Source organism: Lissotriton vulgaris, chromosome 3_1 (genome assembly GCF_964263255.1).
Source record: "Lissotriton vulgaris chromosome 3_1, aLisVul1.2, whole genome shotgun sequence".
Taxonomy (NCBI): Eukaryota; Metazoa; Chordata; class Amphibia; order Caudata; family Salamandridae; genus Lissotriton; species Lissotriton vulgaris.
In genome coordinates, this window is record NC_141689.1 from 100,843,152 (window position 1) to 100,915,240 (window position 72,089).

Consider the following 72,089-nt stretch of genomic DNA (forward strand, 5'->3'; position numbering starts at 1 on the left):
CTCTGAGAAGAAGGATCATTTATTAGTTCAAGAAATCCAGGAACTTCAGGACAAGAGTGAAATAATTCTTGTTCTTCCTGAGGAAATGGGGAAGAGGGCTTACTCAAGGATTTTGAAGGGTCCCAAAGTTTCAGGGGGATTCCGTATTGTGATTAAACTCAAACAGTTGAATTAAAGGATGAGGTAACTCACTTCAACAAGGAGACTTTGCAGAAAGTTATTCCTTTGATTCTCTTGGAGGATGTTATGATCAGTCTTTAGAGATGCATATTTGTGTGTCCAATTCTGAAATCATATCATAAGTAACAAAGATTCTGTATTGAAGGAGGCCACTTCAGTTCCAGATACCCCACTTTCATCTGGGATTGCTCCCAGGGTCTTTACGAAGGTGATGTTTCCTCTAGCTGCAGAGTTGTGTTTGCAGGGTTGGTCTTTGTTATCTTAAATGGGCGATTGGCTTCTTTATGCACCAACGCTATCATAAGTGGAAGAGGGTCTAAACCTTGTCTCCAACTGTCTGAAGAGTCATGGTTTCTGAATAAATTGAAATGTTCAATGATCCCATCTAAAGACCAGGGGGCATATTACCAACAACTAGCGATAATTATCGCTATGTTGGCTTAGCGGCAATATTTTTATCGCCGAGCTGCGGCGATTTTTATCGCTTAGGAAACTTGCTATTATCAAGGTTTATCTCCTAAGAGATAAAAATTGGCCGAAAAGCATGAATATCGCTGAAAAGTCAGCGATATTCATGCCTTACCGAGCTAATGCTCTTAGCCATGTTATCCACCTACCATTGGATAACATGGCTAAGAACTGCTCAGGGGCAGGTGTTAGCTTTGGAGATAATCGCGCTTAGCGCGAATATCTCCAAAAGTTGGTAATAGGAGATAGCGATGTTAGCGACTGTTTCCAGTCGCTAACATCTTGGCATGCCCACTTTGCATGTCATTAGTGATAAATATCACTGACATGCAAAACGGGGGCCAAGATGGTCGCTATCTCCTACTAGCTGTCGCTAACTTTTGTTAGCGACAGCTAGGTAATAGGGAGATAATTTTATCTCCGCTTTCTTGGCTTTTAAAGCCAAAAAAGTGGAGATAAACCCCTTGATAATATGCCCCCAGATTTTCATCAGAGCAAGGTTCAGATGAGACCTAAATCATATTATTTTACCAGATCTTTGAGCAGTCAAGATCTGGAGAGGTTGTTCAGAAAATTTCAGGTAATGGTAAGAGTCTGCCTGAACATTGAGTGGCACGTGATCTCCTGAATCTTCATGGCACCTTGGGCTCTGTTGCCTTTTTGACCTATTATGATTCACATGAAGACATTTCTAAAACCCGGTACCAAGAATTAGAAGATATTGATGTCTGTCTCACAATCAGCCAGAAACTCTTTGAGGTGGTGGATGGTTCAAGGAAATCCCATGGGTGCCGTAACGTTTGCAGTCAGACACTATGATAGTGATGACTACTATTGCAAGTATTTTTGATGAGGTGCAACATTAGGAGACAGATTTATGCAGAAACTCTACCAACTGGTGGGAGTTGGTGACTTTGTTCAAAGCCCTAAGACAATTGAAGCCTGTCATCAAGAGTCATGATATGATGATACATTCAGAGAACTTAGTCACAGTCTCCTATATAAATCCCCAGGGAATATGACATCCACTTCTTTGAGGTGTGTGCGCAATCTACTGGGGTAGTGTGTGAATAGCCTGTTGTCTCTGAAGGCGGTTTCCATCAGGGAAGTGGATAACACACTAGAAAATTGTCTGAGCGGGACGTTTTTTTGTTCCCAGGAAATGGTTCTTTTGCTCCAGGTTTCAGTTACACAGTTGTTGGGGAGTGGATGCTCTTTCAATAGGTTGGTCTCAAACTCTTCTTTATACATTACCTCATTGTGCTCTAAACCCAAGGGCGTTGACGAGGCTTCAAAGAAAAGAGAAGGGAATAGGTCTATCAGTACCTTTCAGCCAAGGAGATTCTGGTTCCCTTTATTGATATCTGCTAATCCAAGATCCATGGTAGATTCCAATTGTTCCTTCCCCTCTTCAGGGTATGGGAAAGGTAGTTATGGACAGGGTGGTCTTATGGGTTTAGAAATTGAAAGGAAAGAGCAGAATGATCTAAAAGTGCAGTATATGTGGCACTCTAAACTCTTATGCCAGACACTGAAAATCCTTTAAATTTTGTGGTGATTCGCATGAGAATGTTTTTTTTCAGTATGAGATTTCTAACATCTTGCAGTTCTTTTGAGAAGGCTTTAATCTTAGATTTTCTATTTCAAACCTGAAGTCTCAAAGGCAGTAAAAAGAGCCTTTTGGAAGCACTAGAGTCCTTACTAGGATGCAGAAGAATTGGTGTTTAGATTATGTAAGAGTTTTCCCACATCCAGACCTGCTATTAAGCCTGTAACTCCTCTGTGGGGCCTCCCTTTGGTGTTGAGGGCTCTGCAGAATTCACCCTATGAATGATTAGATACAGTAGAGATTATGTTCCTTACTTTCAAGTCTGCTTTCTTGGTAGTGATGACTTCAGCGAGGAGGTTGGTAGAATAAGAAGCTCTTCCTTCTAGACGACTCTTCCTTTCCTATTCAAATAATGGGGTGGTTTTACATTCTGATCCTTATTCTTTGCTTAAGGGTTTCTCTGCCATTTATAGATCTCAGGAGATTATACAACTAAGGTTTTTCAGTGATCCTTCTTCTCTGGAGGAACTTTCTTGATGAGTTCAGAACTCTTGGCATATATTTGGAAAGTATTAAAGCTTTTTCACAAATCTGACAACCTTTTTTGTGATTTTTGAAAAGCAGATCGAGAAAATAAAGCTTCATTTTTGACTACTAGTTGCTCGACCAGCTCAATAATTGCTTTAGCCTATTCTCTTTCTGACATTTCTGTTCCAGAGGGTATTCAAGGTAGGTGAACAAGGAGTTTAGCAGCCTCTTCGGTGGAATTTATTGGAGTTCTTCTTTTCGAGATATATACTGGTTTGACTTGGGCAACTCCTCGTACTTATGTCCTCATTAAAGACTTCCTGGACTGCTTGAGTGAAGCAACAACTTTGGGGCTGGTGTGTTAAGCTCTGTGATGTCATAAATTGTAGACTTCAACACATCCCTGGGTGTGCTTGGAAATCTATAGTCCATTTATACTTTAATGTTCCTCATTGTTAATCACTGGGTTACAGATGAGAGGCATAGGGGTAATGGGCCGATTACTTACTGGCAATGTTCAATACTCCATGTCCCACTCATACTTTTCCCACTCATCACGAGATGCCCGCCCACCCTTGACATCATGTTCTTCATCTGAGCTGTTGTGTGAGGAGGATGCTGGGAGGGTAATCCTACTTACATCACCCATATTGTGTGGACGAGCTTTCTTTTTCCACCTTTCCTGTGGTTCCCTATCTCATGGAGGTGAGATCTCCTCATTAATAAAGAATGGATCAAGTATGAAGAGAACCAGGGGCCTCATTTATGAGAAATGACGCATCGCTGAGTGAAAGCAGCGATGCGTCTCTTCTCAGTGCGCACTCCTTGCGTCATGATTGATGTGTCATATTTATAATATGACGCATCATGTCGCAAGAAGTTACAGATACGTCAGTATTTCTGACGTATCTGTAGGCGCAAAAGTGACGCATTGCTGGAGTGTGTCACAAAAGTGACGCAACTCCAGCAATGTGTTCTTTCACATAGGGCAAGCCCCATGTGAAAGGGCCTGCGTCAGTCTTAAGCCTGCTGTGAAGCAGGCGTAAGAAATTGACGCATTTGTGTCCTAGAAGTGGCGCAGTGAAGTCTTATAGATTTCACTGTGTCACTTCTATGACCCTTTATTGCGTCAAAACGCCCCCCCTGCATACATTATACCTGGTGCAGGTATGATGTAGCGCAGGGGTTTACAAAGTGACGCATCTGCCTAGATGCGTCACTTTGTAAATATGGCGCAACAAGGCGCATTTTTTACACCACTGGTGTGTCACAAAAAGTGACGCACCAGCGGCGTAAAAGTGAAGCACAGCCTCATAAATGAGGCGCCAGATGTCATTAATATTGCCGGCAAGTAGTTCGGCCATTACTGTTGGTTTTAAAACTACCTTCAGTTCATCTTGGCTTGGAGAAAGGGCCCCGTTTTATGTAGTCTTTGTGGAACTTGCAGTGACCTACCTATTTATTTCAGAATTTAACAAGAGGGAGTCACTTGGGACTCCATCCATGATTGTGGTTTGTTGTCAGTGCTGGGATAAGTAGGTAGTGAAGCCATTCGTAGCCTTTTCACTTCTATGGACACTGGTGGAATCACAGCACAGACAATGTGTATGATTTGAACTTCAAAATAATACACACAAAATACAAAAGCAAGTCAACATCAAAAACGTACAAATTATGAAATATTTTATTTAATTTACAAACAAAAATGGCACAAAAATCAAATGTTTAATTTTAAATGGATTTGTGGAGCACGTCAAAATTTGATGGCGTTTCTAAAAGAAGCGAAATGCTGGACTTTGTCTTTGCATATAACTGCTTCAATTCATGCCCCAATCTTAGATTCTATTCGCCTTAATTGCACTCTTCCCATGAATGAAAACGTGCCAACCTAATTTTGCTAATATTGTTGAAATTATTTAACAGTTGCTGACCTACAGAATATAAGTTGCTGACAAGAACCATTGACCTGATGATGTATTGGCGCAGTGCCTTCTGGGATGGAGCAAAAATCCTTTGATTCTGGTATGTTTCTCACTCAGGAGGCAGTGGGTCTCATTTATGAGAAATGAGGCATCGCTACGTGAAAGCAGCGATGCATCACTTCTCAGTGCGCACTCCTAGTGACATACCTGATGCGTCATATTTAATGTATAACGCATCATGTCGCAAGGAGTCACAGATACGTCAGTATTTCTGACGTATCAGTAAGCGTAGAAGTGACGCATTGCTGGAGTGTGTCACAAAAGTGAAGCATCGGAAGCGCAAAACTGACGCAAGGCCTCATTATGTGTGGATAGGCGCACAGAGTTTGTCTTATTAATCAATATATATATTTGCCAAAAAGAAAACTTGTCTTAGGATGGATTGTCGTGAGACTCTACCACTACCTTTTATCTGTGTTTTTATCATTAACAAACATATAGCGCCCAGTGCTTAATTTGTGACTAGCCCAAAGGTATACTCAGAAGCCTTAAGCCGGAGTAATGAAAGATAAGGTCGACACATTCCAAGCTTGCTTCACTCAAGAAGGTTGTTTTTCATCTCTACTCTCTTGCTTTGTCACTGTTTTTCTCTTCCTCTTTCTTCCTCTCCTCTGTGTTTTCCTCTCTCTTACTCCCACATTCAGAGAAACACGCCGGGACCTTCTGTTGCTTTTGAACAGATCTCCTCCCGCTGACCTTCTGCCCTGATTCTTCACCTTGACAAACATCTTCGGGCACTCTTTCCACCCTCCGCAGGGAGTTGCCGTCTCATGCCAAACACATTTTGAGACTTGTTTTTGTCGCTTACCAAGTAATCCACACAAACCTGTAATTACCGCGCAGTTACCTGGCGCTCGTTTACCGGGGAGTCCCCAGGGCGGGCTGCAATGAAAACACAGCTCTGGGCTATTTATAGCCGTAGCAAATGAGAAATATATCATTTACCGCCCTCCCAGGTGCCCCGACGTACCTCGGGGACCGGATCACTTTTTCCTGAGTATTTTACAGAGACCCGGTTACAGAGAGGGAAAAGCGTCAACATGGAATCCGAGTTCAATAAGTTCAGCGAAGTCCATCTAGCGCTTAGAGTCTGACTACATGTGAACAATGAGCTGTATTGTGCAAACAGTTCTGAGCGTTACAAAATATCATACCCTTCAATGAGGTATAATACGGGAGATAGCTGTGAGCATCAGAAAAAATCATACCCTTAAATAACGTTTAATACGGCAGACAGGTGTAGATGCCTAAAAATACCATGCCCTTCAATAAGGTTTAATACAGCAGACAGGCGTAGGTACCACAAAATATCATATCCTTCAATAAGGTATAATAGGGTAGATAGCAGTGCGCATCAGAAAAAAATCATACCTTTAGAAAAGGTTTAGTACGGCGGACAGGCGTAGGTACCACAAAATATCACGCCCTTCAATAAGGTTTAATACGGCAGACCGCTCTAGGTACCACACAGTAGCATACCCTTAAAGTATTTAATGAGATGCACAATGGCCCCTGCATGAAAACTAGTGTCACTTAGGTAGCCAAGTTTCTCCTAAAATAGTTATAAATTAAAAAACAGGCCTGAATCAGAAAAGATATGCAGTGGTGAACCTTCATTAACATGGCACACACAACAGTTTAGCAACATGGGTGTAGCCCAGTGGCCTGCAGATGTACGTAAATGGCTTGTAGTTCAATGTGGTCACTGTAGGAGGCTGGCTTAGTATATGGCGCACACTTATTTAAGTGAAGCACTTTGCACTACTCCAGACAACCCTTATGGGGATTTTAGTGGTCCTATACAACCATAGAAAGCTCTCTAAGTGGTAGCTGTGGAGAGCAGCCTTCAGGCTTAGTCCAGAAGGAGTGTAAAGCAGCTTGATTTAACAGAGTTTAATCATGTAGTGTAGGTTAAATGAAAAAGAACCACACAGTGTATTTATAAAAATATGTCTATGTATTATACAACACTCACTAACACATTGGTATATCTCCAGTTAGTCCTTTTATACCCTAAGAAAGGAGTTAGGATGATTCAGTGGTCCCTCTCAGAGGAGGTGCTGGACAGGGGGGGGGGAGACTCCCATGTCTTTTGTCCAGTTTCATGCCTGAGTGGGAGCCAAGGGCTCCCTGAACTGGTTCCAACTGGAGTATGTAAGCAGGGCGCCAAGTGTGCCCTTTAAAGCAGTCTGTTGGTTCTGGCAAGCAACCCCACCTCAGCCCAATACACTAAGTGGCATATTATCAAGAAACGGTGTTAACATTATCGCCACTTTAGCAGCAGAAAACTGCAGCTAAAGCTGAGATAGTGGGCTTGATAATACACACTTGTGAATTCCCATAGAAGCCCATGTTCTGGTGTGAACCTGGGCTTCTATGGGAATTCTCTATGGCGTATTACCAAGCCTATTATCGACGCTTTAGCAGCAGTTTTCTGCCGCTGAACTGGCGATAATGTTAACACTGTGCTTGATAATATGCCCCCAAGACCTGTCTGCGACAGGAAACCTATTTTTCTGCCTTCCTCTGCTCGAGCTTGAATCAGCAAAAGCAGGGCAGAATCATGTCTGTGGTTTAAACTAGCTGCCTGTCAGACCCTGAAAGGCTGTAACCGGGAGCACAGGGGGTACCCCAAGGAAGCCCCCCTGTTCATGGTATCAGAACATTGAAACTGGTCTTGGGGTATGATTCCAACTTGTTTGATATCACACACGGGTTCAGTGCAGCCACTATATAGTTAGACATCTCATAATGACTGACTGATGTTCATTACATATATTAAAATGACAGACCACACTTACAAAGCGTGGAGAATTAACTCCGGAGTTGATAGGGGTGTCCTGCTGATGCAGGGGCTCACTCACACTTATAACTAAGCACCCTGCCTTCAGGATTTAAAAGCCTGCCGTAGGGGTGACTTATAGGTTTTAAGTGTATTGACCTCAGATGTAAGGAAACATATATCTGTTGAAAGTGGTACTAGAGCCAACTTACAATGGCAGGCCTGTAGTCACAGTTTTGAGTGGTCTCTCATGGGTGGCGTAATACATGCTGCAGTCCATTGGAAACCCCTGCTGTACCTCTGCCCTGAGTACCTTAGTACCATATGCTGGATACTTATAAGGGTACACCAGTAACCAATTGTGGAGGTATCAGACTACTTACCATGTCAAATTTAGGGAGGAAGGACAGTGACTGGGGTCCTGATGAACAGGATACCAGCCCGGGACTAGTTAAAAAACTGACATCAGCAAAAAGTGGGGGTAACCATGAAAACAGATCCTACTTTCCTACAGTCACATTCATCAATCCATTAATCCGACACACTAAAGAGGCAGTGAAGAATCTGGGCGTATGGTTCGACAGTAACATGTCCTTTAAAAAACAGTCAAAGGGTGTCGCAGGGACTTGCTTTGGATTGTTATGTGGCCTCAGACCACTACTCGGGTTCTTTCCCCCCAAGGTGCAACAGATCATCATCCAGGTATCCATTTTGTCCAGATTGGACTATGCTAACTGTCTCTACTTGGGCGCCAACAAAGCGAGCATTAATCGCCTACAGAAGGCCTAGAACGCGGCGGCTCGGCTCTTAGTTGCTCCTTCCGAGACTTCATTGGCTGCCAGTCGATTGCCGTATTGAGTTCAAGGCACTGTGTTACTCTCATAAGATTCTGGCACGACACGCCCCGCCGGGGCTATTCCATCTCCTGGAGTACTATGAGCTGCGTTCTGCTGCTCTTGCTCTGGTCCGTGTTCCACGCATCCAGAGAGCGAGGGCTGGTGGTCGTTCCTTTGGTTACCTGGCCACAAACATCCGGACCGGAGGGACGCTAGTAGGTGTCTGCAAGAGGGAGGTATTCTGTGAGCAAATTTGCTGGGATACTGAACCCCTCCGAGTCCATGGGGCGCAGTTAGGTCCCACTACATGAACCACGTGTTTGGAATAAATACGTAGGTATTTTTGCATGCACTAATTATAGATTGCAGCATTTATTTATTAAAAATAACTCATTGCAGAGCTAAGGAGTGGCGAACACAGGGCTGGTCCCTGTGTAGTCCCGAAGAAGTGCTTGGGGTATGCACGAAACATGTTGACAGGAGTTGATAGGTACACCTTAACACATTACGTTTAGGGACCCTATTTTTCCACCCCATTTTTAATACTACCACCTAGAGGCAAGAATAAAGTCTATTGAAAACCTACTGGGCAGGTATTTTTAAACACATCACTTAGTCCACTCCACTATCACACCCGTACCACACATAGTCAATTATAAGTGCTCCTACGTAATTCGCAAGTCGCAGCCCGCCCCAGCCCATAGAGGACTGGGATGGCCCCAATGATGAAGCATGTCACCACGGGGCAAACCTGGTGAGTGAGGGGACACCTAGAAAAAGAGCAATTTCTCCTTTTCTATCTACTATACCATCCAGACCAACCCCATTGAGTGTTGTGAATGGATTTATAGTGACCGGCTAGGCTCTCAGGTATCTGGTAACAGAGACCTTATGTTGAATTTAGTATTTGGAGGGTGAGCCTTAGCCTTTTCCTCCCTCTAACTCCCTTCTTTTTAGTATTGATCGCAAAACTCTGGAACTCACTCCCTTTCTCCATGAGAGTAATATTGAACCATTTGGCATTTTGTAAGACCTTAAAAAACGGGCTTTTTCCCTGTAAGTAGCATATCTGTCGTTATTCACTAACTGACTCCTTGGGGTTTCTGATAGCGCTGGGACGCCTTGTCGCTGTGGCAGCTACGCGCTCTATAAATCCTAAAATAAATAAATAAAATATCTCTGAGAAACATCTGCAGTCGTATTGTACACTGCACCCCGGGGGGTGCAACAGGCCGTGCACCTGCTTTGTGCTCAATGGTATTACAGAAGGGGCCCCAGACGCTTATGCTTCCCCTTCTGTAATACTGATGGTGCTGGCACACAAGTAGCACCAGCATTATCATGAGAGAGTGTTCCCTCATTTGCATAGGGGTGTGGCCCCATTCAAATGTGGGAATCACTTTGCCTCTGTGCCGTATTACGGACCTGGCATAAATGCCCTTAGTAGGTGCAATGAAAATGTGCCACAAAAAGGTGATGCATTTTCCGTGCACCTGCTAGAGGCAGCCCACTGAGGGGGAGAAAGAAGGTCCCATGGACGCCCTAGACATCAAACTGTGGGCCGGTGCAGTCACTCACTGCACTTGCCTCCAAGAGGATCTCTCTCCCATCTTGAAAGGGCAGTCAGGTTGCACAGAGAAACATAGAGCAGTTCTCAATCAGCCACTCTGTATTTCACTTGAAGCTCTGCCCCAGGGCAGGTCCAGTTTGTGCCTGCCCCAGGGCACCCCATATTCTGCCATATGACACACTGTCCCTTTTGAAAGGTGCACTGTGGCCCAAACAGGGAAAGTGTGCCGTATATATTACACAACCCCTGGTGTTTTCATATGAGCTGCTCTGTTGGTGCTCATGACGTTAGTTACTTCTGTGAAAGTCTGCCTGAATGGCACAGTTCTCAGTACCAGTAATTAGGTGTCAGTAGATGAACTGAAATCTTTTCTGCCTAGGAGTTTGAGAATTGCATTCTTTTAAAGCTACAACAGTGTAAGAAAGCAATCCTCAGAAACTAGGTCAATTATTCAACCAAACCACATTTTGGCATACTATCGCCTTTGAAATTATGTTGTTGTTTCTTAGAAGTATTACACAATTCAAAACTGATCCAAAGTGGCCACACCCAAAGATGCAAACCAAGACACTGCTGGACTTCTGAGTCAACTGCAGCATAACTGCACTCATGAGAAGACAAGCCATCAGAATTAGAGGTGGGTGGGAATGATAAAAAAACATAAACCCACTAGAGACAATTCGTTTGTTGCTGGGCGCTATATATAAATGAACAGCATAAACGTTGGTGAATTTATGAACATATAGCAGATTACATAGCTTAAAAGAGTGGAGAAAAAACCCATGACAAGGGTGAGTTACACATTTATAGGTCAAGCATCAGCGCGCAAACACTGTCTGCAAGACCTGCTGTAATCACTCCAGTGAGTGTAATCCAGCCTGCTGCTTCCAATTGGTTCACTCCTGTGTGGCTTTAATTTCCTGGCTCCTTATTGGTTAACAAGCTCCGATACATCATTTCCAGTTATACCCGAGGGGCACCGGCCAATTAAAGTTTCCTTACACTCCTAAATGTTATTGTGTTTGTTAGTGACTACTTGTTTACTTCATTTCATATAAGTGTGTGGCACGCCGCAGTTTCCATTTAGTATTTCTGCCACTAACTTTTGGTTGCCAGCCACATGTGTTTATTTATTTTTAACAATTGTTGACATACCTACTTTATTATGGCTGCCCCTGCTTTTGGTTGCCAGCTGCATTTTTTGTTTATTTATTTATAACAATTTTTGACATAGTTTATAAGCGTGGCGTCCATTTCACGAATGCCACGCTGGTTTCGGTTTCAATGTTTGTCTTTTTTCTGGCTCCTCTCCCCCTCCCTCCCAATCAGTGAACAGGCTCCAGCCTGACCTGCCTCACAGCAGAGAGGGTGGACCAGAGGGGGGCTGTGCTGCTTGCCTCAGAGCAGGGGCACTGCTGTCTGCGCCTGCCCTGCTCCTCACACCTGCCCCAGACGTGGACTGGCTCTTGTCTATAGGGTCAACTGGAGGTATGAACTCTATCACCGCGGCTCCCTTTCACGAGCGCCGCCATGGTTATGCTTTCATTGTTGTGTGTTTTCCCTGCTCCTTCATCCCACTCTCTCAGTTCTCCTTCCCCCTACCACTTCCTTCACCTCCTCCCGCCTCCCTACCAGTCAATCACCAGGCTCCAGCTTGTTTAATTTTGTTCCTTCCTGTCACAATTTTTTTGTTGGAGTCTATCTTGGCCTTTTAGTCACACACACGTTCATGCATTTCCCTAATATATTCTTACTGCTTTTTCCTGCCACTAGGAGATTGTGTGCACTTTTGTTTGTTAATTAATTGCAGCTCTTTGACCTCCCCCTCTCCCTCCCATGCCCTACACGTAGGCTTAGTGGTCATGCCATGCCAATGTGTGACTGCAGTGGCTTGTGTACTTTAACACATACCTTGTTACGGTCCCCGCTGAAGAGGATCTGAGTTTTTTTTTAGCTTGCCTGATTGCCCTCCACAACCCAGGCATTTTCTCCTGAGCATGTACTGTTTCCTGGAATCAGCTTGTGGTGGCACAGGGACATGTTACTCATCAGCGTTTGCCGCACAGATGTAGCTCGTGGGCGTGGACTCTACACATTTTCCTGGCACTTTAAGACATGATCTTTGGGGTGTTAGAACAATGGACAGGGTGTGAGGGAAGGGCTTCTGTTTCTGATGTTAGAGGTCATGTATTGGACATTCATGTCATGTGCGATAGAGACCTCATTGTAGTGGTGAGGGCAGTGGTTAGGGGGAGTAGCCCCCGCTCAGGTGCACGAGACAAGTAATCAGAGAAACAGGCAGAGACTTAGTTCAAGTATGTGTGTTTCAGGTCCATGACCAGGGCAGTGAACGAGGCTTTACTCAAGGGTGTGTGGCAAGTACTCGGTGAGTACAGTCCTCTGCAAGAGTATGAGGTGAGTTGCCTTGGCACCTGTAGGAGCAAAACCTGCTCTGAAAGGCCTTCTATCCTGGTGCCTCAGCTTTCACAGAGTACAAAAGGTGTCCCCAAAGATTTTCATAATAGTCTATCACATTTTATTCAATCCTTGAACTAACATTACATGCTTTTTTTGGGCTGACTAAACATTAATAAAACCTGTCCACACAAATACACAGCATATATCTCAGCTGCAAAACACATCTCACCATCTGATAATTCCACACCACACAAATCACACAAATCAACTCCACATGATTCTACTACATAGCATATAATGCAATCCATCAAATTCAACTCCACAAATTTCCACTCCGCTCCATGCCACATAATTCCACTTCACATAATACGACTCCATGTCACATAATTCTATTACACTCCACGCAACACAATTCAACTCCAAAAAATTCCACTACACATAATTACACACCTACTTACATGTTTACACTTTACACACCACATAATTCAACACCACGCCACATGATTCCACTCAATACATGCCACTCCTCAACAGACAATGCCACTACACATAAGTCCACTACACTTAATACCACATAAATACTATCCACATAATTCCATTGCACATGCATTCACTGATTGAACATTTCTCATATTGGTTCACTTCTGCTCTTTCAGCACAGTTTCTTTACCACAACTCTTCAAAAAAGCAAAATTGCACACACACTCTCTCCTCTTCTTTCGTTGTCTTCTGCGTAACCAAGCACAGCCTCTTTAGGCATCTGTAACCTTCTCTCCCCTTCATTCTCTTTTTCTAATACACTTGCTACTACTCATTCTAAAGTTCATTCACAACTTCATACACAAACTACCTATTCCTCTCAATCTTACTTTTTATCTATTCTATACAACTCTTGCCCTTATCTATTCACCATTCCGCCTAATTCAAATATACAAATGCACTATACAATTTCACACTACATAATTCCACAACTAACACATCCAAATCAAACCACATAATTCCACTACAAACAACATACATTCACTCAAGTACAAACATTAAACATAAGTAAAAATACAACAACATTTACAAGGCCAATAGCTCTAACTTTCACAAATGCGAGACCGATTGCATTGCAAATGCTTGTTAACCTTCTGCTTTCTTTTATTACAGACAACCAGGGGCCTGCCACAAAGGCATTTTGGAGTACATTAAGTGGTAGCTTTTTTGTACTCTTTAAAATATTCTTAACTTATTGGTAATTGTCCCCAAAACATCTGATATGGGAATTTTCAGTGAATCAGCCCCCCCCCCCCACAGTATTGATAAGGTGTGCAGATGTTTAGGAACACTCTGATGCCATGTAACCTCAGGCTGTGCTGCCACAGGCTTCTGGCAACAATTCACTGAATGTGTCTGGTGGCACATAGTGTGAAGGACGTCTGAAGGTGGATCCTATTTGCCTGTGTGTTTTTCAAAACTAAGCGGATGGTAAAGCACGACCAGGATTCCTTGAACAATCTGATCTTTGGTCACCTATGCCAGTAATTCATTTATATAAAAATATTGTATGCCACTCATAATTGTTTAGAAGCGCACCAATACCAGGTTTATGAAAACCTACGCCACCTAATCTAGTTGCCTCTCATGCCACATTCTTTCACCCCTACACTTCCTCTTTATCTCCTTCTCACAGATTCGTTTCCATCTCCACTTTCTCTCTGTCATTGTTTTCTATCTTTCTCTGCCTCCTTCCTTCTCTCTTTTCTACCTCTATATCTCTTGCTCTGTGTCAAAACCTGTTTAGATGGAATAAGCCTAGTGTGGACATTTACCACCTGCAACAACTGGCACAAATTAAGCACTGGCTTTTCTATCACCAGTGTGACAGAAGCCAATGGAAGCAAGGGTCCAAAACAAAACAATGCATCAACGTGGAACAGGACCAGTGATGGATCTGTGAGGGTGATGCAGTTGTTGCTACTAAGGAAAGACACCGAGACACAACACCACAGTAGAGGTGGGGAAGGTGAAGCATGGGCTACTGGGTGATGGGAGAGAATATTTTATTTACTTATTTACACCGAATGTCATCCTAATGCTAAGACCACCCGAGAAAAAACATGCCCGCTATCACTAACCATATTTATCAGAATAGGGGTTTTAAATCTCTCCTGAAGAATCTACGAATATCAATTTTCTGTAAGTTCAATGATAAATCATTCCAGAGTTTAGGTGCAAAGAAACATAATTATCCTATTGTAATACAACTTGCTTCTTTTTAAGGATGAGGAACAACAATGAGAATGAGGATCGTAGGAAAAAATTAGGTCTGTAGGGGTTCAGGGACTCTGAGAGATCAGATTTGCTGTGTACATAGTAAGACCTGTGGAAACATAAACATACTCAAATTGCTCAACTCATAGGCCTTCTCTACAGGCATTAGAAACATCATCTAAGTTGTACAGGTCACTAAATGATCTCAAACCAAACTGTTTAACTTGTTGGAGAGATGGTGGCAGGTGAACTGGAAAACCTAAATACAGACTATTCCTATAGGCGAACTTTCATTTTATAAACAACACTATCAACGGGGCAGCAAAACCGCACTTTGAATCAGGAGGAGGTAAAAACATAGTTACCACTGAACACACATATTTTTAATGTTGTCCGATGATCAAATTAGACTTCAAGGAGCTTCACATGAGTGGACTTCTAGGTGAAATGCTGATTCAGTACACAAGCATGACATGCCCAAAAACTTTGGACAAACGTAGCCCATAAATACTGTTTAACAAAACAGTTACAAAGTTTGTTTTCATCAACACATGACTTTTTGGATACTTATCTTTAATCTAAATGTCTATCATCATTTTGTAGAACTAACTGGATGAGAACACCCCTTCAGCCAAAAAACATTATAGCCAATAGTAGTGAAGAAATGGTGACAATTGAACCAGTATTGGCCACTAGAAGATCTTTACCAGAACAAAGTGACAAACATGACAGTTTATCAAGTGTGGCGCACTGTCAGACACAGGAGATAGCGTGAATTATGCATTGGGCTGGTGTACTGTGAGACAAAGGCAGAGAATGGAACTTGGTCAGAGGACTCTAAACTATGAAGGTAGACCACAATGAAGTGTTTTGAGTCATTGTTGCTTATTACTTTTCAGAAAACAGCAAATTGGCTCAATCCTAGCGCAAACCATGAAGGTAAGAAAAAGGTGTTAAACAGGTTCTATTTGTTTTTGTACATAATATATGGGTACAATATAAATGAAAATAGCTTTGCTGTTTTTCGCAGATACAGTCCCAACAACTCGAAAACTGGTATGTGGCACAAATCATTTTTTTGCATTAAGTTTAACCATCACAAAATGGCATTGTCATAGTTTGAATACATTTAATGATCTTTTTTTCTTGTATAAAACAGGCCCCATTTCCACTACAGGATCCGCCCTGAAGAAGACCTCCATAAAATCCAGTCTCCATTAGGAAGTCGAAACGCATCACTATCGGCATCCTACACTGAGGAGCACAAGAAAGGAATATAGACTTTCCACAAGTAAAGAGCCCAATCTGCAAAATCATAACATAACATGAACAAGAGGGACTTTTGGTTCCTTTCAATCAGTGGGAAAATGTTACCTTTTAAAGAGAACTACAGTGTAGGAATGAAAGGCGCCATATTTTCATGTTAGGAGAAGATAGGATGTTATAATGATTCTCTCAGCTCTTGTCAACATTTCAGTACTATGTGCCTGATTCTCAAAGGTAAACTGAGACTAAAGTTTAACTTTACGACTTCGGTATTCACAAAGAACATTTACACGTTGTAAAATTAGGACCAAAAGTTCTTGGGTCTCAGTTACACTTTAAACCAAAGCTTTAGTTTAACTGAGACAAAAGTCCAACTTTACTACTCAAAAATGCCCTTTTTGAATACCGAAAGTCGTAAAGTCAGACTTTCATCTCAGTTTACCTTCCTGAATTGGGCCCTTTGTTTTTATTACACTTGCTGCTTATATTTTTCATGATGTTATGGTTAAGGGCGCATTCATTATGGTGATGAGTAGTATGAAAAAATGTGCAGGGACATGTTGGTGTATAGTATTTAAAGGATTATAAATAAACAATAAACAGCACCAGAATCGAGTCCAGGTGCTTGGTCAGAGAGGTCCCAAATAGATCTCTTGCCATACCACTAGCATCAACATTGCTTCTGATTTCATAATAATCAGGCGCCCTTCCTGTCCCGAAGCATAGCTGCCACACAATGAATACAGCCTCATTGCTATGCGTCTTCAGTCCACAGCCAGCTGAAGATGGGACCGGTGACTCTCAGCCTCTTGGCACTGATGCCTGCCTGGCTGCGGTCTTCTCAGCTCGTTGCAGCTGGCGGTCAGCAAGGCTGGGTGATGCAGCACAGAGATTCCATCTCGTCTGGACTGCAAGCTTCTGCTTTGTGTGTGAGAAGCCATGTTTGGGAATGGTCCACATGTTTAAGGAATGTCTTTTCTGAAGGAAAGTGCCTTATGAAGCAGGAAGGCTAAGATTTCTCTTGAAAGCTGGGAATGTTAGAAGTAGGATAGGTGTGGCGCAGCGGCCAGCATGCCTGACTCGGAAACCGGGGTTCATAGTTCGATCCTAGGCTCCGGCGGCAGGTCTGCACAGCACCATGTGAGAAGTAGAATAGGTGTGGCGCAGTGGCCAGCATGCCTGACTCGGAAACCGGGGTACACATGGGGCATATTACCAACAACTAGCGATAATTATCGCTATGTTGGTTTAGCGGCGATATTTTTATCGCAGAGCTGCGGCGATTTTTATCGCTTAGGAGCCTTGCTATTATCAAGGTTTATCTCCTAAGCGATAAAAATCAGCCGAAATGCATGAATATCGCTGAAAAGTCAGCGATATTCATGCATTACCGAGCTAATGCTGTTAGCCATGTTATCCACCTCCCATTGGATAACTTGGCTAAGAACTGCTCAGGGCAGGTGTTAGCTTTTGGAGATATTAGCGCTTAGTGTGAATATCTCCAAAAGTTGGTAATAGGAGATAGCGATGTTAGCGACTGTTTCCAGTCACTAACATCTTGGCACGCCCACTTTGCATGTCATTAATGATAAATATCACTGACATGCAAAGCGGGGCCCAAGATGGTCGCTATCTCCTACTAGCTGTCGCTAACTGGTGTTAGCGACAGCTAGGTAATAGGGAGATAATTTTATCTCCGCTTTCTTGGCTGTTAAAGAAAAAAAAAACGGAGATAAACCTCCTTGATAATATGCCCCACAGTTCGATCCCAGGCGCCGGCGGCAGGTCTGCGCAGCACCATGTGACTCTGCCAATAGCTCGCTTAATCTTCCCGCGGGCCCCCAGCGCCAGGAAACCACTTTGGAGGTAGCTGTGCGCTTTACAAATTCAAGGTTATTATTATTATTACTATTAAGCACAACTCCCGATTTTGTTATACTGCTGCACAACCGTCCCCAGTAACAAAACAGGACCACAGGGGTCCAAAACTGGCCCCCACCCTTCCAGCCCACTGGGAAAATGCCCGGTGCTCGCTACGGCCAGTCTGGCCCTTTTGAGAAACCCCGAAAGGGACGGCTCGATCAAGAAATGAATAGCTGATGAAATAGTAACAACTGCAACGGTGTGTTCTCAGGTGTATCACTGGCCCAAACGTCTTTTGTTTAACCCTGTGACTGCCTTAATGAGGTGGGTATATATACACATCAAAATGGTGTATCCAACACCAGTGTTAAGGGAAGTGTCACACACATTTTTGTTTATAAGGTCTGTGTGAGTATCGGTGCAAGTGCCAGGCACAGGATTGTTCAGGCATCTCGGCAGTGAAAGGGTTAAGTGACTTTAATTGTACTTGAATTCATTCTCAGGTGTACCCCCACGGTCCTCAGTGCATTGCGAGCCTCTGTGCCTCGTGGTTTTCAAAGGAGGTCGTTGCCCCCTTGGTCATCTACCAGGGTACTATTGCCTTCGCATCAATGAGGTGGCCAGTTCAATGCATGCGTCAATGTGTACCTCTTTAGTGTATGCCTGTACTTATAGTAAATATCAGTCTGAGAGCATCTTAAACTGACTTCACCTCAGGTCACCCGACAGTGATGCGCTCAGGTGCCCTCTCAGAGAAACTAACCTTGCCCAGCTGTGGACAGCTGTCGAACTTTGATGCACAACCGCATTTCACTTAAAGCCACTGGTGAATATCCCACTTTACCCATGTCCTACCCTCACCTGATTGACAGTTTTCCCAGAAGTGGATGCAAAGAGTGATTGGGCTGCGGGTCAAATGCTTTCACGTCGCAAATGTAAGTTCCCCCTCTTCAGTTCGTCTCATTAAAATGTCTTATTTCTTACTCTAGCAGGATTCTCCTTCAAGTTAATATATTCCCTCCTGTCCTAATTAAGCTGCCGAACTCCTGCACACACGCCCTTAAAATGGATTTATGCTTTTCGAAATGTGAAAGTTTTATGGATTTCCTCCCAGTTAAAATATATTCTGTAAGTGCTTTACAGACCTCCAATGCCCACCAGCCCTTAAACAGACATAAATACACGCAATTAACAGTTCCTATAACTAATGTGGATTTTTTTTTCTTGAAGTTCACACAGCTGTGGTTGATATCATAGTCAGAAAATTCTACTGGTGCAGGACAACATGTGGATACCTGTACCTCTGGTATATTCCTTCTTTTAGGTCTGAAGAGATGAAGACGCGCCACCCGAGCTGGACATTCAACCTTTCCCTCTAATTCTAGGAACATTTCAGATCTAAAATGTAAAAAAAACCACCGGGATTCCTTTCAGCGGCGCACCACCCTGCATCACCAGACATCCAACATCCAATGGAAGGCATTTCAAGATCTTTTAAAACAATGCTCTTTTTAAAAATAATTTCTTGTGCTGTCTCAATTTCAATTTGAATTGCTTTTAATTCAATAATCAATCTTATTTATGTGCTGAATTTATCAATTGATCATGATTATTTATCAACGTTTGCCTTGTTTACGAAATTCCTTTTTGATTAACCTCTTTATCTACAATAGGTACTGTACCGTTTAGAGATAGAACCCCCCCCCTCCCACATCAACCTAAAAGACCAAACAAGGCGCTATATAAATTTAGATTTGTCATCTGATTCTCCTTTGTCCATTGGCCTTTAATTTTATGATCACATAAATAATCATTTGACATTTCGGTTTCAGATCAAGGCGTACAGAAAATAAAAAAGTTGTTGGTGTGCCAGTGGCTAAACTGACCAGTTCATGTGTCAGCGCAGGACGTCACACGGTTGGGGGCCACCATTATTTGAATTAAAAAAGCAACTACCATCTCTTCCATGTAATAGTGATGTCTTTGTGGATCAAACTACGCCAAGAGTGTAAGGCGCTGATATTTAAAGTATTATATTTTAACACAAATGTACAAGCGTACTGGCATTATTATAAACCTTAATTGAACATTTAACACACTTTCCACTGCTCTTCACAAACATTCATGATTTGATTTGATTTGGTATTTCTAACGTGCACGATTGCCCGAGGGCGTCTTGGCGCTATGTCCGATGTGTAATGAGGAGTTGTGCTTGCATGTATTGTCTTAGCAGGTAAAAAGCCAAGGGGCATATTATCAAGGGGGTTTATCTCCGCTTTTTTGGCTTTAAAAGCCAAGAAAGCGGAGATAAAATTATCTCCCTATTACCAAGCTGTCGCTAACACCAGTTAGCGACAGCTAGTAGGAGATAGCGACCATCTTGGGCCCCACTTTGCATGTCAGTGATATTTATCACTAATGAGATGCAAAGTGGGCGTGCCAAGATGTAAGAGACTGAAAACAGTCGCTAACATCGCTATCTCCTATTACCAACTTTTGGAGATATTCGCGCTAAGCGGGAATATCTCCAAAAGCTAACACCTGCCCTGAGCAGTTCTTAGCCATGTTATCCAATGGGAGGTGGATAACATGGCTAAGAGCATTTGCTCGATAATGCATGAATATCGCTGACTTTTCAGCGATATTCATGCATTTCGGCCGTTTTTTATCGCATTTGCGATAAACCTTGTTAATAGCAAGGTTTATCTGCGATAAAAATCGCCGATGTGCGGCGATAATTTTTGTCTCTAAACAAGTTAGAGACAAAAATTATCGCTAGTTGTTGGTAATATGCCCCCAAGTTTTTACGGCTTTCCTGAAATGCAGGAACGAGGGGGCTGCATTTTATCGTGATGGGGAGTAGGTTCCAGTCCTTGACAGTACGTAGCAAGAAACTTCTCCCTCCCCACCTCATCTGCTTGAATTTAGGAACTTGCAGAGTTTTTGAGTGGGCTGACCTCAAACTACTAGTCAGCGTATACCAATTCTTGTTGTAATGCGGTCCTCATTCATTTGCCCCTGTCGTCCAAGTTCAAACTAGGCCCCTCTCTTCCAGTGGTGGAGAGGCAGGGGGTTTTCAGGGGAATTTTATGCTGATGGCGCTCTGAGGCAGGGGTATGCAGAACTTTCTCATCACAGACCAGCCCTGGTAGGCTTCCCGGGTCTCTGTCTGATCTGCTGCTCCAGTACAGGTTTTTTATCTGGATTCTTGGACTGGTAGTCTTGTATATTCCACCATAAAACAGTACTGCAAGTATCAGAATGCAAAGAAAAGGAAACTAGGACTGGACAGAACATTGCACATGGACCTGGGAAACTTGGCAGCCATGCAGTACAATCAGGATGTCCCCTGGTGCAGTGCCTTACCCAGCTGTATTCTGAGCATAGCACGAGTTCTACCCCACAACAGAGCTACTTACCATCAACATGTTTCGGCTGCCTAAATGTCAACGTACCCAACCTTTTTGCCCTTCACCATAGCACGGTTAAAATCTATTCTACTTTTGCCACCCCCTATCAGTGGTCACTCCTTCCACCGCCAACAAATGTGACTTAGATAGTAAAAGAAAATGTACCTATTTCTGTGGAAAGTCCTTAACGTGGAGGGAAAGCCTCCCAAGAATTTTATTGCCGAACTCTCTGTTTCCAGTTCCATGCATGATTAGTTCACCCGCTTCAGGGTTTTGCATTTTGGTATTTATAGTCCTGTTTATCCAATTATAAAAGCAGGATATGCAGTCCCAGAATGAGAAATGGTCTGGGTGACCATGAAACTTGGAAATTTGAGAGCAGCATTATTCCCCCGTCATAATATATTATTAGGGTTATTCTCCCTTTTGTTTTCTTACAGATTTGACATTTTCCCTAGAATTTTCCATTTTCCACTTCTAGAACCAGCACTATAAGCTTCATTCTACCTTGGAACCAGGATTGTAACTGGTGCGTTAATTAGCCACCCCATGGAATTCTACCCACACAATTTTCACCAGGAAATAGTTGGGGAAAATCATACAGGTAAACTGCTCAAATTCTGAGTCTGCCCACCTTGGAAGGGGGAATACATACAATTGGAACTCTATCTGCCATTCCCACGTACTGCTAGGTACTCAGGCCCAGATTCTCAAAGGTATAGCGTTGGGTTAGCGTTACAGCACCATTTAAACCCAAAACAGGGTAAACCTGTTTTGGGATTAAATTAAATGAAACTGAAATGGAAAAAGCAATTTATAAAATGCATTTTATACCCGTGGGTGTCTATGCGCTAACTCAGGGAGGAGACTGTGATAGTTGAGACAATGGGGTTATTGGTTAAAAAGCCAGGTTTTGAGTGCTTTCCTGAACGCTAACAACTGAGTTTCCTTTTTCAGTTCCAAAGAGATGGAATTCCAAAGTCTGGTAGTTTCCACCAGGAAGCTTGTCTTGCCCCAGCAAGGCATTTCGAATTTGAGCACCACAAGATTGTAAGCTAAAGCGGACCTCAGCGTCCTAGATGGAGTATACCACTGAAAGTTGTGCTTAGTATTTCGGGCCAATGCCATGCAGAGATTTGAAGGCAATACACAAAGCCTCAAAGTCAACAAAACAAATCAAACCAACGCCAATTGGTATTTGTATTGCATGTGTGGAAAGGTAATGCAAAGCCGTGTGAAACATGCAACCAGCCATGCTTTTTTTTACACTAAACCCTATCTACTAACATGAGTAGACAGGGGTTGGCATCGAAAATTAACGTAGCTGGAAAAGTGGCGTCAAAAGGATAAATATTTCAATTTCTCCTTGCTTTTCTAAGTTTGCATGCAGCACTCATACAAAGTATGAAAAGCTCTGAAGTGTGTCTAGGTATAGTATTTTGTACAGGAAGAGGGTCCTACCTTTACAAAACCTATGGTAGACTCAGTCACACACCTTAGCACTATGGTCTTGAAATCAGCGCTGGCGAAAGGGAGAGGGGAGGAGAGAGCCATATCTCTGTGAATACGGCACCCCTGCGCTCTCAATGTCTCGCAATGCAGCGCAGCACAGTCTGTGTTGCTTGGCAGCTACGAGAATCTGGGCTTCCGTTTGCACCAAGATTTGTGTCGTCTTCAAAATGAGGCCATTAAATCTACATTGAAAACTGTTAACACAATGGAACACTGCATGACAAATTGCAGCGCCGCGGTAGTACCCCATCAATGCTGGTTTAGTGCAGCATCAATTTTATTTATTTTATTTTAGTTTCTTGTATAGCGCAGGAATCAATCCCGGAAGGGTATCTCCGCGCTTTGCCAGCTAAAACAGTTTATTAGGTAGAGCAGCATTTTAAGTGGTTTATGTGGGTGGGAATGCTTCTTGGAAAAGGAGGGTTTTTAATGCCTTTCTGAAGGACAGATGGTTTGTGGTGGTTCTTAGGTCAGTGGGAAGATTGTTCCAAAGGGCAGGACCAACAGCGGAGAAAGCACGGTCACCCTGTCTGGTCTTCTTTGTCATGGGGGGTTTTAACAGGGCTTGATTGCAGGAGCGCAGGGACCTGCAAGGCTGGTACAGTTCAAGAGACTGGGCTAGGTATTTAGGGCTTACTCCATACAGACATTTGTGCACCGTACAACAGATCTTAAAGTGGATGCGTTGTCGTATGGGAAGCCAATGCAGTTCTTTCAGCAAGGGCTTGGAAGGAGTCCTGGCAGGTGCACCCATGACCAGCCTGGCTGCCGTGTTCTGGACCACCTGCAAACGGCCAACTGCATCCGTACTGGCTAATGTCAGCAGGCCGTTACAGTAGTCCAGGCGGCTGGTTACCAAGGCCTGTACAAGTGTCTTTCTGCATGTAGCAGGAAGGAGAGGAAAGACACGCCTAAGTAAACCAATGGTGTGAAAACACAGACCCGCGATGTAGTTGGTGTGTTCTTTCATGGTCAGTTTTTGGTCAAACTTCACTCCAAGATTTTTAACGTGTGTTTTGGGTACCGGTACTGGGCCAAGGTCGAGTGGCCACCAGTCAGGGGTCCAGAGGATATTTGCTTTGCCAAAGAGCAAGACCTCAGTCTTTGTTACATTGCACTGGAGGTAATTCCTCGCCATCCAGTGTGACACCGCTCTCATACCCTCAGCAAAATTCCCCTTGATTTTGGGGTCAAGGGAGCTGAAAGGGTAGAGGAGCTGAGTGTCATCAGCGTAGGAAACCGGTATGAACCCGTATTTTCGCACAATCTCAGCAAGGGGGGCCACATAGACATTAAACAATGTAGGGCTAAGGCATGAGCCCTGTGGCACCCCCTTCGTGAGCCCCCTTGAGATGGAACGAAAGGGGCCCAGGCTGGTAGATTGTGATCTCCCGGCGAGGAAACTCTCCAACCAAGATAGTGCAACGCCTCCGATTCCTACTCCCTGCAGCCGATTCAGTAGGGTGTTATGAGACACAGTATCGAAGGCTGCGGACAGGTCCAACAGCACTAGAATCATAGAGCCCCCTCTATCTTGTGACATTTTGATCTGATCTGTCACAGAGAGGAGGGCTGATTCAGTGCTGTGGTTGGGCCTGAACCCAGATTGGGATTGGTCCAGGCCCCCTGTCGCTTCGATGAAACTGGAGAGGGTGGTGTTGACGTGCTTCTCTGCCAGTTTGCTGATAAAGGGGAGGAGAGAAATCGGGCGAAGGTTGGAGAGTGTAGACCAGGGCATGGTGGAATTTTTGCGAATAGGGTTCACTACCGCCTCCTTCCAGGCAGATGGAAGTTGGCCCTTGGCAAAAGACAAATTAAGTAGGTTCTGAATATGGGGACCTAATATCTCAATTAGAGGAGGTATGAATTTAGCTGGTATCAAATCAGAGGGAGAACCAGTTTTAGTTTGATTAATGAGAGTAGTCAGGTCCTTAGTGGTAATTTTGGGGATGTCCAGAAGAGTTTCACCAGATGTCAATTGTGGAGCAGTTTCAGGGGCCTCAGTCTCCAGAGTATCAGAGACTGTTGTGATTTTTTTATATATTGCATCGATTTTTTCTTCTTCAAATTGGTGTGCTGTGGCATAAAGATGATGCCGCAGTGTCTTGAGTGGATTGTGTACTCAAGATACACCATTGAGTACAAACGCCTGCTCAATGACAACTGAGAAAGTATAAACCACGTAAATTCTGTCGTCTTGCGTACATTCCGCGTTTCATCTGGGACAATCACGTGATATTCCACTCGCCCAATGAGAATGGCTTCCGCTTTGCATCAAATCCTAGGGCTATTTGCATAGGCCCGCCCCATCATTTCGCTTTACAAACGCGAGCCCAAGGAGTTGGTTCTGTGCAATACTATGAGTTTTAGCACAGCATCTACATTACATTTCTCAGCAAAATAGTTTTTGCCAAAATAGATTTTTGCAGGAGAGAGTTGATTGGTGCTGCAGTTTGTTCCGCTTTCCTACCATATTTTAGCCCTGCATGAATGCCAACACTACGCTATAGCAATACATATTCAACAATTTGATACACATATTCACATATTTGGTGCACAGTAAAAAAATATGCATTGGCAAAGCCAATTTTCTCACCATGGCATGCTGGGCAATGGCTCATTCTTTATTATTTTTTATTGTAAGCATGTGCCACAAAAAAAGAAAAACTAAGTATGGCTGCCACAAGTTTGCATTCAAAATTTTAATAAAAACATATTATTCACAAATTTGGTCCGTTTCAATAGTAATATTTTTTAAACAACAAACCTTTTAGTTGTGCATTGCATTTCAATATTCTTATAATTTGTGAAGGAGACAGGAATAAATCACTATTCAATCAAGCATGCAAAATCAAAAGCAGCCGGAAAATAAGTCACTATTTAACTGGACATCCAAAGTGCAGGCAAAACAATTAGTTGGTATTCATCCACCTGGGTGCTAAGGACGTGCAGGACAAGTCATCAGCACTGCCTCCAAAGTGCTACCAAAGTGTCCAGCACATCCTAGCACCTACCTTCAGGGAAAGTGCTGGTGCTCGCTGCTCTCTACCACCCTCTAATTCCCCCCATTTGGATGGCAAAGGACGTTCTTCCGCTGTCTCCCCAAAACTTCCTTTCGCAAGATCATGACGTTAGACCATGCGTGGAGCACTGACGCCATGATACTGCTCTGAGATGCACTGAAAGCCATTTGCTTCTCTCACATCTCCAAGCAGGATGGTATTTTAGTAAGATCTGCATGCTGGGGTGGGGGTGGGGGCGGGGGCTGATCAAGAGGATGAAGACACATCGGGGTACAGTAGCCCCAGGCTAAGGGTCACTTCCCCAAGGGGGCAATTTATCTATTCTGTTCTCTCTCTCCCCCCCACCAGGCGGGCAAATAGAGCCAAATTTCGGGAGGGAGCTAATTCAAACAACCATAGACAGAGTGGCTGTAAGAAGGGGTGAAAACATAGCAAAAGCCTAATTTACAAGTAAATGGTCTTAATGGTATTTTAAAGACCTGTTAAGTACTCGGGTGCGGCTGCAATTCGATCGTTGCCAGCCCGCAAAGCTGTGTCAGCCCGGACTGACACACACAACGTGGGGGGGGCAGAAGCCCCGTGAGCCCAATGGGTGTTGCACGCCTGCCCCCCACCCACCAAGGGAATAGATTGGCGTTTTTTTTAGGCCAATCTGCCTCTGGGCGGTCAGAATCCCACCAGGCACCAGGAATTAGGTTGTTAATGGGAGGAGAATGCCCCCCTTGCTAAGGGTCGCTCCCAGCAAGGGGGTAATTTATAATTTTGGATTCTGACTACCCGGGTACAGACTGGGCTGTTATTTAGGCCTTTCTACCCCAGAGATAGGGGGCAGGGAAGTTGGAGAATCCCCCTGGACAGCAGAGATTAAGATGTTTGTGGGGGGAAACAGCCTACTGACTAAGGGTTGCTCCCCCAAAGTACAACTTCTAAATATTGGTTTAAGATTGGCTAGTTTTGAATTCGATCTGCCCCTGGTGGGGAAGCGGGGAAGGGAGGTCAGACACCAGGGAGTTAGTTGTTTGTGTGGGTAGAGCACCTACCTGGCTACGGGTCACTCCTCCAAGAGAGCAACTTTTTATTTTTATTTTTATTTTCTGCCCACGGCGGGCAGACCTGCTGTCTTGATGCCGATGTGCTCCTGAAGAGGCCAAAAACCAACTAGACCACCAAATTGTTTTAATGGTCAGGGACAGCATTTTCAACATAGGCTTTCTCCTCATTCAAATAATTTGTAGGGGCATGGTTTGCAGGGCGAAACAAATAAAAAAATCCACTAAAAAGGGTAGATAATTCTTATAATTTACTAGGGGGTGTGTTTCTGCAGCCTGTTTCTTAGATTTTTTTCATGCTTGACTTCTTATTAGAATGTAGCACGTTTGACTGGGAGTGCAATACTACCCTTTCCATAATGCAGAGGCAGCAGGGTAGAGTAGGCGGGCACCCTTGACCAAGTACTTATTTGTCTTTCTTCTTTCTCTCTCTTTGGTCATTCTTGTGGAGCAAATGTTTTTTTTTCATTTGTGTACTATTGGGCTTCCATTTATTGGGATTGTGCCACAGTATTGTTTGATATGTTGTGAGTTAGTTTGTTTCCTCTGTGCCTTTGTGGAGTTGGCATGTGCTTGTTGGTCAAGCGGGCCTTTGTTCTTGGTTTGCCTGTACTGGCTATTTTCCTTAAAATGTGTTTTTTTGTATTGTGGTCTTTAAATGGTGTTTGTAAATTGTTTGTTTGATTTGGTTAGCATTTCTCAGAATCTTTTGGAGTGTATTTTCTTTTGAAGCATGTTTTTGTTTGTCCTTGCCATGGTTCACTGCAATCCTTTTAGTATTCCGAATGCTGTAGATCTGAAATTACATTTAGTTAACTGCATATCTTTTTTTTTGCTAGTGTTTAATTCGTACTAATGTTTTTTTTCAGTCATATATGATGGTAAATTCATAATACATTTCTTTTGTTTGGGGCACTGTTGTGTGGTGATTGATTGTTTTTATGTTATGGTGCTTCTGTATGTTGTTTTCCAATTTGCTGTTTCTTTGTTATTCCACTGAAAGTAGAATGTGACTGCCATTTTGCCTTGTTAAAAGTGGTTACAGATGAGAGAGGGCAAGTACTGTTTTTTTCATGGTGTCCTGCATACTTGTGTGATTCATTTTTTTCACGTTGGGAATATATTACTTTAATTTGCTTTTCTTTTGCAGAATTATTAGTTCTATGTGACTTTATTGTGTTTTTCATGTAAACTGTTTGATTTATTTCGTATCATCATTTGCATTTGTTTGTGAAGTTAATGTATTTTTTTCCTTTTTTATTGTAGTGCAAAGCTTTTGATTTCCCTGGTGGGGACTACTGTTTGCGGTTTTGGCATTAAGATCTCTGCAGTTAGTGTAGTTGCATATGTTTGGTAAGGAAACATGTTTTTTAATGGTACTTCAACTGAGTATAATTGTCCTACTTAAATGACTTTTCAACTGTGGAATTACTTTCAACATTTCATCTTTTATTATATTGTGCTTCAAAATTCTCACATGCTTTTTGCAAGACCTATAACGTGCTACTTTGTGGGCAATCCTTTTGCTTTTTGTTCCTTGCTAGTTGGACTTGTTTGGTGCTTGCTGTGCAAGTGACAGATATATTTTATATTGCAGAACATCCATTGTGTGGTTTGTATTGGTAGTTTCTTTCTAGATCTTTATATTTCAGTAGACATATTTTCTGTAAGATATAGCTACAGCTTGTTGTGTTGTAATTTAATGCAGTGTAATCAGTACTCTGTTGTTATCAGGTTGTTTTATGTTAATATTATTAGTGAGCATTATGGTTGCTCGCAGGCTGATCCCCCAGCAGGCTGTTGGTTTGATTTTGTAATCTGCCTCCGAACATGGCTATGCGGCAGACCATGCATCTAAGGCAGAGGACCCAGTATAAGATTCTGGCAGTGAATTTTCAGTCTGAGAGGAATCATAAGATGATGAACCCACTATTAGTGCAGATTAAATGGCTCATTCACAGGAGGTCATTGAAAGACCTTTGGAGTAGCATTAGCGGTTGGATTGCATCCAGGGGACGAACGGATTCCCATTGGAAGCGGGGAACGCTGGGCTGCCCCTAACATGGTGCAGCCTCTTTTGTCTGCCTTAAGTGGTGCTGGAGAATGTAGATTAAATACAAAGAACTTTTTGCCAAACATTTTGCTCCAACATTTTACTGAAGATGTGGTTCCCAAAAGAATTGTTGAGCAGACCAATTAAATGCATAACATGTTTTTGAGGGACAACAGTGCCACACTTAAGCTGCATGCTAAAGCAACCCTGTGAACTCCCACAAATCTCCATCAGATGAAGCAGTTCTGGGATTTAACTGTGCCTTTATTTTGTTCTACTAATCCCTTGATGATTTCAAAAGCTAAATACAAATGAACATGTGAGTGCCAGAAAAAGAATCTGGAAGTGTGTGGAGTGGACAGAAAAGGCACAAGCGGAAATCAAACATCGAAAGCATTAGTATTTGACAAAACAAATATTCAGCAGCTTTGATGGTATAATCACAAGAAAACATTTGGAACATTATTTGTTTTCACAGATCAAGCATTAGATTTTCATTATGTTGTTTGCAAATTAAATGTACCTTCATTATGAATTATGAAGTCTATTAAGTTACTGTGGCCTTTTCGTGTTTCCCCTCAGGATACAAGATTCTAAAAGCAGTGAAAATCCATGGAAATATAAAATTAAGAATTAATAGGAAAATGTAATCCAGTATCATCAATTCCCCAGTAATTCCTCATTGCTCAAGGCAGTCTCAGATTCAAAATGTTGGGCCTCATTACAATGTCTGACTGACATCGTAGCTGAATTGGGACCGACCAACAAGCAGTCGGAGGTCCTGCCTCCCAACTGATAATGCAACCGTTGTGTAGCTGGTCGGACTCATAGTATTTTCCATTGCGGCTTGTCCACAGAACAAGCCACAATGGAAAACCATGTGAGCCACACAGGGCATGGATGTTTGAGGGGGCACCACAGGTGCATCCTGGGCCCATAGCAGTGGCCCACTGTGGAAGTCCCATTCCAGCTGCCTATTTATGGCAGTCGGACCACCATGAAAAGTCAGTCAGAATAGGCCATCGTATTCTACGGCGGTGCCTGAGCAGGCACCATCCTTTTTGTAGAGTATTACGCTCTAACCGGCGGCCCGACAGGCTCTTTGAGCTCGTCGGAAGCGCCAGTCAGTCCCTCTGCCCACTGCCTGTGACCGCTGCACATCATAACGCGGCATTCAGGTCTTCGGTGGTGGTCCATCCGACATAATCAGGCCCTTAATGTCTGTTACTTTTGATTTAACAGAACTACCGGTATCAATAAACCTAGGGGGGCTCTACTAACACCGCCACACCAAAGCACTTGTAATGAGGCCTTGAGTGGGGAGTGCTGAAGGACCTCAGGACAATGGATGCTACTGCAGAGAAATCCCATGAACCAGTTATCACTGGAAGTGTGGCAGTGGCCCTCAGCTGTAGTAGTGGGGACCCCAATTTATCACTTACATTGTCACCTACATTGATATCCAAGGGAACAGCCTCAGGAGCTGAACATTTTATTTTGATTGAGTTTTTGTTTTTAAGCACTTGCTCTTACATTTGTTTCTCTCCTAAGTGAATTCTATGGAAGGCACTGATTTCTTTCTGTGGAAAAAAACAAACTCACTACTGTCCTCCAGAGGGTTTGAGAGCCACACCCAGCCTGTTTCATTGCTTCATTTTACTTTCTAAAACTGAATTTGAATGTTGTTCCAAGGAACATTGCGATTGTGTTTTTTCAAAAACATTTTATTCCTTCCTCAGCCTCTTGAGCATCATGTTTATTTAGTTTTAATGTTTGAACTAATGTGGCTTGGACAATTTAATATATTTATTTTCTTAAATGTATTGTTCTATTGGCCAGTTGTCTGTATTGGTTAGGTGTATTGGTCAGGCGCAATGCAATAATTTCTAGGAGGAAGCCTTGCAGCTACCTAGGGTGAGCCAGGTTGTCTTCACAGACACCAGTTTAGCTGATGAGAGCCAGACTGTTTGTGCTTTGTGGGTGCTCAGTCACAGCTCACATCAGACTAAGGGCCGAATTCCAAGTTTTGCGTTCCATGGGATCGCTAAACTCTTGATGGATGTGCAGTCAGGGTGCTCAGCACCAGCGGTCTGACCATTGAATTACGAGTAGGGCAGTTGGACCGCCAGAGAACTGCTACAACCACCAGGGATCATCAATGCCTGGCGGTGGGGTGGTGGTCTTGAGGGCACAATATGCTTGATGGTACCTCTATAGGACTACCAAGTGAAATTGAGGTGGTGAGAAAACAAAGTGGGACCTAAAGGGCCCCCCATGCCCCTTTGCATTTGGTTGCATGCATGGAGGCACATGTTGTGCTGCCCTGTGTGCATGCACCCCTGTTCCTGCACGGCATGGACTGCACAGTACATCCGTGCTGGAACATTCATTGGTGGTCCTGCAGCGATGCAGTTCTAAAGCTCATATATGAGCCTTTGTACTGCAGAGCCGCGGGACTGCCACGCCACCAGCCCACCCGCCAGACCACGACATTACTCATAATCAGACAGGTGGGCAGCAGTCCTGGTTGGCGGTGTGAGAGCAGGGTGGTGGCGAGGCAGCCTGCTCCAAGATCACCAAATTTGTAATCGGGCCCTAACACCTCCCTTCCCTCTCGCTCAATCTGGTCATGAAGGGCCATAAATACCTTACTGAGATTTCACTGAGTGGATAAGCCACCTAGTAAGCCATCATTCTATTAGAAGGATTCTTGGGTGTTGTCCCTCTAAGGCAGTATTAAGCAATGTGCTTGATTACGGGTCCGTTTAGACTCAGATTTACTTCTTGTATTGGATTAGGTGTTGGTGTGAGCAGGAGGCGCAGCAGGTAGCTTTGCAGGGCGGGGGGGGGCATGAAAGGGCCTGTGATTAAGACAGGTTTTTGAGCTGCTGGAGGACTCTTGCATGCTCCGCTGGTTCTGCTGGAGGAGGTGAGGTGGAGAATAGGTTGAGCTGCCATTGGCACTAGTGCTTTTTAGGTTTAGGAAGACTAGGCCACTCAGATACATCTTGGTCTGTATCCCTTTCTAAAATACTATTCTGCAGATGCTGGTTTAGTGCAGCATGAATTGGTGTGCTGTGGCATAAAGAGGATTCCGCAGTGTCTTGAGTGGATTGTGTACTCAAGATACACCATTGAGTACAAACACCTACTCGATGTCAACTGACAAAGTATAAACCACATAAATTCTGTAGTCTTACGTACATTCCGCGTTTCATCTGGGACAATCAAGTGATATTCCACTCGCCCATTGAGAATGGCTTCCGCTTTGCATCAAATCCTAGGGCCCTTTGCATAGGCCCGCCCCATCATGTCGCTTTACAAACGCGAGCCCAAGGAGTTGGTTTTGTGCAATACCATGAGTTTTAGCACAGCAGCTACATTACATTTCTCAGCAAAACAGTTTTTGACAAAATAGCTTTTTGCAGGACAAAGTTGTTTGGTGCTGCAGTTTGTTCCGCTTTCTGACCATAGTTTAGCCCTGCATGAATGCCAACACTACACTATAGCAATACATATTCAACAATTTGATACACATATTCCCATATTTGGTGCACAGTAAAAATTATGCCTTGGCAAAGCCAATTTTCTCACCATGGCATGCTGTGCAATGGTTAATTCTTTATTATTTTTTATTGTAAGCATGTGCCACAAAAAAAAGAAAAACTAAATATGGCTGCCACAAGTTTGCATTAAAAATTTTAATAAAAAAGTATTATTCACGAATTTGGTCTGTTTTAATAGTAATATTTTTTAAACAACAAACCTTTCAGTTGTGCCATGCATTTCACTATTCTTATAATTTGTGAAGGAGACAAGAATAAATCACTATTCAATCAAGCAAGCAAAATCAAAAACCACCGGAAAATAAGTCACTGTTTAACTCGACATCCAAAGTGCAGGCAAAAGAACTAGTTGGTATTCATCCACCTGGGTGCTACGGACGTGCAGGACACGTCGTCAGCACTGCCTCCAAAGTGCTACCGAAGTGCCCAGCACATCCTAGCACCTACCCTCAGGGAAAGTGCTGGTGTTCGCTGCTCTCTACCACCCTCTAATTCCCCCCCACCAGGATGGCAAAGGACGTGCTTCTGCTGTCACCCCAACCCCTCCTTTCGCAAGATCATGACGTTAGACCATGCGTGGAGCACTGACGTCATGATACTGCTCTGAGACGCACTGAAAGCCATTTGCTTCTCTCACATCTCCAAGCAGGATGGTATTTTAGTAAGATCTGCATGCTGGGGTGGGAGCGGGGGTGATCAAGAGGATGAAGACACATAGGGGTAAAGTAGCCCTAGGCTAAGGGTCACTTCCCCAAGGGGGCAATTTATCTTTTCTGGTCTCTCTCTCCCCCCCACCCACCAAGGGGATAGATTGGCTGTTTTTTAAGGCCGATCTGCCTCTGGGCAGTCAGAATCCCACCAGGCACCAGGAATTAGGTTGTTAATGGGAGGAGAATGCCCCCCTTGCTGAGGGCCAATCCCCGCAGGGGGGTAATTTATAATTTTGGTTTCTGACTACCCGGGTTCCGATTGGGCTGTTATTTAGGCCTATCTACCCCAGAGGGAGGGGCAGGGAAGTTGGAGAATCCCACGGAACAGCAGAGATTAAGATGTTTGTGTGGGGAAACAGCCTACCGACTAAGGGTTTCTCCCCCAAAGTGGCAACTTCTAAATATTGGTTTAAGATTGGCTGGTTTTGAATTCGATCTGCCCCTGGTGGGGAAGCGGGGACGGGAGGCCAGACACCAGGGAGTTAGTTGTTTGTGTAGGTTGAGCACCTATCTGGCTACGGGTCACTTCTCCAAGAGAGCAACTTTTTATTTTTGTTTTCTGCCCACAAGGGGCAGATCTGCTGTTTTGATGCCCATGTGCCCTTGGAGAGGCCAAATACCAACCAGACCACCAAATCGTTTTAATGGTCAGGGACAGCATTTTCAACATAGGCTTTTTCCACCTTTCAAATAATTTCTAGGGGCATGGTTTGTAGTGTAGTTTCTATACTCCCAATAGGCTCTGCGCATTGGAATAATATATTCAGCAGTGTAGACGAAGGACTGAGGTCGACTTGATCTCTACCGACTATATTAGACTTAAGGCTTGCCAGCTAGCTCAGAGGTCACTAGAAACTTTTTCGAATAATCAAGGAGGAGTTTAACCTCCCTGGATAGACAAGAAGGGATTAGCTTCCGACAACCATATAACATGACAACTTTGCTCCTTCAGAATAAGAGTAAATCTCTAGAGTCGTGTGAAAACAATAGACAGCTATTTCACTCAGTCAATTGTGCGTTCTTAGTTTCACCAGAGTGCAGAGAAGAGAGAGACGGGCGTTTTCAATAAAAGGTATTATTTATTGAGCAGTCTTCCTTCTCATGCAAGACAAATGAATTGCCACAATTGCAATACTTAATATAAAGTAAAGTACGTACAGTAAAAGGAAAATTATGAAATAATACTGTAAAAGCATTGATATGGTTTCTTAGCAATAAGATACTTAAAAATGGATAAAATATATACATACATATATACATTGACTAACGTGCTCAACTGGTGCTTCTAAAATACGCCGACCCCGGTGTACCTGACCTAAGCCTAATACGTGGGAAGGAGTAAGTAAGTAGCAGTTTAAGTTAAGTTGGTTTTGCCAAGAATCTGATTCAAGAATTCTCTTTAAGGGTTTAGTCAGCACTGTACCTTGGGAATAGAATGTAGGAGGTCTGGTATCTCTTTCCTCAGGACTTGATATCCCAGCAACCCGCAAGCGTAGGCTGGAAACGCCGGAGCTGGATTTTCTTGGCAGGAGAAAAGACAGCGTCTTTCTCAGCGCGTCAAAGAGGAGGGGCAGCGTCCGTGGGCTTTCGCATCAGCTGGGCTTCGGGCAGGTAGATAGCTGCTCTGCTCCAAAACCACCACCGTGTGTTTGCTTAAGGCAACGTTGGTATATTTATACCTGAAAGGTGCCGAGTTTGACGTAAGGTTTGGACATAAGACGTCAATAAAGATGGCACTAAGAACTGGCCATTCTTACAGTGCTCGCAGGAGTTCTATTACAAATCAAAACAAACCAAATGGGGATTTCCCAGGTTGCTGGAGGTGTGGTTTGTCGAAAGAACTCGTTGTGCTTTCTAGGAATCACAAAAATATATTTCGTTTTCAGGGGAAAAAATAGTTCCAAATGTTTTCAGTAGCTTTTGTTTATCAAAGCCGAAGGCCGAATTCAGAGTTCAGGGGAACGCTGTGTGCCGGTTTGCTTAAAAAGTTATTCTTTCTGTTCAGGGGAGAACATCATTTCAGATGTGCAAAAAAGCAGTCTACAGCTTCAGGTGAAAGTTCGACCAAGTTTGAAAATGCTGCAACGGTGCAGTCGTGAGAATGATTGCTATCATCGATGTCAGGATCAGCAATGCTCAGAGAGGGTCGTACCGTTGTGATGTTGCTCTCATCTCGTACTTCACTGCCACCTAATCGTAGTGGTGAAGTTTTCAACGAATGCCGTCATCAGGATTGGTAACCCCTGGGGACAACACGATGCATGAGCCGTTACAAGACTTAGCAAAGTATCGATATCTATTGGTACTGATGATTGTAGTGTAAGACAGGTGTCCAACGCGCATTCTTCTCTGCATAGCATACAACGAAGCACAGGTAAGATGCAGTTTTGCCATATAGTTCTGAATGAAAGAAACCAGGTCATATTTAGATCTCTTAGCCGGGCTAATCCAAGGACTTTATTTATGCGGTCCCGATAGCGTATAGCTAGGATCGTTTCTTCCATCGTTGCTGGAGTCTTGTCTGCGTTTTGGCTTGCCATATCAGAGTAGAAGAGTCAAAAATAAAATTCCTGCTTCGAGTCCCAAAAGTAGTGGTAGGCCACCAAAGACAGAATGGACAAAATTGGGAAAGATGGCCAGAACTGCTTCGAAGGGTGTTAAAAGTCGCGAAAAAATTGTCTTAAATACATGTGCGATGCCACTAGTATCTGACATATTTAGAATTTGGCTTAGCATTTTTACGAAATACACGGGGCAATTAGTTGATAAAAGTGTATGTATCTCTGCTGTTGTCCTTGCAACTTGAAGATCATACGTTTTTTTTGATGATGTTAAAGGCACGGTTGTCTGTAAAAGAACAGACTTCATTCTGCTTAAAGTATCAATTCGTATAGAAGAGATATTCAAAGCAGGCCAAATCGTCGCCTCTGTATCAGGAGGGCTGTTTGGATGCAATACTTGCATATAGCAAGTGACCATGGAACTAACGTTTACGAGATATGCTTTCCCTGGCACCATGCCATAACAGCTGTGGTCCGTTATTAGAACATAACTCCCGTTAGAAAGTTGTCTAAAGAATGGCTCTATCTGTGTTGCAGGTGTGCCGTGCTGGTGGCATGAAAGGTTATGTGAAGTCCCCTCACAGGCCCCATGCAAATTAATACCTTGGCAGTGGCACAGAAGTATACCGCTTAGTGATCGTTTACAATTGTTACCACTAAGAAATACATTCTGGTTCTTGTCACTATAACATGTGTGTGTGTAAGGTAATTTCCATGATGACTTAATGTACCCTTTACTAAGCATGGGCGGAAAATCCGTTTCGCTCGCGGATTTTGCGGATTTTTGGTAAATTCGCAATCCGCGAGATCCGCGAATCTCCCGCAAAATCCGCAAATCCGCGAGCAGCGGATTTTATGGCTTGCTCGCACTGTTCGCGTGAGTTCGCGGCTTGCCAGTACAACTTCGCACCCCGCGAGTAAGTGCTAAATTGCAGAAATACGATCTTAGCAAAACTGAAACTACTTACCAGGTTCAAAAGTTCAGGCTCATCATTAGTAGCCATTTCCTGTAGTGCTTCCTGAGGGGCCCCTCCAGAGTTCAGTTGCCAGTTGCAACTATTATGTGACCCTGCTCTGAACCTCAGAATAGTTACACATATGCCACAAAGGTCCTGAATTACAGCTAAGGGAGACAAGCAGGAGCCAGGCTGGAAGTTAAAATCCATTAATCAGCCCCTAATTCATTATTGTCAGTTGGGGCAGGGCAGGTGTTGTAACTAATTTTGCAACAATGAAAGCACTTAGCAAGTGCAAAAGATCACTAATCAGGAAGCACTAAGGAAGCAGGTGCCAGCTAAAAAAATATTCTGTGACACATTAATCAGCCCCAAATTAATTCAGGTCACTTGAGGCAGGGAAGGTGTGCTTTGCTTTGCCGAAAATAATGTACACTGGACAACCAGAGGGTGTGGTGATGAAACAGAGGGTGGCATGGGTGGGCCAGAGGGTGGCATGAGTAGTCAGAGAGTGGCAGTGGTGACAGAGAGTAGCAGTGATGAAGAAGAGTGTCCCAAACAGGCTGGACACGTAGAAACAACAAGTTCGCAAAACTTGCGACCCGACAGGTAAGTTCGCAAATTGCGAAATTGTAAAAACCCTCGCAAACTGGCAGAAACACGCGCGAACACAAAAAAAAAAAAATCCGCAAATTCGCGGGAATTCGCGGATTTTGCGGATTGCGAGTTCGCAAATCCGCAAAATTCGCGAACGCGAGATTCGCAAAATTCGCTCATGCTTACCCTTTACCCAACCTTTCATACTGGCCTGCTGGCATATACTCTTGGCACTTTTTAAATTGGAAAGTTGTTATCAGAATTGTGATTATTCCGTGTATTATCCATTCAATGACAGGTCTTTCTGACAATGTCAATGGTAATCTCTCAAGTTTTTCAATGCTCAGAATCGTATAGTCTGCTCCTTTTTGTGCCAAACTGATTTGTTTATCAGTAAGGTTAAAGATAGAGAATAATGATGTTGTGTTTATCAGACGCCATGGCACGTAGCTTGAACGCAGATTTTGCAACGTCCAGCCTAGCTGTACAATAGAACGTAATTGGGATTGACTGTGTTGTAACATTAGCAAGTCCTGATCTATTATATCGATAGCAGATGATACAATACTGTCCAGTGAATATATTCTGGAGGACAGAGTCATTAACCCATTGTCCACAACAGAAAGCGATTTTTCCAAATTAATACGATCAATTTCTCGTATTTTCTCTGCTGTCTCAATTTGAGTTACTTTCCAAGCTTCGTTGTACGCAGTGTATATACTGGCCGCTATGAAACGTTTTTGACGCTGTTTGTGTGGTCCCATTATGAAATCACGCAAGTCAGCACCGTCTTTAAGTAAGGTCAAGTGTTGCTTAATTTCTGCCAGTGTGGATGTCTGTAGCCATTCAAGGCATAGGTTCCCTACACTGTATGTTGTTACTATCTCTGGATGTTGTCTCTGGGAGTATCTAGGGTCTGGTCTGGTCATTTTGAACCCGTGTGGAATCTATCTTGACAGTTATTTTTGTCTGTTGGCCAGATTAACCACTTTTTCTAATCAGGATGTGTTCTGTTTTGGTGTAAAATATGGGATACGTCTATCTCAATATCTGTGGTCGTATAATCAGGTCTTGGCTTTGGAATAGACAAATTGTTTAGGTCTTTAATCCTAGCTAGGCCAAGACAAGTAGTCTGTTGAATGGTGTCATTCAAGAACATTATTTGTTCTGGGATCATGCAGGCTCAAAATAATGCTTCTAAACCTTGGACATGCCATTCTTTTGTACCCCAGATGGTTTTTGTTTCAATGTTGTTTTTCCAGAAATCAAAACCAAATGTAATCATTTTTTCATAAAATGTTTCCGAATAAATGAATTTAGTATTTGTCAACATAGTTTTTATCCCTGTTTTATCTAACAGTTTATAATAAAATGTTTCTGCATCACTTGTGTTAAACCTTGAGAAGTATGGGAATTTCTCATAAAATGTTTTCGAACTGCTTTTGGATGGAGTTGCACAATGTTCCCATTGATTATACTTTTCTTGGTTGAGCAGATTTATGCAAATAGTGATATGCAAAGTGGTTATAACAGTACATTTGTTCATAGTTCGATGAACCCTGTAAATAATCATGTTCTGTAAATTTTGCTGACATTACTAAATCTGACATCATATCATTTATGCTTTCAATTTCCCAATCATCAGAGAATGTACTTGGTTTTACAAAGTCACTTAATGAAACTTTGAATTGATGTGGATATTTCAAGAGTTCAACCGGGCCATAGATTTCGTAATCCGTTTTGTCCCAAACTACCCCACCGGGTATTGGAATGGCTGTGACATTCACTGTTGATAGTTCTCTTTTCTCGATGTGAGATGACTTGTGTGGCGTGAGGACCAAGTTGATGTTCTGACTTGCTGTGTCCATTGTACTGTATTTTCCCTCAATGAATTTTCCCAAACAAAGTACCAGGATGAGCAAAAGCAGGAGGAAAAGTACAACTAACACAATCCAAAATTCAATCCATTGAGAAATCAGGTAGGTTTCTTTGAGTTGATGACAGAGTTCTGTTGCTTTGTCTTTAAAAGTTTTTGTTGCTGGCGTTTCTTCAGGTTCGCTTGGATCTTCAGAAAAGTTATCGAAATTGATGAAGTAGCCAGATGCAGTTCTGTCACTTGTTGGAATTGCTTTTTCAATCTTCATTAGCATAGTCTGAGGCTACATCGTTGTAGACTGGTGTTTCTTGACGAACTGTTTCAATTTGGGTTTCAAGAGGCACAAGTTCCATGGCATTGTTGCATAGTCCTTTTTTATTCACTGCAGGTTTATCAAATGTGATTAGTCTCTCAGTTTGAACCTCTTGGATTGTAGCAAGTTTTGGAGTTCTGCTAATTCTTGGGAGTCCACTGGGCCTACTACTTATTATTGGCCACATGATTGTGGTTTTACCAGGTCGATGGATACAACTCGGTTCTCCTTCTTACCAGCAAGGGGCGGTAGTACAATTGATCTTGTTCCGCTGACAGCTAAGACAGGTACTGCTTTTCTGTAAGAAGGCCCAAATTCCTTCTTCACCGCGATCTTCGCTCTGATCAGATCCCCAATCTTTGGAATCCAGACAGGCCTTGCTGGGACAGGTGGTTTATCTTCAGTGGCTGTTGGCTGCTGTTTTAACTTTATGTTGCTCAGGGCTTTTCTTGTTTCATTTAAGTCCTTTAAAACAGCCAAACGATCGTTGATGTCAAAGCATTTTTTCTTATCTTCTACCACTGAAGTCTGACTATCTAAATCCTGAATATACATTCTAGTTCCGAACAATAGTTTGTACGGGCTAAAACCTTTTAGAGAATTTCTTGGCAGATTGTTAAGACTACGGTGGACACTTGTTAAATGTTGGACCCACCCATCACCTGAACCTAATACCTTTGCCGTTATAGATTGCTTTATGTCTTGGTTTTTTCTTTCCACAATCCCATTTCCCTCAGGATGGAAGGGACAAGAGTACCGCAATGCAATGCCCATGCTGGTCATGGCCTCCTTCTAAGCTCGAGAGCTAAAAGCAGGACCCTGGTCAGAATGTAGCATGCCAATTGCGTATGTGCCGATAAAGACTCACAAATCTTTTATAACAGTTCTGGCGTCAGCCGAGCGCTGGGGCCTGTATTTTTAAGTGAATCTAGTCTTAAAAGGAAATTAATGCGACGCTGGAATTTACGTATAGAAAGCTTTATGCTAACTGCAGAAATGGCCATGGCAATACTCCGGTTGGTTCGCTACTGCGATCTCTGTTGCAGTTTGGACATCTCTTTGCAAATTTATAATGTTGCAGGCTCATCCCCGGCCACCAGTATTCTGATTGTAATTCTTTCAGAGATTCCTTGATCTGTTTGTGCCTCGGACCCAATCCCATGTGTGCGTCCGCTATTAGGAAGACTCTCCTGTTCGTGTTTGGAATTACTCTATCCCCCACTCCAGGGATTCAAGCAAAAGGAACGGAGTTTGCGTCAATTACGTATGTATAATTGAGTGAATAGTTCACGGGTAATTTGTAATTTGTAATTTGTGGTGGTATTTGTAAAGCGCAACGGTCGCTCCGGAAGGAGCATCTTGGCGCTGATTTCCAGGTAAAAGATCAGGTTGCTTCCTAAAGGTAGAGAAGTTAGATGGCTGCCATGGTGTAGTCGTCGGGAAGATTAAAAATCCAAGTTTTCAGTTCTTTCCTGAAGTGTTTTTCTTGGTTTAAGGACCTCATAAATTTGGGCAATCTATTCCAAGCTTTTGTGGCAAGATGAGTTAGGGTTTTACCGCCTTTGGTTTTCAAAGAGAACCTAGTTGGCAGGATTAGATTGTCATTGGAGGAACGCAGGGACCTGCTGGGGTAGTAGTGAGGGAAACGCTTAATGAGATATTTTGGGCCGGTGTGATTAAATGCCCGAAATGCTACAATCAGAATCTTGAAGTATATTCTTTTGTGCAGTGGGAGCCAATGTAAAGATTTTAGGGCGGCAGAAATTGAGGATTTTCTGGGTAATTTCAGGACTAACCTGGCAGCAGAGTGAAGTACACTTTGGAGCTTCTTAAGTGTAGCCTTCCTGGCTCCGGCAAGAAGGCCGTTGCAGTAATCCAAGCGGGAAAGGACTAGGGCCACTGCAACAGTCTTCCTGGAATCTATTGGTAAGAAGTCAAAAAACTTTTTTAGAGATTTGATAATTCCAAAACAACGGCCGGCAACCGTTCTAACGTGTTGGTCGAAAGACAGATCAGTATCAAACAGGACTCCTAGGTTCCTAGCCGTTGTTACTGTCTGAGGGGGAACAGCTGAGTCTTCGGGCCACCATAGGCTAGGACAGAAATTGACATTTTTTCCCATAGGGAGGGTAGTGCTGCACAGTCGCCTTTTGAAGACGTTTTTACCGCCAGCATGGTTTACCCGTCTATGTATTTTTCTGAACGCTTTTTTGTGGCTACGGAAGCCGGTTGAGTTGCTTCTGCTTTGGTTGTATTAGCCAATGAATTCCCTGCAACGTGAACGCCATCACGTTGATGACTCAGTGTATGTATCACGTGAGTCTTTCGTAGTTCTTTCTGCAAAAGAACTACCTGTTCCCAAAGCTTCCTATGCTTTATTGTGGCACCTGTGTCATCTTTGTAATCGTTTTGAACCCAATTCTGGAAGTCATCATTGTAAGATTTGATGCAGAAATGCGAATCGCACACTATTAGTGTCGGGAATTCACGATCGGCATTTTCAAGCGCCATCTTTAAAGATCTGATTTCAGCTCGCTGAGCCGAACAGTTTCTCAGTGATTCAGTTTTTGTTATTTTTGGTCTGAATTTACCACAGCACCAGCGACCTTTAACAATTGCGCATGCTGCATTGTAGGATTTATTATCCACATCGTAATGTTGTACAAATCTGTATATATAGATTATACAAGAGTACTGTTGGAGAGGCAGAATTTCGATTGGCAGAGGATATTCTTCTTCATAATTCAGATCCTTCAGTTTTTTCATGTTCGGGTCAAAATAGTATTTCACGTCTTCTGCAGCAAGAGAAGTTTCCCACTGTATCCATTTTGGATCTAGTGCCACCGTTTTTAGGTTAACTGGGCTGAATAACGCCTCAATGGCTGATTCTGCTGTATTAGTTATTCCTTTGCCTTCGGCTTGGGCTCTTTCTTTTGCTACAGCAGTCTGAACCGCATTTACAATATTTTCTGTAATACTGAATGTTTTTTCAGCTTCTGTGTACAAATGTGATTTGTAAGCTATTGGTACTGTTTCTCCCTCATTAGAGGTCAGGTACGTGAATCCGCATCTTCCTGGGATGACTCAGATTACAAGCTTGCGTGTATTGTCGCGAGTTTCTAATTTTGTTTTAGCTAACATGTCTGTTTGCAATGATCTCAAAATTTCTGTGTGTTTCTGAGTCCAATTGATTGGTTTAAAATCAGGTTTTATTAATTCATAGAGTGGTTTAACCCTCTCTGCGTGATTTAGAATATAGGTTCTTCCGAAATTCAGGAAACCTAGTATCGATTGTAAATTCTTCCGCGTTTTTGGTGCTTGGATTACAGCGCACTTCTCTAAGAAGTTGTCTGCTAGGCTTTTGTCTTCACTTGATAATTCATATCCTAAAAATAGGACAGTTAGATGGGCAATTCGTGACTTTTTAAAGTTGAATTTTTATCCCTCTGCTGCGAACCCAAGTATTATGGTGTTCACTCTTTTCAAATGAGTATCCTGGTCCTCATCTGTGAGATAGATTTCATCGACATAAGATAATGCCTCGTCATCATATATTTGTAGTAACTCTGTTACTCTTGCTGAGAATAATCCTGGGCTATTCTTGAATCCCCGTGGGAGTCGACAAAAATTTTCTGCGACCCCATTATTGAGAAAACGGTTAAATACCTGCTTTCCGGTGCAATATTTCAACAAAAGAATCCATTAGAAATGTCTAATGTTGTTTTGTATTTTTTGCGAATGATGTTATTCATTAGTGCTGCGCTGTGCGAATTTTGTACCGCAAATGTCTTGCAACATGAGTTAAGGTGTCTGTAGTCCAAGACTAGACAATATGAATCGTCTGGTTTGGAGACAGGAAACAAAGGATTGTTCATTTGAGAGGTGCATGTTTCAATCACCCCTTGGTATTCAAGTTGATCTAAGATCTCCCTGACCTGTTTTTTAGCTTCTTGCTTAATTGGGTACTGTCTTTGTGCAGTTGGTTGACATTTTAACTGGATTTTGTGAGGAGGAGAGTTCTCATCCCATCCTACATGATTCTTATATAATGCAGGTGCTTGAGTTACTGCCCTTTTTCTCGCATATATGTATTTTCTATGTATTGGAATATGATTTGAGAAGGCAGGCATAATCATTTCTTCGCCATGAGGGCACTCCCTGACAAACTCTGGTGGCCAGTCTTTCTCAGCTAATAGGATGTCATAGCCTTTTGAGAGGTTATCCCAAAAGAGACCCCTTACCTTCCTAGTCTTATCTCCCTCTATACTCAATGTTATTTCGTATATTTTATGAGGTTCGCTAACTCTTGTATCTGCAGTTTCCCCCTGAATGTATTCATTCGTGTCCACTGTCTCCAGATGATTCATCAGGATCACAAGCTATGGTCACATCGGCTGCGCTGTCTAGCATTGTCTGTGCCCACTCTCCGTTTTTCAGCTGTGTCCTAAGTATCCTCGGCATGTTTGATTATTTTAATACTTGCTACCTTCTTTCTTGGAAATTGTAATTTTTTACTTTGAGCAGGTTCCTTGTCCTTGGACTTGACGTGCTCTTCCCTGTGTTCTGCCCGTCCTCTTCTTTCCGATTTCTGCGAGGAATTCTGAAAAGATCGAGAGGGACGTGTATCAATATCTTGATATCTATCAGGCTTTTTCAAATTATCCCTATTTCTAAGGTTGTATCTTTTTTCAGAGGGCTCCCTTTGGGGAGACTTGTGTTCTCGGTTCGGAGTTCTTTCCCTCTGCCAAGGAGACCTTCCTCTGGACTGGAATCTTTTTTCTTTGGGAGTGGATTGTTTATTTCCATCCCAGCTCTTTTTTGGACTGTTTAGATTATTTTTAAGAAATATCTTTTCAGGATTTTCAAGTATTTGGGGTTTTACCGGTTTCCCACCCAAACTATCTCTACCTAGCTCTTTATAGGATTTTTCTATAATTCTGACAAGTTCAATTGGTTGGTCTGCTATATCTGTTTCTTTCAATTTTTGGAGGTAAGTTATATCCTCCATTGCCAATTGAACTTACTCTCTATATGCCTTTTTTAAATTCTTTTATTTTAACTAAGAGTTCTTGACTTGACATTTTATCAATGTCTCGATGTGGTATGTAGCTGGCTAGAACCGGCCACGTTGCTCCTGGTCTACCTAGTGGACCGAGCCTGGTGATGTGATCATTATGTTTTAGGGCGCCTTTAAACAGGAGCAGATGCTCTTGGTAATTTAGTGGGATTTTAACATCCTCGAAAGGAGTGTATTCATCCGGAGGTTCCTCTATTTTGTAATAGTGGAATTCGTGTGTTACAGCGTTTGCTGCTGGAAAGTTTATCCATGAATAGAATACCTCTGTATGCCAATATTCATGTGCCTCTATCACGAATATGACTGTACCACCTCGTGATGTCAGTCCATTTTCTATAAGTTTAAGAGTTATAGTTCTTCTGAGATTGACCGGAATGAGTATTGCATTCGGTTCTGCCTCTAGGAGACTCGTGTCCTGCTCTAGGAGTTGAGCTGCTAGTTTTACTCGTTCCCTGTCGTCATCACTTTCTGTCATTTTACTGACTGAAAGTTTTTCTGTTGAAGAATTTCTTTCAAGGAGACAAAAGATTAGGTGCACAATATTTTGGAACACTGTATCCTTCAACGTTGACTAAACCAAAACTCTACATAGGAATCTCTTCCTACTAAGTTCCAGCGGATTTTAGCCTTTAACCCACTCCAGACGTCTATTGGAGTATTTACGGGGAAAAGGGTCTGTGTGAAAAAGCACGACTGAGTTACTCTAACGTCTTGCGTTAGTTTTATCGCCTTTCCAAACGTTGGGCGCCATGTAGTGTAGTTCCTATATTCCCAATAGGCTGTGCGCATTGGAATAATATATTCAGCAGTGTAGACGAAGGACTGAGAACGACTAGGTCTCTACTGACTATATTAGACTTAAGGTTTGCCAGCTCGCTCAGAGGTCACTAGAAACTTTCTCGAATAAACGAGGAGGAGTTTAACCTCCCTGGATAGACAAGAAGGGATTAGCTTCCGACAACCATATAACATGACAACTTTGCTCCCTCAGAATAAGAGTAAATCTCTATAGTCGTGTGAAAACTATAGACAGCTATTTCACTCTGTCAATTGTGCATTCTTAGTTTCACCAGAGTGCAGAGAAGAGAGATACTGGCGTTTTCAATAAAAGGTATTGTTTATTGAGCAGTCTTCCTTCTCATGCAAGAGAAATGAATTGCCACAATTGCAATACTTTATATAAAATAAAGTACGTACAGTAAAAGGAGTATTGTGAAATAATACTGTAAAAGCATTAAGATACTTAAAAATGGATAAAATATATACATACATATATACATTGACTAACGTGCTCAACTGGTGCTTCTAAAATACACCTACCCCGATGTACCTGACCTAAGCCTAATACGTGGGAAGGAGTAAGTAAGTAGCAGTTTAAGTCAAGTTGGTTTTGTCAAGAATCTGATTCAAGAATTCTCTTTAAGGGTTTAGTCAGCACTGTACCTTGGGAATAGAGTGTAGGAGGTCTGGTATCTCTTTCCTCAGGACTTGATATCCCAGCAACCCACAAGGGTAGGCTGGAAACGCCGGAGCTGGATTTTCTCTGCAGGAGAAAAGACAGCGTCTTTCTCAGCGTGTCAAAGAGGCGGGGCAGCGTCCGTGGGCTCTCGCATCAGCTGGGCTCTCAGGCAAGTAGATAGCTGCTCTGCTCCAAAACCACCACCGTGTGTTTACTTAAGGCAACGTTGGTATATTTATACCTGAAAGGTGCCGAGTTTGACATAAGGTTTGGACATAAGACGTCAATAAAGATGTCACTAAGAACTGGCCGTTCTGACAGTGCTCGCAGGAGTTCTAATACAAATCAAAACAAAGCAAATGGGGTTTTCCCAGGTTGCTGGAGGTGTGGTTTGTCGAAAGAACTCGTTGTGCTTTCTAGGAATCCAAGGAAGTAGCTTTTGCCGTGCCTTGGACTGCAAGGGCTATTTACTTAAATATGGATCTGATTCTTATGCCATTATAGGGATATTATTGATTATAGCTGTACAAGGGCATACAATAGCAATATTGATTCAGGTTCCTAGATAAAAACACAATAGGTTTGCAGGGTGAAACAAATCACAAAATCCACAAAAAAGGGTAGATAATTCTTGTAATTTACTAGACCACCAAATCGTTTTAATGGTCAGGGACAGCATTTTCACCATAGGCTTTTTCCCCATTCAAATAATTTGTAGGGGCATGGTTTGCAGGGTGAAACAAATCACAAATTCCCCTAAAAAGGGTAGATAATTATAGTAATTTACTAGGGGGTGTGTTTCTGCAGCCTGTTTCTTAGATTTATTTCATGCTTGACTTCTTATTAGAATGTAGCACGTTTGACTGGGGGTGCTGGACTACCCTTTCCATAATGCAGAGGCAGCAGGGTAGAGTAGGCGGGCACCCTTGACCAAGTACTTATTTGTCTTTCTTCTTTGTCTCTCTTTGGTCATTCGTGTGGAGCAAAAGTTTTTTTCATTTGTGTACTATTGGGTTTCCATTTATTGGGATTGTGCCACAGTATTGTTAGATATGTTGTGAGTTTGTTTGTTTCCTCTGTGCCTTTGTGGAGTTGGCATGTGCTTGTTGGTCGAGCAGGCCTTTGTTTTTGGTTTGCCTGCACTGGCTATTTTCCTTAACACCTTCGATGCTCATGACGAGCTCAGCTCGTCATGAGGTACACCTCTCGTACACTCATGACGAGCTGAGCTCGTCATGAACAATGGGAATAAATAAGGGCCAGCACAGGAGGGGAATACCATCAGCATTGATGGTGTTATAATGTGTTCTTTTGTATTGTGGTCTTTAAATGGTGTTTGTAAATTGTTTGTTTGAAGACCATCTCAATTTGCTACTCGCAATTAGCGATTCGCAAATTGAGATTGCAATTTCAAGGGTGCAGGGGTTTCCACCCTGCTGCATCCCTGAAATTGATGTGTGCGCAACATGAAACTTTGAAAAATGCACTTTAGTGCATTTTTCAAAGTTTTTGCTATTTACCACGTAGTTAGACTTCACGGTAAATAGCGGCCCCAGATTGCGAATTCGCAACTTTAAAATGGTTCATGAATTGCGATTCCTTAAATGCAAATAATCGCAATTTAGCGATTTCTAGAATTGGGATTTTTGCATTTGGGATGATGAATCCCAAATGCAAAAATAGCGCTCGCAAAGGGCCGGATTCTCAGAATCTGGCCCTTTGCGAGCCGATATTAGTTTGATGAATCTGGCTGATGGTCTTCCCATTCTAGGCCCATAGGAATGAATGGGGAGATATTCCTTAATTGCGACTCGAATTTGCGATATTTTATCTGGACGACATTCTCATCATGGCTTGTTGCCCTTGTCTGTTAATGACTCATTTGGAGTGGTCAATAGATCTTTTACAGTCACTCGGATTTTTGGTGAATCCTCAGAAGTCAGTTTTCATTCCGTCTCAATTGATGGAATTCCTGGGTTTTCTAGTAAATTCCCTCACTTACCAACTCCTCTTGACCAATCAGAAGATCAGACCTATCAAGAGGGAGTTGAAATTGATTTTACACAAACAGATTGTGTTGTTGAGGTCTGTAGCTCGGATAGTTGGCCTGCTAGCTTCCTTGATCCAAGCCATATTTCCGGGTCCTCTTCATTACCGAGCACTTCAGCGACTCAAAATCCACCATCTCCAGAAAGGCCTCAAGTATTCAAATCAGATTCCTCTTTCGGTGGAGGCGACGTGGGAGATGTTGTGGTGGTTAGAACACATGGAGTCTTGGAATGGTAGAGCCCTGTTCGGAGTGTCACGCAAGTTGGTGGGGCTGGGGAGCCCGTTGCGGTCAGGTTACCACGAGGGCCGGTGGTCTCAGGACGAATAGCCTCTCCATATCATTTGTCTGGAGCTTCTGGCAGGGTCTTTTGCGATTCATTGCCTGTCTCCACGCATGACAAACTGTTGCATACTTCTCCGCATTGACAATGTGTCAGCAGTTCGGTATGTCAACAAGTTAGGGGGGATGAGGTCCAAGATTCTAGCAGAAAACGCCAAGGATTTCTGGCACTTTTGTCTTCAGAGGAACATCACGGTGATTACGGAAGATCTTCTGGGGTGCAACAATCTGATTGCGGACTGGAATTCTCCTCACCTCTGAGATTTCAGTGATTGGAGGCTTCATCCTCGTGTATTCAGGTCCCTAACTCGCTTTTGAGGTCAGTGACAGATCAATCTGTTTGCCTCTCGACTCAACAGGCAACTTCCAATGTTTTTCAGTTGGCGTCCGGATCCAGAAGCTCTGGCCATGGATGCATTTCTGCAGGACTGGCTGTCTCATCTGTGTTATGCATTTCCCCGTTTGTGATGATCCCCAGGGTCTTAGCACGCACAAAGCATTATCAGTCTGAATTGATTCTGATCACTCCTCTTTGGAGGGCTCAGGCTTGGTTTCTGGTTCTTCTGGAGATGATTTGTGCAGTGCTGCTCCTTCTTCCCCAGAATTGGAATTTGTTGCTGGACCCTCTCAGCAACCCGCATCCACTGATAGAGTTAGGTCAACTCATTCTAGTTGCATGGCGGGTTTCGAGGATCGCTGGAAAATCCCAGGCCTTTTGCGAGACGCAACCAGATTTATCAGCGAGGCTTGGCCTCCCAACACACACAAACATTATTCCACTGCCTGGAAGCGATGGTGTAGTTGTGCGATCAATGGGAGGTGGATCCCGCTTCAGCAGATATATCTTTGATTGTGAATTTTCTTGCATCGATTGCTTCTTCCGGCCTTGCTTATAGAACGGTTAATAATTTTCGATCTGCCATTTCTTCAGAAAATATAACGATCATTGACAAACCTGCTGGTGAGAACCCCTTGGTGTGCCAGTTACTCAGGGGTATCAGGTTGGTAAAACCGCCTCGCCTTAAATACGTTGATTTATGGGATGTTTCTACTGTTGTGCGTTTCTTGGAGGCTTGGCCCTCCAATACTAATCTATCCCGCAAACAGCTTTTGGCAAAACTAACTATGTTATTTTGTTTGGTTTCTTGTAAACGTGTTTCTGTAGTCCATGCTCTGGATCTTGCAGGTCATAGATTTTCACCAGAAGATGTCACTTTTGCTATTTCCAGACGCACTAAGTGTAATACTGCCTCTGTTACTTACTCGAGTTTTCCTACTAATCCAAAACTTTGTGTAGTTCAATGTATCAAGGATTATGAGGTAAGTATTGCTCAGTTTTGACAGGATTTGCATGGTTAATAGTTGATTGCTCTGCAAAAACCTTTTCGCCCGGTCACGCCGACTACATTAGCACGATGGGTGAGATGGCTCAGGATGAGGCAGGTATTGATGTTAGAAAGTTTGGTGCATATTCAGCTCGTGGAGCTATGGCTTCCAAAGCTTTTTTTGGGGGGGGAGTGAGTTTAATGGACATTATGAAGGCAGCTGATTGGTCAACTGATTCTGTATTTAAGACTTTTTATTATAAAACAATTGTGGATGTTGCATCTGTAGTGGTGGCGCAGCTTTGAACAAGCATAATCGGAGCCTCCAGTCCTGACATAGAATTTAAAATTTGCGAACATACGTGACAAGAATTTTTTATTCCATTAAGGACATGGAGGTGAGGATTATCCCACCCTTTTGTCTGTATTTCATATGATGGTTTGCATTATCTGCCTTTATTACATTTGTATATTATCTACTATGGATTTGTTCCTTGTTTTTCCCTCCCCTTTTACTGTATTTTCTCTGCCATGAGGGAATGGTGTATTACGACTTTATATTTCCTTGCAGGTTCAGATCCTAAGTGAGGTGCGTTGCTCTGTCTCCATGGTCTGTCTTATGGATGCCTGCAGGTTCAGTTTTTTTTGACGATGGAAGCATCAAGTCTTCTGTTTCCAGCCCATTGGTCTGCTATTTTCAGTGAGCGAGCTGCTTCGTTTTCCAAGTTCTTCACAAATGATGGACTCTGTTTCTTCACCGTAACTGTTATACTTACCAAAGAAAGAGGATATGATATTCTCTTGTGGACCTTTTATAGTGGTTACTCTATGGTTGTCAGGTGATACCCAGTATGCTCATGGGTATTGTAGTGTTATTTTATTTTTACTGTTATCTGATTGGCTGCTGAGATTTCTAGTAAAGAAATGAGAAGCATAATCCTCGCTTCTGTGTCCTTAAATAGAATTGAACATTCTTGTCACTTATGTTCGCAAATTTTGAATTCTCTCATTCAGGGGGGCTTCAGGGTTTTAAAGCTTGGGCATCACCAGGCCAGTGCACCTCTACCAGGAGGATGAGTTCTTAAAATATATGAGTATTTTAGATTTCCATTCCCCTGTGACTATTTGTGACTCCCCAAAAAGTCCGAAATGTACTCCAAACGTTTGATATCTACGTACTGCTGTAGGTTGAAACCTACAGCAGTAGTAGATATCATTCGAAATAGAGTTCTAACTTTGGGAACCCGACAGTAAAAAGTCTCTGCTGTGATTTTCAAGGATGCGTAAAGGCGTTTGAATTTGGGCAGACAACTTCACACTCCTGAAATGTAAACACACATAATAAATGTAAGCATTGCCAGCAAGGTGAGGGATTACGAGCATTTTGCTAAATGCTGTGTTTTAATGTTGAGATGGAGGACTTTGGTAACACCTTTTCTGACAGTCGAAGCCTGCTGTAAATACTAGGGTGTGGAAAATAGACAAATTGATGTACATAAGCAGCGTTCATTTCCCTTTTTTCCCACTCCTCTCCCTGTATGCACCATGAATACCATAGAATATTGACCGTATCACTCCGCCAGTAAAAGCCCGTGCCCATATGTACATGACAGCCATTTTAGGCACCTTGGCCTCTTGCCCACTCATTAGAATCACTGGCTTCCCTCCTGCGCGCATTTGAGCACCCCCCTCCCACTCTCACATGCATAGACCATGAAACCCAGCACTCTGCGCGACCCTGCTATGAAAGGCAACCCTCCTGCTTGACCCAGGCACCCCCCCCCCCATTTCCCTCTTGAAGAGGCATCCTTCGCCTCAGCTGACATAGCCCCCCAGCTGTATCTGACTGCCCCTGTTCTCTCATGTACGGGTCATAAGACCTCTCTCTCTCTCTGTGCGACTCTGACCCTGCGCGCACCCTGACCCCCTCCTTCTCCCTCACATGGACAAGTCATAAACCTTCTCCTTCTGCAAGACCCTGTCCTTGGGAGTCACGGCCGCGCCTGACCAACACCTCCTTTCCTTCCATGAATGCCTCTCTGTTGACAAGCCTTCCCTCCGCGCTCGATTGTCCACGCGGCATGAATACCACTCCTTTGATGACCCCTTCCCCCGAGTCCGACTGACCACACATGTCCGAGGCCATCGCCTAAGCCAGGAGATACCATTTACTGCACTTTATTGTATGAAGTCACTCCTCTTCAAAGGACCCACTATTGATCCTGGTCTCCCCACCCCCTGGGCTACGATCAGGCGCACACATCCTAATAATCAGCGGAACATTCAGCTGCGTCATTGCCCCCTCTCTTATCAGCAGGTCAAGGGTCCCTATTGTGAACACATGTGGGGTAGGATTGACACGAGGATTATGGGGTTATCTTTTCTTTGTTTCACAATGCTGTGACTGTAATGCCAAGTGTTTTGTAAGGTATAAAAGGCTGAGTCTCAGCTCACTTGTTAGAGCACCTCGAGACGATACCTTGTTGTCTGATCTGATGTGTTCTGCTCCGTCGGAATAAACTTCTGTTTCCTGCCTTCTGGTCTCCGGCGCCTGCCTCATTGCTTGGTAAATTTGAATGGTACAAGGGCGGTTAGCGCCGGGCAAATCTTGAGAAAGGTCCTAGCCCTACCTTTTTCCACAATTGGCGTCCCTGGGTGGGCCCATCAGCGACACGTGGATCCAGTGGGAGAGGTCCCGATGACAGAGTGAACGACTGCAACGATCGGGAAGAGCTCGTGTCCGATAGACCCTCGTCTGACAGCCGATCATCCGACCTTCACTAGTTCTGAACAGACCTCTCTCGAGTGATCCACGGTCCTGACTGGGAACCATCAGGAGTGCCACGGGCATCACGAAGAAGAGAGGACGATCGGGCGCTGGATCCAGGAGACAGGAAACCGTCCACGCGGTCCGGGTAAGGTCGTGTAAACACGACAAATTGAGAAAAGATTGTTTTGTTTGGATAATACTAGTATTACGCTTTGTTGAAACCTCTGGAGATTCACTGTCTGCAAACGGGGAAAAACAAACAGGCTCTCTCTTTGCAAGCAGTGAAGGATAGGTAACGCAGACTTTTTGTCCCCGTTGTAATCCGTCGTGCCTATCTTCCTCCCCCACTGTTTCCCGAACTGTCGTTCGTGGATTATTGTCTGGAGATTCTTTGTCTGCAAACAGGGAAGAACAAGGTCTCTCTTTGCAGGTAGAGAAAGAGTGGGTAGCGATAACTTTTCGTGCCCACTTATTCTCCCCACTGAATTGTTTGATTGGCCGATTATTCGGTATTGGTTCGTTTGAGGTATTCACCGCCGGCAAACAACGGAGAATAGAAATATTCTGTCTAGTCTTTGCCCGCCGTGATAAGATAGGTAGTGCAGACTTTTGTCCCCGGTGTAAACCGTCATGCCTATCTTCTCCCCACTGGTTGGTAGCCTGTTTAGCCCGGACCGCTTATTAGAGATGAACCATCCAGCTCCACTGGAGGGCACACCTAATAAGGACATGTTCATTAAGTGTGGACTAGTCGCTATAGCTTATAATAGGTTATGGCATAAAAATACAAGAAAAAGAGTTGAGCGAAATCAGTAGGCCACTGATGAGCCATCAACTTCGCTAAAAATAAAATAAAAAACGTTAGAAATAACTCGCAATAAGAAACATAAAAAATGGCGAGGGAAGACAAGCTTGACACCAAGGCAGCCACGAGGTAGCTAGGTTCCGTTGCCTATTTCTGCCCTAAACATGTCTGCCTCATTGCCCACCACGCCCAAATAACGGTCACGTGAAATAGATACAAATCAATAGGTACCTACCCCCATCCCGGAAACTCCCGAAGTGCCACAGGTCCGCGGTTATGCCCATCCGGTGGGCGAGGCCTCGAGGCATGCGGGGCTCGCCTGGACGCAGTCGGAAGGGGAGGCTGTGGGGCGGACGGCCCAGAAAACCATGATGGCCCCTCCTTCTCTCCTCCTCTGCTGCCCTGCAGGCCACGGGGGGGGGGGCTGTCTTGCCTCAGCCACCGACCACCCCCCCCCTCTGTCTCTCGCCTGGTCCGACCCGCGAAGAAGGCCGAAGCCAAAAGCGAGAACGGCGGCGCTTGCAAGTAGTCCCGCCACATGTCAAATTCCTGGATAGTTACAGGTAGTCCCGCCACATGTCCACCTCTGGAGAGTTGGAGGTAGTCCCGCCACCTGTCAAGGAGGAAGGGGGGGGGCTGTCTTGCCTCAGCCGCCGACCACCCCCCCCCATCTTCAATAGCCGGCACGGCCAATACCGAAGCGGCGGAGCCGAGGAACGGCGCGGGGTCGCTGGAAGGGGGAGGCGGCGCGAACGAGCCTCCCCCACCTCCCTTCAGGTGGAGGCTTCCAGCGACACCCCAACGCTCTTACTTAAAGAGGGTCCACAACGAAAAACGGTCTTCTGCCCAGGACGGGCACACGCTCCATGCCTTCTCTCCTCGATCTTGAAGATTCTATGAGAGCCGGGGGGGGCACCCCGATCCCTCCTCATGGGCGCCCCCGCCCCCCTCACTGGGAACCGCGACATCGACACACTCCTGCCGGCGCCAGCCTCAGTTTGGAAATGGCTAAAACACAGCCAAGGTACAGACTTGTTCAGTTCCGGTGGGACACCAGAGTGACCCGGTAGGAAAATTGTTGCCGCCCTCCCCACTCTTTGACTGATGGTCCATATTGTTAGACTGTTACCACATTACGCAAAACTTTTTGAACTGCCAACGGAAGGTTCTGGTCCAACCATGAGTCATTGGAAACATTCTGACTATACCGGAACCTGCCTGACCTTGCCCAAAATGGCGCCGATACACGAAACAAAACTTTTTGCCCTGTTCACCCGGATTGCTCGAATCTTGATGCTCTGAGATACGTGTGCATTTTTGGACAATGGAAGTCGATAGGATGGATAATGAGTATGTGTTTAGAGAAGAAAGCAATGTAAGACAGATATTGATCATGTGTTTGGACAATGAACTGATTTAGGGTGGGTACTAATTATGATTTGGGAAAATGAACTGGTGTAATTTAGACAGTGAATGAGCATTTGGATACTGAATTAATGAATTAATTGAAAAACAGAATTCTTGACATACATCATGCTTGCTCTGTAGGGAAGTTTGATACGATTTTATTGCACTGCTGCACTTTATGCAATGAACTGCCACCAACTTCGTTCTTCTTGTGTACAGTTCCAATCTGCTCCGTGGCCGGTCCACTGGGTTGTAGGCCTGTATTTATACATCAACACTTTTTTATTAAAAGTATTTTGAAAAAGAAAGCATAGTTGTAGTGGTTGCATTAATAAGTTTCGAATGTTTTGCTACTATGAGCAAAAGAATAAGTATGATGAAAGCTGAAGGTTAAAAAGAACCAGATATTTAGCAGCTACATTATGTGTCACAGGCAGCTGGAAAAATGTTTTAGACACACTTAAAACGACACCACAATGCCACCTGACCGCCACCCTTGCACCCAACAAAAGGGGTTGCGACCAAGTAACCTATGTAGATATCATATACCTGACATTACTGGTCCTTCTGGGCTTAAACGCCAAGATGGTAAAGAAATGCACTACGTGGAGATAGGTCGAGTATGTGGTAGGTAAAAACATTTCCAGATTACTGCATGCTGATGTGGTTTGAATGCTGCCCCCCACCCCTTCTTTCTCCTCCCTTCTGCAGGTCGCATTGGAACATCGGCTGAAGTATGGGAGAACGATGATTGAACCACCGACGAAAAGGGAAGGAGGGAATATGTGCATAGTCCTTATGACGATAAATTTTTAAAAGACGTAGACTTAAACATGACTGTTCCTCCTTAGAACGTAGCGACTGGGAGGATGGACTGACATAGAAACTTGACGGGTACTGTATGACGAAAATTGACTCGAAATAACACGTTAGATAATGTAACTAGACGTTTTGACTAGATAGGGAAAGGACAAAGAAGAGTGCATGGGTAAGGGTTACCAAGGCACCACCCGTCTGGGAAGTTAGAAATGTTGCTGATGTTCAAAATGTACTGCCCCCCCTTCTCACACCATTATAGATCTAGCCAAGCTGTCCGACTGATCTCCCGATCAATACTAGCCGTTGCCTCAGCCTGGAGAACTTCCCACCAAAGGAAGGAACTGAAAAATGGTTTAAGATCCAACCATGGGTAAATAGCGCGACCAGGTTAATTTCAGATCGACTGACCACGGTGTAAGTATTAGCGACTGAGAACACTCACGAAGATAGTAATTGAGAGAAAAAGGAGGAAAAAGGTAAAAAGAGCTCAGCACGTAGATAAATAGGATACTAAAGATGCGCAGCATGCAGAAGTTCTGTTTGGCCAATAATTGTTTTATGTTTTGTCGTGAACTCTTTTGTATGTAACACATGTACTGTCTTCCCTTGTCTGAGTTTGTGTGTATGTAATGTACGGGTTTATGTCTTCCCTCTGTCTGCGTTTGCGTGTTACCTGACCTCTGTCGTTCTGTGTTGTGAGCACACTAAATGACCTATTTTCGTACACGTCTCTCTCTCTCTCTCTCTCTCTCTCTCTCTCTCTCTCTCTCCCTCTCTCTACATGTCATACGTGTACCGAATGGCTCGTTTAGGTTGCGGACGACTCTCACTCCCTACGAGAGTCCCCCTGTCCCATCCTTTTTGTATGGTAATATTGTGCCCCGTCGGCACCAGTCTGATTGGATACTTATTGAACGCGAAGGTGTTCAGCGAAATTGACCAAAACTAAAATGACTGTATCTCGCCATATTACTACCTCTCCTTTCTACAAAATGAATGAACTCGAATTGGCTGAGAAGGAAAGGACAGGTAAGACGACTAAGGTCCCCCAATTTGGCCTTTTATAGGGGAACTGTATGTCAATGGCACCTTATTTTTTTTTTTTTTCTTCATTAGAGACAAGCGCTGAGGTCCAGATTGACCCCCAATGCCCAGATTGCCCCACCCCTTTGCACCCAAGCACGAATGCCCGAAGCGTCCCCGCCCCACTTGATTGACCCCAGCTACTGTCCCCGATATATATATATGATGACCATGAGTAACTGCAGCCCATCGAGAAACACCTGTTTGACCGTGTCTTTCAATGATTGCACACCCCGCTCTGTTTGAAAGAGTTAGCCAGCTCTAAAGGGAAATGTAAGGCTGTTCAGGCTCGGGTTAGAAGGACGAGTCTCCCCTGAATGTTGTCAATCTTGGGGTTTTTTGTTGAAATACGCAGGTGATAAGAGTCTGACCTCTGTCCATATATGTCATGAACGAACGCCGATTAGACTTGGTGCGAACGCAGTAGAAATACCCACCTACTTACTTCATGGTAATAGACTTCTGACTATGACCAATGAGCATAACGCCAGGTGCTAGGATTGCGAGTGGAATTCAAATGTAAAAATCTCTTCTCCTGCCAGGTCTCTAAAACTTGTTTTTACCCATTTAAAGATACTCAATCACCGGAGGAGAAGGGCCGGACGTGACGCACAGCGTGGCTGCAGATCATGAGACACATGCGACCTCGACCAAAGGTGGAGCCGCAGCACAACAAGAAACGGGACGAGGCAGCACTCTCAAAGGCGGTAAAAGAAAGGATGAAGGGCTGTCCTGAAGCTCTCTGTCCGCCAACCCACGTGTGCCTGGAGCCTCCGTCCCTCTTTTCAAGCCCGATTGATGGGCCCGCTTGCTTGTTATCCATTGCTCCCTTGGTCCCTTTGGTGTGTCCCAGGAAATCTGCCCCCACTCCGCCCTCTCACTCCCATCGACTATCGAAACAACACACCCTCTTTTCCATGCGACTTTCTGCTGAAAGGAAGAACAGCATCTAGATGGAAATGGGGTTACGCCACGGAAACATAGGTGCCAAACTTAAGGCGCCACTAAAAGGATTGGTTAGGGAACAGGACTGTGGTCTAACAGCAGAGGACTGACCGCACCCTGCAACGTGTAAGGATAGAACCGAGCTGGACCTATAGCTCCACCGCCGGTGCTCAACAGCGCCAACGAAAGGACACGGACTAGAGCCTACCAGTGATGGCTCACTACTAAAAAGACACTGTGACGAAGAGATCTTATTGGACTGAATTCCTCCCTCAACTACTTGGTCAAAATGTTCATTGGTCACATTCGTTTTTGAAAGTCAGAAGCATTTATGCTATGTAGTACGTTTACAAATGCAATTTCCTATGTACTGCATTTTGCCAATCGCACCAACTGTTCATGATTTTTATGCAATATGTTAGTATTGACAAATGCTATTTTATCAACCACATGTTTATATGTACGCCCCTTAACTAGGAAGGATAGGAAAATGAACTTCATTGTTTATATGTACCCCCATCAACTACAAAAATGAACTCTGTTATGTAAAAAGGGGCGACTGTGGAAAATAGACAAATTGATGTACATAAGCAGCGTTCATTTCCCTTTTTTCCCACTCCTCTCCCTGTATGCACCATGAATACCATAGAATATTGACCGTATCACTCCGCCAGTAAAAGCCCGTGCCCATATGTACATGACAGCCATTTTAGGCACCTTGGCCTCTTGCCCACTCATTAGAATCACTGGCTTCCCTCCTGCGCGCATTTGAGCACCCCCCTCCCACTCTCACATGCATAGACCATGAAACCCAGCACTCTGCGCGACCCTGCTATGAAAGGCAACCCTCCTGCTTGACCCAGGCACCCCCCCCCCCATTTCCCTCTTGAAGAGGCATCCTTCGCCTCAGCTGACATAGCCCCCCAGCTGTATCTGACTGCCCCTGTTCTCTCATGTACGGGTCATAAGACCTCTCTCTCTCTCTGTGCGACTCTGACCCTGCGCGCACCCTGACCCCCTCCTTCTCCCTCACATGGACAAGTCATAAACCTTCTCCTTCTGCAAGACCCTGTCCTTGGGAGTCACGGCCGCGCCTGACCAACACCTCCTTTCCTTCCATGAATGCCCCTCTGTTGACAAGCCTTCCCTCCGCGCTCGATTGTCCACGCGGCATGAATACCACTCCTTTGATGACCCCTTCCCCCGAGTCCGACTGACCACACATGTCCGAGGCCATCGCCTAAGCCAGGAGATACCATTTACTGCACTTTATTGTATGAAGTCACTCCTCTTCAAAGGACCCACTATTGATCCTGGTCTCCCCACCCCCTGGGCTACGATCAGGCGCACACATCCTAATAATCAGCGGAACATTCAGCTGCGTCATTGCCCCCTCTCTTATCAGCAGGTCAAGGGTCCCTATTGTGAACACATGTGGGGTAGGATTGACACGAGGATTATGGGGTTATCTTTTCTTTGTTTCACAATGCTGTGACTGTAATGCCAAGTGTTTTGTAAGGTATAAAAGGCTGAGTCTCAGCTCACTTGTTAGAGCACCTCGAGACGATACCTTGTTGTCTGATCTGATGTGTTCTGCTCCGTCGGAATAAACTTCTGTTTCCTGCCTTCTGGTCTCCGGCGCCTGCCTCATTGCTTGGTAAATTTGAATGGTACAAGGGCGGTTAGCGCCGGGCAAATCTTGAGAAAGGTCCTAGCCCTACCTTTTTCCACAAGGGGGCAGATTTATGTTAACAGGCGCATCCCCAGGGATGCGCCAGTTAACATGCGCCACAGTGCGCCACAGCTCCGCCAGCCATGGTGCGCTGCATTTATAATGCGACGCACCATGGTGCAAAAACGGCACAGATGCGTCACGCATCTGTGCCGTAAAGGTGGCGCATTGCTGGAGTTGTGTCGCAGCTCCAGCAAGGCTCGGGAGTGCTCTATCTGTCCAATGCTGCGTCAAGACCTACGCCTGCTTCAAGCAGGCGCAGGCTTTTGACGCAGCATTGGCTTAAAAGTGGCTGAGTGAAATCTCATAGATTTCACTCAGCCACTTTTGCGAGGCGCACCTGCCCCGGAACGCCCGACCTGCGCCGGAACGCCCACAAGCGGCGCAGGGCTTTACAACGTGATGCATCTGCCTAGATGCGTCATGTTGTAAATCGTTCGTAGGGATGCGCCACGTTTACGCCGCCTTGCGTGACGCAACAGCGGCGTAAACGTGGCGCAAGGGCCTCATAAATCTGCCCCAATATTCGGAAATTCAGCCGATCAAATTGGGACATGCGTCTTCTCTTGAGAAAAGGATGGAGCTTTATTGCCATCTAGTGGTAAAAGAGTTACACAAAAACTACGAATCGGTTTGAGTGTTAATCGAAGACTGAATTGGAAGTTTCCCATCTCATTACACCGAATCCACCTTTCTCGCCCATGTTGTCACTAAATAAATGTCTTCCCAACAAAGAGAGGCCTTTCCAAGTAGCCACCTTTTTCCAACTTTACTTTTTTACTTCTCCCTCTCTTCCTACACATTACCGCTACATCCGTCTTCCTCTCACAGTACTGCATATGTTTATATCCTTTCATGCAGAACACAATCACCATACTTGACTTTTTCGTCCCAATCCAATATGGCCGCTAAACAATGAAGTACAAATCAAATACATCTTGGGAAGGCCTTTCTATTTCTTTTTTTTTGCAGCCGATTACCATTTTGGCTCCAAGTTTCTATGGTTTTAAACATTTTATTTTTTTATTAAGACTTGCTTTAGCGGTTAAGGGGCTTATTTAAGAGCCCTTTGCATCACTTTTGTGCCTCTGGTGCATCACTTTTTGTGACGCAGCGTAAATAATGCACCACGTTGAGTCATATTTACAAAGTGACGTTTCTAGGTAGTTGCATCACTTTGTAAACCCCTGCGCCACATTAATGTATAATGTATGCAGGGTGGGTGTTCCGAAGCAAGGAAGCCTCGTAAAAGTGATCTATGAGATTTCACTGCGCCACTTCTAGGATACAAATGCGTCAATATTTTGCGCCTGCCTCACAGCAGGCGTAAGACTGACACAGGCACATTTAACCCCTTCGATGCTGATGACGGAACGGTTCCGTCATCAGCGTCGGTTGAGCTGTGCTGATGACGGAACCGTTCCGTCATGACTCCGCCCGCGCAAGGCGGAGTCAGCTTGGGCGGGGAATTCGCGCCACACGGATGCGGTTAAAATGGGACTTGCCCATGTGAAATGACCCATTGTTGAAGTTGATTCACTTTTGGGACACTCTCCAGCAATGCGTCATTTTTGCACCTACAGTTATGTCAGTAATAGTGACATATCTGTAACTCTTTGCGACATGATGCATCATAAATATGATGCATCCATCATGTCGCAAGTAGGGCGCAATTAAAAGTGACAATTCTCTGTTTTCACGCAGCAATGCGTCACTTTTTATAAATGAGACCCTACATTTTTTGTTTTGGAAGTCTCGCTTATATGTTCGGTATAAGTGATCACAGGCCCTGTTTGTGGCTTGCTAGGTAACCTGTGACGGCTTGTCTATTTACATCTCAGTTGTTTGTATTCCCGGGATTTTGTATCCATTTCAATGCATAAAATGTGGTAGGGTGCAGTGCACTTGTTTCAAAATGGTACGTTGATTTCTCTACTTATCGGCAGTCACTTGGCATCTGCCTGATTTTAAAATGGTGCCTCAGCCCTTGCCAATGGAGACGTCCTTGCGCTTCCACTTGTCTCTAAGCAGGCAAGAAGCGCTCTATGGCAAGGACAGCATTGCCCAGGCAACCAGCTGGCTTTATCAGGATGTGATGGTAATATGTGATGGTAAATTCACAATGAATTTCATTTGTTCGGGGCACTGTAGTGTGGTAAATGGTTGTTTTTGTGTTATGGTGCTTCTGTATATTGTTTTCCAATTGGCTATACCGTCTTTCAATGTTTCTTTGTTATTCCACTGAAAGTAGATTGTGACTGCCATTTTGACTTTGACTTGTTATAGGTGGCTACAGATGAGAGGGGGCAAGTTGTGGACAGTGAGCCCATACTACTATCGATGCCCGGGCTGCTGGCGCAAGTCGCCTCTTAGTTCCCATTCTGAATAGTTACCAAATAAAGAGACGGGCGCTGGAAGCAGGAATCACAAGAACAGGATTTATTACTCATGAGGAGAGCCTGTCATTTCGGACACGAAACGCAGTGTCTTTCGGGAGGTGCTCTGACAAGTTCTCGGAGGCATCGCCTTTTATACCTTTACAGAATATTCCTTATTGCAACAACAGCATTGTGAAACAAGAAAACGACATCCCCCTGATCCTCGTGTCAATCCCACCCCACATGCATCCACAATAGAAACCCTTAACCTGCTGATAAGAGGAGGGGGTAATCAAGCAGCTGAGTGTTCCGCCGATTCTTGGGACATGTGCGCCTGATCATAGCCCAGGGGGTGGGGAGGCCAGAATCAATAGTGGGTCCTTTGAGGAGGAGCGATTTCATACAATAAGGGGCAGTAAACAGTGTCTCCCGGCTTAGGTGATGGCCTCGGACATGTGTGGATAGTCCACTGCGGAGGGAGGGTTACTGACAGAGGGGTTATTCATGAAAGGAGAGGAGGTGTTGGTCAGGCGCGGCCGTGACTCCCAAGGACAGGGTCTTGCAGAAGAAGAAGGTTTATGACTTGTCCATGTGAGGGAGGAGGGGAGAGCCAGGGTGCGCACAGGGACAGAGTCGCACGGAGAGAGAGAGGTCTTATGACCCGCACATGAGAGAACGGGGGCAGTCAGATACAGCTGGGGGTTATGTCAGCTGAGGCGAGGGATGCTTCTTCAAGAGGAAATGGGGGACTTTGCGTGGGTCAAGCAGGAGGGTTGCGTTTCGTAGCAGGGTCGCGCAGAGGGAGAGGGTTTCATGGTCTATGCATGTGAGAGGGGGGGGGGTTCAAATACGCGCAGGAGGGAAGCCGGGGATTCCGGTGAGCGGGCAAAAGGCCATGGTGCCTAGAAAAATGGCTATCAGGTACATGTGGGTATGGGCTTTTACTGGCGGAGTGGTGTGGTTAACGTACAGGGAAGGGAATGGGAAAGGGCAAATGAACGCTGCTTATGTACATCAATTTCGTTATTTTCCACAGTCACCGCTTTTTACATAACATAGTTCATTTTCCCTATTCTTCCTAGTAAATGGGCGTATATATAAACATGTGTGGTTGACGAAACGGCATTTGTCAATACTAACATATCGCATATAATCATGAACAGTTGGTGTGATTGGCATAATACAGCACATAGGAAATTGCATTTGCAAATGAACTTCATAGCATAAATGCTTCCGACTTTCTCAAAAATGTGACCAATGAACATTTTGACCAAGTAATTGAGGGAGGAATTCAGTCCAAATAAGATCTCTTCGTCACAGTGTCTTTTTAGCAGTGAGCCATCACTGGTAGGCTCTAGTCCGTGTCCTTTCGTTGGCGCTGTTGAGCACCGGCGGTGGAGCTATAGGTCCAGCTCGGATCCATCCTTATGCGTTGCAGGGTGCGGTCAGTCCTCTGCTGTTAGACCACAGTCCTGTTCCCTAACCAATCCTTTTAGTGGCGCCTTATGCTTGGCACCCATATTCCTGTGGCGTAACCCCATTTCCACCTAGATGCTGTTCTTCCTTTCGACAAAAAGTCACGTGGAAAAGGGGGTATGATTCGGTAGTCGATGGGGGAGAGAGAGAGAGCGGAGTGGGTCAGATTTCCTGGGACACACCAAAGGGACCAAGGGAGCAATGGATAACAAGCGGCCAGGCCCATCAATCCGGGCTTGAAAAGGGGGGGGGGGCCGAGGCTTCAGGCACGCGTGGGTAGGCGGACAAAGGGCTTCAGGACAGCCTTTCATCCTTTCGTTTACCACATTGGAGAGTGCTGCCTCGTCCCGCATCTTGTTGTGCTGCAGCTCCACCTTTGGTCGAGGTCGCATGTGTCTCATGATCTCCAGCCAGGCTGTGCGCCACGTCCGACCCTTCTCCTCCGATGATCGTATATCTTGGAATGGGTAAAAACAAGTTTTAGAGAACTGGCAGGAGAAGAGATTTTCAACATTTGAATTCCACTCGCAATCCTAGCACCTAGGGGTCATGCTCATTGGTCATAGTCGGAAGTCTATTACCGTGAAGTAAGTATGTGGGCATTTCTACTGTGTTTGTACCAAGTCTAATCGGCGTACATTCATGATACATATGGACAGAGGTCAAATTCCTATCACTTGCGTATTTCATCAAAAAATAAACATTCAGGGGAGACTCGTCCTTCCAACCCGAGCCTTAGCAGTCTTACATTTCCCTTATTAGAGCCGGCTAACCATTTTTAAGCAGAGCGGGGGTGCAATAATCGTGGGGCAGTGTTAACGCATTTTTCTCGAGGGGCGACAGTTGGTCATGGTCATTAACTATGTATCGGGGACAGCAGCTGGGGTCAATCAGGTGGTGCGGGGACGCTTCGGGCATTCGCGCTTTAAGTGAAAAAGGGGCGGGGCAATTTGGGCATTGGGGTCAATCTGGACGTTGGCGCTTGTTTCTAACAACAACAAAAATAGGGTGCCATTGACATATAGTTCCCCTTTTAAGAGGGCCAGATTAGGGGACCTTAGTCGTCTCACCTGTCCTTTCTTTCTTAGCCAATTCGAGTTCATTCATTTTGCAGAAAGGAGAGGTAGTAATATGGCAAATTACAATCATTTTATTTTCTGTCAATTTCGTTGAACACCTTCGTGTTCGATAAGTATCCAATCAGACCAGTGTCAGCGGGACACAATTTTATCGCAAAAAGGAAGATGGAACAGGGGGACTCTCGTAGAGAGTGAGAGTCGTCCGCAACCTAAACGAGCCATTCAGTACACGTATGACATGTAGAGAGAGAGTGAGAGAGAGAGAGAGAGAGAGAGAGAGAGAGAGAGAGATAGATAGAGGGGGTGAAAGAAAGAGAGAGAGAGAGACGTGTACGAGAATAGGTCATTTAGTGTACTCATAACACAGAACAGCAGGGGTTAGGTAGCACAGAGACACGAACAGAGGGGAGACATAAACTCATACAGTACATACACACAAAACTTCAGACGAAGGAAGACAGTACATATATTACATACAAAGAAATTCATGACAAGACATAGAACAGTTATTGGCCAAAAAGATCTCTTTTCATCTTTAATATCCTATTTATCTACGGGTTGAGTTCTTTTTACCTATTCCTCCTTTTTCCTCTCGCTTGCTATTTTTGCGAGTGTTCTCAATTACTGATACTTACACCCCAGTCAGCCGGTCAGAAATTAACCTGGTCAAGCTATTGCCCACGGTTGGACCTTAAACCGCTTTTGAGTTTCTTCTTTTGGTGGGAAGTTCTCCAGGCTGAGGCAACAGAGGGTATTGATCAGGAGCATAGTCGGACAGAGGTTTTTATCTATAAGAGTGTGAGAAGGAGGTGGTACATTTCGAACATCAACAACATTTCTACCTTCCCAGACGGGTGGTGCCTAGGTAACCCTTACCTCAGGACTTTTCCTTGTCCTTTCCCTATCTAAAACGTCATGGTTGCATTATCTAACGTGCTAATTTCGAGTCAATTTCCGTCATACAGTACCCGTCAAGTTTCTATGTCAGTCCATCCTCCCAGTCGATCTAACGTGCTAATTTCGAGTCAATTTCCGTCATACAGTACCCGTCAAGTTTCTAAGTCAGTCCATCCTCCCAGTCGCTATGTTCTAATGGAGGAACAGTCATATCTAAGTCTGGCATAAGTACTATGCTCAAATCCCCTCCTTCCCTTATCGTCGGTCGTTCGATCATCGCTCTTCCATACTTCAGCCGACGTTCCGACGCGACCTGCAGAAAGGAGGAGAAGAAGGGGGGTGGGGGGGCAGCATTCAAAACACACCAACGAGCATAGATCCGAAAATGTTGTTACCTACCACATACTCGACCTATCTCCACGGGGTGCATTCTCTGCCATCTCGGCGTTTAAGCCCAGAGGGACCAGTAGTGTTAGATAGATAATAATTGATGGTCCGCGTATCTACATGAATCACCTGATCGTGGCTTTTTAGGTCATGTGCAAGGGTGGTGGTCAAGTGGCATTTCTTCGGTATCGTTTTAAGGGCGTCTGAAACACTTTTCCGGCCGTCTGTGACACAGAATGTAGTTGCTAAGTATCGGGCCCCTTTAACCTTCAACCTTAGTCATACTGCACGTATTTTATGTCGGTGACAGTAGCCATACATTTCAATAACATTCATAAATACAAACGCTACGATAATTTTTGCGTGTTCAAAAAACTTTAATGAAAAGGTTGGCGCACAAATACGGGCCTACAACCCAGTGGGCCGGCTATGGAGCAGACTGGAACTGGGCATAAGAGGAGCGAAGTCGGTGGCCATTCGTTTCATAAAGTGCAGTAGTGCAATGAAAATCATATCGAACTTTCTTAAGGGGGCAAGTATAATGCTTGTCAAGCGTTCAATAATATCATCTCATTATTCTACTATTCACTCAATACCTAATGTATATTAATTCATTGTTTAAATGCTCAATCAGTGCCTATTCCATACCAATTCATTGCTTCCAACACATAATTAGTACCCACTCTAAATCAGTTCATCGTCCCAGCACATAATCAATATCCATCTTATATCGCTTTCTTTTCCAAGCACATACTCAATATCCATCTTATCTACTTTCATTGTCCAAAAATTGCATACATATCTCGGGGCATCAAAGCTGAGCAATCAGGGTGCAACAAGGGTTTTTTTTTTTTAAAGGTCTCATTTTGTGTCAGCGGCATTTTGGGCGAGGTCAGGCAAGTCCCAGTATAGTCAGACTGCCTCCACTGACTCGTAGTAGGACCAGAACCTTCCGTTGGTAGTTCAAAAGTTTTTCGCAATGTGGTAACAGTCTAGCAATATAGACCATCAGTCAAAGAGTGGGGAGGGCGGCAACAATTTTTCCTACCGGGTCATTCTGGTGTTCCACCGGAACTGAACAATTCTGTACCTTTGCTGTATTTTAGCCATTTCCAAACTGAGGCTGGTGCCGGCAGGAGTGCGCCGATGTCGCGGTTCCCAGTGAGGGGGACGGGGGCGCCCATGCGGAGGGGTCGGGGGGCCCCCCGGCTCTCATAGAATCTTCAAAGTTGAGGAGAGAAGGCACGGGGCGTGTGCCCGTCCCGGGCAAAAAAAACGCTTTTCGATGTGGACCCTCTTTAAGCAGGAGCGTTGGGGTGTCGCTGGAAGCCTCCACCTGGAGGGAGGTGGGGGAGGCTCGTTCGCGCCGCCTCCCCCTTCCAGCGACCCTGCGCCGTTCCTCGGCTCCAGCGCTTCGGTATTGGCCGTGCCAGCTGATGAAGATGGGGGGGGGTCGGTGGCTGAGGCAAGACATCCCCCCCTTCATGTGGCGGGACTACCTGCAACTCTCAGGGTTGTCCGACCTCGCCTTGGCTCCGGTCTTCGATGATGGCCGGATCAGGCAAAAGAGGGGGGGGGGTCGGTGGCTGAGGCAAGACATCCCCCCGTGGCCTGCAGGGCAGCAGAAGAGGGGAAAAGGAGAGATTTTTCCGGGCCGTCCGCCCTGCAGCCTCCCCTTCCAATGGCGGCCAGCCAGGCCCAGCTCTGCACACGCTGAGGCCTCGCCTTCCGGATGGGCGTAACCGCGGACCTGTTGCACTTCGGGAGTTTTCCGGAATGGGGGTAGGTGTCTTATTGATTTGTATCTATTTCATGTTACCGTTATTTGGGCGTGGCAGACAATGAGGCAGACACGTTGGGAGCAGGAATAGGCAGTGGAACCTAGCTACCTCGTGGCTGTCTTGCAGTCAAACTTTTCGCCATTTTATATTTCTTATTACGAACTGTTTCTAATGTTTCTTATTTTTAGTGAAGTCGAAAGCTCATCAGGGGGTTACTGACTTAGCCCGATTTCTTTTATTTTTCCTTCTTTTCCTTAGCGTGTTTCGAGCTAAAGTTTTCTGTTAATAGGGTACGGTGATCACTTCATTTTTATATGTCCTTTCATTAGGGGTACTCCTGGACGGACCAGGTGAGTTACCTCCAATAAATGGTCCGGGTTGGAACTAGATTATCAATCAGTGGGGAACACATGTCCCTTCATTATGGTATCATCCTGGACGGACCGAATGATGTACCTCCAATCACTGGGGTAGCCTCCTGGACGGACCAGATGGCCTACTTCCAATAAAGGATCAATGAGTGGGGAGCATATGTCCCTCCAGTAGGGCAGCCTCCTGGGCGGACCAGGTGAGCTACCCCCAATAAATAGTCAATCAGTGGGGAGTGGGTAGGCCTGACGGATTACAACGGGGACAAAAGTCTGCATCACCTACCCTTCTCTATCTGCAAAGACTAGACAGAATATTTCAATTCCACGTTGTTTGCAAACAGAAAATACCTCAAACGAACAATTCCTTGGACAACAATGTCCAGTCAATCAATCAATCAGTGGGGAGAAAAACAGGCATGACGGATTACAACGGGGACAAACGTCTGCATTACCTGCCCCTCGCTATCTGCAAAGGGAGACAGAATATTTCTATTCGTCTCTGTTTGTGGACAGGGAAGATCTCAAAGAGCAACAATCGATTATTAATCGATATCAAACAATCAGTGGGGAGAAAGGTAGGCATGACGGATTACAACGGGGACAAAAGTCTGCATTACCTACCCTTCTCTATCTGCAAAGAGAGACGAACGTTCCTATTCGCCGCTGTTTGCAAACAGAGAATGTCTCGTTCTCAAGAAGAGAACCAATATTTCAAGTAGCATCCAAAGCTAAATGAACCAATAACAACAATATCAGTATCCAAATACCGATTCCAATACAATCAATCAAACAATCAGATGGATAAAACCATCCTACCAATCAGGAGTAGAACGCCCTACTTAATCTTACCCGGACCGGACCATACGAACAGTTCTTTGACTTCCTCCTCCAGCGCCCGATCGTTCTCTGACTCCATGCAGCATTCCTGTGGGATTCCAGTCAAGACAGTAGGTCACTCGAGAGAGGTCCGTTCAGAGTCGGTGAAGTTCATTCGATCGGCAGCCGGACGAGGGCCCTCTCAAGGCAGGTATACTCCGATCATTTAGATGTTCACCTCTTCGTCTGGATCTCTCTTACTGGACCTTATGTCACTGATGGACCCCGCGTTGGGACGCCAATTGTGGACAGTGAGCCCATACTACTATCGATGCCCGGGCTGCTGGCGCAAGTCGCCTCTTAGTTCCCATTCTGAATAGTTACCAAATAAAGAGACGGGCGCTGGAAGCAGGAATCACAAGAACAGGATTTATTACTCATGAGGAGAGCCTGTCATTTCGGACACGAAACACAGTGTCTTTCGGGAGGTGCTCTGACAAGTTCTCGGAGGCATCGCCTGTTATACCTTTACAGAACATTCCTTATTGCAACAACAGCATTGTGAAACAAGAAAACGACATCCCCCTGATCCTCGTGTCAATCCCACCCCACATGCATCCACAATAGAAACCCTTGACCTGCTGATAAGAGGAGGGGGTAATCAAGCAGCTGAGTGTTCCGCCGATTCTTGGGACATGTGCGCCTGATCATAGCCCAGGGGGTGGGGAGGCCAGAATCAATAGTGGGTCCTTTGAGGAGGAGCGATTTCAAACAATAAGGGGCAGTAAACAGTGTCTCCCGGCTTAGGTGATGGCCTCGGACATGTGTGGATAGTCCACTGCGGGGGGAGGGTTACTGACAGAGGGGTTATTCATGAAAGGAGAGGAGGTGTTGGTCAGGCGCGGCCGTGACTCCCAAGGACAGGGTCTTGCAGAAGAAGAAGGTTTATGACTTGTCCATGTGAGGGAGGAGGGGAGAGCCAGGGTGCGCACAGGGACAGAGTCGCACGGAGAGAGAGAGGTCTTATGACCCGCACATGAGAGAACGGGGGCAGTCAGATACAGCTGGGGGTTATGTCAGCTGAGGCGAGGGATGCTTCTTCAAGAGGAAATGGGGGACTTTGCGTGGGTCAAGCAGGAGGGTTGCGTTTCGTAGCAGGGTCGCGCAGAGGGAGAGGGTTTCATGGTCTATGCATGTGAGAGGGGGGGGGGGTTCAAATACGCGCAGGAGGGAAGCCGGGGATTCCGGTGAGCGGGCAAAAGGCCATGGTGCCTAGAAAAATGGCTATCAGGTACATGTGGGTACGGGCTTTTACTGGCGGAGTGGTGTGGTTAACGTACAGGGAAGGGAATGGGAAAGGGCAAATGAACGCTGCTTATGTACATCAATTTCGTTATTTTCCACAAAGTACTATTCTTTACGTGGTGTCCTCTATAATTGTGTGATTAATTTTTTTTATGTTGGTAACATATTGTTTAAATTTGCTTTTTTTTCGCTTTTGTAAAATCATTAGTCCTGCGTGACTGTATTGTGTTTTTCATGTAAACTGTTTGATTAACTTCTTCTCATCATTTGCATTTTTTGTGGACTTCATGTTTTTTTTTTCCTTTTTATAGTAGTGCAAAGCTTATGATTTCCCAGGTGGTGACTACTGCTTCTGGTTTTGGCATTAGAATATCTGCAGTTAGTGTAGCGGCATATGATGACTTTTAATTGGTGTATTGCTTTCAGAATTTTAGCTTATATAATATTGTGCTTCAAAATTCTTATGTACTTTTTGCAAGAGCAATAAAGTGTTACTTTGTGGTTAAAATGTTTGCTTTTTGTTCCTTTAGTGTTATATTTGTTTGCTGCTTGCTGTGTCTGTGCACAAACTGTGGCTATATCAAACCCGAAAATATGTCTAGTAAAATATAAAGATCTGGAAAGAAGCTACCAATACAAACCACACAATGGATGTTCTACAATAAAAAAGATATCTCTCATGCGCCAAAGATAGCTAGGGCGGATCCTCAATCTAGCTATCTTTGGCAAGAGAGATATATTTTTTTGTAGAACATCTAGATTCTAATGTGTGGTTTTATTGGTAGTTTCTTACCAGATCCTTATATTTCAATAGAAATATTTTCTGTTTCAAATAGCCAATGTTTCTTGTATTTTAATTTAATGCAGTGTGCGCTGTACTCTGTTGTTATCAGGTTATTTTGTGATAATTTTATTAGTGAACATTATGGTTGCTCACAGGCTGATCACGCCGCAGGTTGTCAGTTTGAATTTGAATCTGCCTCTGAGCATGGCTATGAGACAGACCATGCATCTAAGGTAGAGGACCCAGGAAAAGATTCTAGCAGTGAATTTTCGGTTCGAGAGGAATCATAACATGACAAATCCAGTACTAGTGCAGATGAAATGGCAAATTTACAGGAGGATATTGAAAGGCGTGTGGAATAGCATTAGTGGATTCCCATCGGAAGCGGTGAACCCTGGGCAGCCGCTAACATGGCATAGCCTCTTTTGTCTTGATGACATTCCTGGGTATGTAAAGTCTACTCTCGGTAGGTACTAAAAGTATGCTGCCACCAGAGGGGGAGCTCTCTAGACTTTTGGGGGCCCATTAGTATGTCGGGGGATCGCCAACCGCCTTCATGGCGCTGGCGACCCGCCCAACATATTCCCCCGCCCGCATAACCATGGCGGGCGGGTGGCCGGCAGATGGAAAGACCATCCGCCAGTTTTCCACCCGGTCGACTGGGCGGAAAAGCTGTTACTATGCTGAGGGTGTCTGGTATACACCGCCATCCATTTTAGCATACAAGCAGGGACATGCCTTTCCGTGGCGGCAATGCAGCTCTCAACACTGGGGGCTGATAGCAGGCCTCCAGGTATTCTGGACGGTGGGGGTGCACATGGGGTGTACCTATGGTACTACCCTGCATTTGACAGTACAACGTGGCAGGCACCGCGCGGTGCCAGTCACGTTGTACTGTCAAATGCACAACTTGCATTTCTGGCATTGTGGCGGGCGGTCGCAATGTTAGAAATGCGGGATGCACCCGTAAGTGTGGCGGGCGCATCCTAAAGGAATGTGCGGGACCGCTGCATGCATTGCAGGCGGTCCAATTTCCCAGCTAAATGTATGGACAAAGGCAAATGTCCACCACGTATTTTTGAAAAGGACACACAATTTTATGTGTCACAGAAGTGGATCTACTTCTCACATCTGCCACACAGTGACCTGAATCACTGCTTAAATTGTGATGTATGGTGCTGTATCTGCTTATCGAACCCTCCGAACAGTGCGCGGAGGACCTGAAAGTGGAGAAAAGGGTGAGGAAAAGTTGGCAGAGCTTCACGGGAGTAACACATGGAAGGTTATAGGCTGGTACTCGCGTGTGTCCTCAGGTTCTCATCATTAGCACCTGCCAACTCGAAAAAATAGATAGATAGGGCAGAGAAAAACAAAACCAAAAATGTGTTGTATGTACTACATGTGACCCTATAAGGAGTCCCAGGATCTAGACTAGAAACCTGGAGCCCCCTAGTTTAAAAATGAGCTAGACACACTGGCTACACTATTTTATTCCTTGCTGTGTGTCTGCTCAATTAAAACCAACATGTTTCATTGCCTCACAGAGTTTGGCGGCAATTTCATCAGGGTAAGGGTCAGCGTCCTCACTGCACCTCTTCTCTCCGTTTATTGTACCTGCAAAAAACAGCATACCACATTTCATCAACATATATACCAAACATGCAACAAGTTGAAAAAATA